General features: G+C 36.5%; 3 protein-coding genes, 2 long non-coding RNA genes and 2 pseudogenes across 5 annotated transcripts in view; 5 read left to right on the top strand and 2 right to left on the bottom strand.

Annotated features, from left to right (window-relative positions):
• The first annotated feature begins 27,167 nt into the window (after positions 1–27,167).
• Positions 27,168–27,855, top strand: LOC148771672 (uncharacterized; annotated as a pseudogene).
• A 202-nt stretch (positions 27,856–28,057) lies between these two features.
• Positions 28,058–31,856, top strand: LOC105966825 (protein NETWORKED 1B-like; annotated as a pseudogene).
• A 3,491-nt stretch (positions 31,857–35,347) lies between these two features.
• Positions 35,348–37,068, top strand: LOC105966807 (uncharacterized). Its single transcript, XR_016030506.1, has 3 exons — positions 35,348–35,495; positions 36,118–36,173; positions 36,979–37,068. It is a non-coding gene; the product is annotated as an uncharacterized LOC105966807 (long non-coding RNA).
• A 367-nt stretch (positions 37,069–37,435) lies between these two features.
• LOC148771671 (uncharacterized) lies at positions 37,436–38,297 on the top strand. Its single transcript, XR_016030507.1, has 2 exons — positions 37,436–37,540; positions 38,125–38,297. It is a non-coding gene; the product is annotated as an uncharacterized LOC148771671 (long non-coding RNA).
• An 11,314-nt stretch (positions 38,298–49,611) lies between these two features.
• LOC148771670 (uncharacterized) lies at positions 49,612–49,980 on the bottom strand. The gene has a single exon (XM_088815170.1). It carries the CDS (start codon positions 49,978–49,980, stop codon positions 49,612–49,614), a length of 369 nt encoding a protein of 122 aa, XP_088671296.1.
• An 8,634-nt stretch (positions 49,981–58,614) lies between these two features.
• Positions 58,615–60,712, top strand: LOC148771669 (uncharacterized). The gene has a single exon (XM_088815169.1). The coding sequence runs from the start codon at positions 58,670–58,672 to the stop codon at positions 60,710–60,712; it is 2,043 nt and encodes a 680-aa protein (XP_088671295.1). The 5' UTR covers positions 58,615–58,669.
• Positions 60,713–65,218: 4,506 nt separating this feature from the next.
• Positions 65,219–72,089, bottom strand: part of LOC148771668 (uncharacterized) — a 16,986-nt gene continuing 10,115 nt past the window's right edge. The window contains exons 3-5 of the mRNA XM_088815168.1: positions 66,085–68,102; positions 65,540–65,998; positions 65,219–65,458 (exon numbers count right to left, since the gene is read on the bottom strand). Coding sequence (XP_088671294.1) covers positions 65,219–65,458; positions 65,540–65,998; positions 66,085–68,102 — 2,717 coding nt within the window. The remainder of the gene's footprint in view (positions 65,459–65,539; positions 65,999–66,084; positions 68,103–72,089) is intronic.

The following is a 72,089-nucleotide window of genomic DNA, read 5'->3' as shown; positions in this document are numbered from 1 at the left end:
GGATTAAAATTAAAAGTGCGTAGTGGACACTAGTTCATGTATTGTAGAGAAAAACAAAACAATATCGCTTGTCGAAAAGTAAAAAACACAGACGAGGTAAATACGGACATAATGTTAATTTTTGCTAGCAAAATAAAAATAAATATAATTAAAATAAATTCGATGTAATAATTTATTTAACATAAATTTATACATTTTTATATAATAATGATTTGACATCCTTATAGAAGGGAAGGCGTAATGGTCGATCAAGAGCGGAAACAAGTGAAATTTTTTGAATAGATAATTAGATTACAAATGGAAGAAGGAAACTAACAAAATCTTATATCAAAAGAAATATTTGTGTAATTATCAGTTAAATGAAAAGATATTGATAATTTCATCAACAATTTCCATATGAATAAGTAAATTGTAATGGTATGATTCGATCATTGAATTCTATATTATTTACCAAATAATTATACACGGAATATATGATTAAGTTGTGCCGTATTTCGTGATTAATTTTCTGATTTGTTGACAAATTATAGAAATCAAATTGCAAAATTTATAATAAATGTTGATGAAATTATCAACATCTATTAACTGCCGAATTGGTGAAAATAAAATTAAGCAAATGATAATAACTATTAATTGCCGAATTGGTGGGAATGTATTTTTGTAAAATGAAATAATATATAATGAGAGTATAACTGGAAATCGTATTAAAATTGAAAAAATGTGGCCACATGGAAAAAATAAACCAATGAAAATGCATATTTTGTCTATCTGTGCAATTGAAAAAAAGGGAACTAATCATCCAATAAAAATACATGAATTTGACAAATAGAAAAGATAAAAGTTGAAATGTAATAGTAGGAAAATTTGTTTGTCTAGAAATAGTAAAAACAAATCAAGATTTTTTGTGTTTATAGTAATTGGGGGGTTTTAGAATTAATATAAATTAATCGGGTTAATATTAGTATTAGTATTAATATTAATATTGTTCTACTTGCGATGATTGTAAACTTTGTTTCGATAAAGAATCGGTTGAGGTCAACGAACTTGTTGTCATAGAAAAACTCAAAAAAGTAATTGAGACATTTCTTGATTTTAAATGTATTACTTTACATGTTATTGAATCTATTTGAGGTTATTGAATTTTATTGTTCTGCCCCAGTTTGAAAGCTATTGATTTGCGACCATTTATTCATTATATAATGTAATACATGTAATTTCAGTTTGTGAAATCATAAAACACTTTGATTTGTGAATTATATCTTCTATTTTATAATTTGTCAATTGTTGATAATTCAATATTTATGTTTGAGTATTTTATTTTAAAATAATATGCCCATACATTTTATATTTTGATCATATTCAATGTTTACTATTCAATTATTGTTGTTTATGTACCTCCTTGTATTATATTAATATAAATTTCTTTAAATGTGGTTGATAACCTCGGTGTTTATGCACCTCATTTATCCTCATTTTTGTACAGATTTAAATTAGAAGATAGAATTAAAACAATATTTTATTTTCCAAACATGCGTTTTCACATGTTTGTCAATTATAGTGTTATCATCCTTAATAGAATCTACTCGAGATTACTTCAAGTAACTTTAAAAAAAAATGCCCGTATGGGTGTAGCTCAACGGGTTCTGGAGGTGGTAAGTTGGTGCAAGGTCCTAGGATCGAATCCTGGCAGCCGCAGTGTGGGAATTTCAACTTCAATGAGGGTTGGTTCCTTGTGGGCACCAGGTCCGGGTCCGCTACCTTAACGGGCCGTTGAGTTACCATGATTTACATTCGCGAGAGATTTCGCCTTTTGGTGCAAGTAACTTTAAAAACAATCTTATGTATTTTTTTTTAAATAAAGAAGTTAAAATACGTATATCACCGTTATATTCTGCAAATATTTATTTAGAATTATATTGTAGGGATATAGAGGTAAAAAAAAAAAGGAAAAAAGAAAAGAGAGAGAGAGAGAGAGCTACCATAAAAAACGACTAAAAAAATCATAAAGCATGCAATCTAAAACATATAAAGCACATAAAAAGTGTTTTTCCACCCCAAAACTTAAAATTTACATTGTCCTCAATGTAATTAAAATGAAGTTTAAGGATAGAATATACCTTAATTAGTCGGAGTCGATGTGATCGGGGTATGAGAATTGGCGGGAAAGAAATACGAATTTTTTTTTTTTTTTTTTTTGCCCCTTACTGGTTGTGGGACGGCCGTCCCAGTTTATAGGCTATTTTTCGGACGGTCGTCCCACAGGCAGAGCTGCAGATTGCGGCCTTCTGTTTCCCAGACGGCCGTTTGGAATTCTGCTTGCAATTTCGGACGGCCGTCTGGACCCCCTAACCATGTTTTTGTTGGGGATCGTGCATGTATACGCAGCGGAATTTAAAATTTTTATATCGAACTAGTTTCGATTACATGCAATACTAATCACATAGTCAACGTACCTTAACGCTTCCGCCATACATATGGTAATTTTCGATTTAATTGAAAAATACATAAAACCGAAAAATCACGAAACATGCTTATTCATCATTCAATAAGATCAAAACATGTAATCACGTATTACTCATGCTTGCAAATTAATAATCTTACAAACATGTTCGATTCGAATTACGAAAGTTCCGATTTGATTACCTCTTGTAGCGTGAGATTTCGACGAATCGAAATCCTAGAACGAGTCACGTACAAGCTGCTAATTACCAATCCACGGGGCTGCACCTCACGGCTGGACCGAGCTGATCCAGCAAGCAACGAACGGCGACGAACGGCAGCAGCAGCGGCGGCGCGTGGCAGCGGCAGCGGCGGCGCGTGAGCGGCGGTGCGGCGCGTGCGGTGGTGCACGGATTCGTCGGGGCAGCAGCTCCTCTCCAATTAGGTTTCACCTCGTATTTTCGACCCACTCGAACTATAGCACTAGATATAAACGAGTTAGATAACAACACGAATAAAACGAAGGAGAAAGAGGAGAAAACCGGCGGCGTTTCCCGGCGGTGGTCGGCGGTGGCGCGGCGGAGATGCAACGGCCGAGAGGTATTGAGCGGCTAGGGTTTTTGTGCTGAAAAATCTGATCTCAAAACTCCTTTTGAGGTCTATTTATACCTAGGGTTTTCAACCCTAGTGGGCTTAAGTCATTGGGCTTGACCACTGATGCATTAAGCCCATTCCCTCGTTGGCCTCGTTTCTAATAAACGATCGTCCACAAAATTATAACAAAATTATATTTGTGACGAGCTCAAAGTCCTCGTCGATACGAGTGCCTCTTCGAAATTTCCAATTTCCAAAATTGGAAACTTCCACTTCAGTGGACTTGCTAAATCGGGAAACTTCCCAATTTAGAAAGTTCACTGAATTCCGCATGTCTCTCTTTCTCTACGTTTATTCCGATTCGCAATTCACAATTACGAATCTTGGATTCAATCATATCGACATCCAATCGTTCAAAGATTAACACATTAATCTATGCTTGTTGTTATCAAGGATCTATATTACACGAGAAGTGTGACCCTCAATGGTTCAGGTGTATGCTAGCCGTGGGCTCACAACTCTTTGTGATTCGAACAACACATTGTTCTTATACGAACTCCTCCCAAGAGTCCCGATTAGAGTAAAACTCTTTTTACCTAATCCCGATCAAATCGGTGCCCAACGAATCAAGATTGGCGTCTAGCAACTACGCATCATGATTCCCTAGATACAAATGAAGTGCCTGCAAGAACCTTATGATATAGTTAGCGTACAGTACGATCCCTTCGTAGCACATGTCCCGATTGAACTAGAGGCATTGGTTCACCGAGACCTCTTATAAAGTTCAATAACCGTGCGAACGTTCTAGGTGTTATAAATCCGTTCGTGTGCGACTTAGGGAAACACATTTCCCTAATCACCCCACTATCAACTCTGGCCAGAGATTCCATGGATTATAAATCGTCAGAACACACAGGACATCCATGACTACTCAAGCGCTCGAATCCCCTACTACAATGCACAGACTTCACACTAGATTTCGGATTGCACGAACGTTGGCCCTTGGAGCGGTCCGCGGTGGGACTCAGGGACAGGTCACGATACAATCGGTCCTCTAGTGAAGTCACGGTGATGTCTGGGTCTTAAGGACTAATGGTGTACAACTATATCTTAGAAACCTATTACTCGATGAATGAGAACCACTTATAGATTTCTAGGGCGAGGGAGTTCAGTGAACTCATCCAGTATGAGCACCCACTCAAGTATGCCGATGTCACAACACCGAGGACTGATGAGACGCAGTACACATACACTAAGTGCTAGTCTCAAAAGGGAAAGGCCGGTATCCTCATTATTGGCGTAACCCATCGACTAGGAACAAGGTTTAACAGTTACATTACATTGCTGAGTTATCTCACGATTCTACTAGATCAACTCACAGTAATAGAGTAACTCGTTAGGACTATATCTATGCAGCTTGCATGGGATAACAGATATAGAATGCCAAATAAGATATTTTATTATTACGAACGAAAAACGATTGTTTTATTACAAAGAAAAGAGAAAGACCACAGCCACAAGTTGGCTTGCCGGTCACCTACTCTAACAATCTCCCACTTGACCTAAAGTCAACTACTCATAAATCTAAGTCCCATCGACTCTCGATGTTTCTCGTGGACTGATCCTGACAATGGCTTGGTGAAGGGATCTGCAATATTGTCCTCCGAGGTGACTCTGTCTAGCTTGACTTCACCTCTCTCTATGATCTCTCGGATCACATGGTATTTTCTCAACACGTGCTTCGACTTCTGATGAGCTCTTGGTTCCTTAGCTTGTGCTACGGCTCCGTTGTTATCGCAGTACAGCCGTACTGGATCGCTAGCGTTCGGAAATACACCCAACTCTTGGATGAATTTCCTAATCCATGACCCTTCCTTTGAAGCATCTGATGCTGCAATATATTCAGCCTCGGTGGTGGAATCAGCCGTCGTGCCTTGTTTGGAACTCTTCCAACACACGGCACCCCCGTTGACCTTGAATATATACCCCGAGTTTGACTTCGAGTCATCCACGTCCGATTGAAAACTAGAATCCGTGAAGCCTTCTATTTTCAACTCGGTATCCCCATAGACCAAAAACAAATCTCGAGTTCTTCGCAAGTACTTGAGAATGTCCTTCACAGCCTTCCAATGGGCTGGGCCGGGGTCGGACTGATATCTGCTTGTGACGCTCACAGCATACGCAATATCAGGTCGTGTACACAGCATGCCATACATTATGCTTCCTATAGCGGATGCATAAGGTGTCCTTTTCATCTCCTCGATTTCCAATTGCGTTTGTGGACGCATGGATTTCGAGAGACGAACCCCATGGGACATTGGCAAGAATCCCTTCTTGGATTCTTGCATGCTAAACCGTTTAAGAACGGTGTCTATGTACATGGATTGGGACAAGCCAAGCAATCTCCTCGATCTATCTCTATAGATCCGTATTCCCAATACGTAGGATGCTTCTCCCAAATCCTTCATCGAGAAACGTGTGGATAACCATACTTTAGTCGACTGCAACATCCCTACATCATTCCCAATGAGTAGTATGTCATCAACATAAAGTACAAGAAAAGTCACTGCACTCCCACTAACCTTCTTGTAGACACAAGGTTCCTCCGGGTTTTTCACAAATTCAAACTCTTTGATAGTTGTGTCGAACCTTTTTTTCCAACTACGGGATGCTTGTTTCAATCCATAAATGGATCGCTGGAGTTTGCAAACCTTTTGCTCATCTCCAGAAGATATGAAGCCTTCCGGCTGCGCCATGTAAATTTCTTCCTCAATGTCCCCATTAAGGAAAGCGGTCTTCACATCCATTTGCCATATCTCGTAGTCATACCACGCAGAGATGGCCAGCAAAATCCTAATGGACTTAAGCATAGCAACTGGAGAGAAGGTTTCCTCATAGTCAACTCCTTGCTTTTGAGTATAACCCTTCGCTACCAATCTAGCCTTGTAGGTCGATACCTTTCCATCTACTCCAATTTTCTTCTTATAGATCCACTTGCAGCCTATGGGAACGATTCTCTCGGGTGGATCTACCAAGGTCCATACCTTGTTGGAGTACATAGAGTCCATTTCGGATTTCATGGCATTTAGCCAATGTCCCTTGTCTGTATCCGATACAGCTTCGTTGAAAGTTCTAGGATCACATCCTTGGTCAACTTCATCAACGAGGAATAACCTATCGGGCGCTCTCCGAATTCTTTCGGATCTACGCAGCGACGGTTCAGGAGGTATGTTAGTGGTTTGTTGAATTGGTTCATTATCTGATTGTTGTGCTTGAACTTCAGATTGTGGTTCTCGAACTTCTTCGAGATCAACTACATTGCCCTTTCTATCCGATAGAAATTCCTTCTCAAGGAACACGGCATTTCTCGAGACGAACACCTTTGCCTCGGAAACATAGTAGAATTCGTATCCCATGGAATCCTCGGGATACCCCACAAAATAGCATAGGTCGGATTTTGTATCCAACTTATCTCCCACTAGCCGCTTCACGTAAGCGGGACAACCCCATATCCTAATATGTTTAAACGTGGGTTTCTTGGAGTGCCAAAGTTCATAAGGTGTGGAGTTAACTGCTTTGGTATTAACCCTATTCAGCAAATACACGGCAGTTAGGAGTGCATGACCCCACAGGTATGCCGGTAGCTCGGTGAACCCCATCATAGATCGAACCATGTCTAACAGTGTTCGATTCCGACGTTCGGAAACTCCATTAAGTTGAGGAGTTCCAGGAGGAGTCCATTGAGACAGAATCCCATTCTCTTTAAGATAGTCTATAAACTCAGTACTCAAGTATTCGCCACCACGATCGGATCGTAGTTTCTTAATACGTCTACCGAGTTGGTTTTCTACTTGGTGTCTAAAATCTTTGAACTTTTCAAAAGTTTCAGACTTATACTTCATTAAGTACACGAAACCATACCTAGAATAATCATCGGTAAAGGTAACGAAGTAGTTAAAACCACCCCTAGCACTAACGCTTAGTGGACCACACACGTCTGAATGAATCAAATCCAAAAGACCCTCGGCCCGCTCCATCTTCCCTTTGAAGGGAGTCTTGGTCATTTTTCCTTTAAGGCAGGATACACAAGTTTGAAGTGATTTAACGTCCTCCAAAGAGAACATTCTTTCACTAACAAACTTGTTCATCCTTCTCAAGGAAATGTGACCTAGTCGAGCGTGCCAAAGTTGTGCGGGGTTAAGACTTATATCTTTTCGTTTTGCTGATATAATGTTAATAGGTATTTCACTTGGATTCAGTTCATATAAGTTGTTTATAAGTTGTCCCTTACAAATCATATTTTGTTCCTTTTGTATAATGCAAATCGAATTTCCAAAAACAAAAGTAAAACCTTCATTATCCAAAACAGGAATTGAAATAAGGTTTCGAATAAGTGACGGAACAAATAAACAATTGTTCAAAACAATAGAAAAACTAGAATCCAAAACAGAAAGATAAATTGTCCCAATGGCTTCAGCAGCAACCCTTGCTCCGTTGCCCATTCTTAGGTAGGTCTCACCCACATTAAGCCTCCTACTTCTTGTCATGAGCTGCTAATCATTACAAAGATGTGAGCCATAACCGGTATCCAATACCCAAGAAGAAGATTTAACGGACAAATTCACTTCAACTAAATACGTACCCTTTTCAGAACGTTTCTGATCGAGGTAAGCCTTGCAGTTGCGTCTCCTCTACTCGGAGCACAAGTTTCAGATTGCGAAGCCAATCCAAATAGTTTGGACCGGTGAGTTTGTTTTGGTCGAGGATTGAAGAAAGGGGATGTTTGGACATTGTTGTTGAGAAAAATTTTAAGAAGACAATACTTAGAGTTTAGTTCGTAATAATCGTTACAATTAAAATTTTGGACTTTTATGTTTTAATTGTTCTCCCACTAATTTTATCGAATTCCACCACCCTCTAGCAGACAATCGAGAAAACTTATTTTTCTTTAATGGGCTTTAGGTCCAATAGCGCTAATGTAACCCGTAGTTAATCTATCCCGATTACATAAGCCTAAAGGTAGAGTACTATCAATCACATCACTATGTGACCCTAAAGATCGATTTACCTCACACTTGATAATGACCTAAGTTAATCTAGCGAATATCAAAATCTTCGTGTGTCAAGTCTAGCCTACCAATATGAGATGTCATGGATCCAACTATATCAAACTAATGCAATCCCTAGTTAATCTAGCCGACCACATTAATCCAACATAATTTTATCTATGACCGTATCTCCATCTAATGTCAATTAAATTACAGCTTATCCCACAATAGCACTCCCCGCTAACACGGCTTACTGCACTATTATGAGAGGCTACACATAATTTAATTGTTGGTAGAAGGAAAGAAAAATTCAACAATTTGGTTTTCCTTTATAGCTTGATAATTATTCTTGATTAAGAATGAGGGATTTTATTTTTTAAATCTTATTAGCTCATCGGAAGTTTTAGGTTATGATCGTTTGTGATTCCTACAACTATGTTCTCTAGGTATGTGGAAACGCATATTGATCCTAAGAGAGACATACGATCATCATCGTACTTAATCACAATTATTCATCTCATGAATTAATTAATAAATACGATTAATTGCAAATATAATTAACGGACTTCTTTCATTCATAAATCATTCAAATAAGAATGAAGTCCATTAATTGTTTGCCATCTAATTTGTGTTCCATTAATTAAACTAATTTAACGATTAAATTAAATAATTAATCCAACACCATTCTTTGAATTCAAATTAAATTAATGGATCAATTATCTAATTGGGTTTAATTGATAAATAATTTCAAAAATTAAAAATCAATTAATTTTAATATTAATCTCAGAATATCAATAAAAGAATTTTTTTTTTTTTTGTTTGCGCTGACCGGACCGGTCGGACCGGACCGGTTCGGCCAGCTGGAAAAACAGCAGTGAAAATCCGAATTTTTCAAAAATTAAAAATTTTATATTTTCTGAAATATTCAAAATATTTAATTAATATTAAACCCCCAATTTGATAACACCAAAAATTCAACAATTCAACAAATCGAAGCATGCTTTCGAAAACGATAAACACGTTGACAAATAAACGATTAACCCGTGGCTCTGATACCACTGTTGGGGATCGTGCATGTATACGCAGCGGAATTTAAAATTTTTATATCGAACTAGTTTCGATTACATGCAATACTAATCACATAGTCAACGTACCTTAACGCTTCCGCCATACATATGGTAATTTTCGATTTAATTGAAAAATACATAAAACCGAAAAATCACGAAACATGCTTATTCATCATTCAATAAGATCAAAACATGTAATCACGTATTACTCATGCTTGCAAATTAATAATCTTACAAACATGTTCGAATCGAATTACGAAAGTTCCGATTTGATTACCTCTTGTAGCGTGAGATTTCGACGAATCGAAATCCTAGAACGAGTCACGTACAAGCTGCTAATTACCAATCCACGGGGCTGCACCTCACGGCTGGACCGAGCTGATCCAGCAAGCAACGAACGGCGACGAACGGCAGCAGCAGCGGCGGCGCGTGGCAGCGGCAGCGGCGGCGCGTGAGCGGCGGTGCGGCGCGTGCGGTGGTGCACGGATTCGTCGGGGCAGCAGCTCCTCTCCAATTAGGTTTCACCTCGTATTTTCGACCCACTCGAACTATAGCACTAGATATAAACGAGTTAGATAACAACACGAATAAAACGAAGGAGAAAGAGGAGAAAACCGGCGGCGTTTCCCGGCGGTGGTCGGCGGTGGCGCGGCGGAGATGCAACGGCCGAGAGGTATTGAGCGGCTAGGGTTTTTGTGCTGAAAAATCTGATCTCAAAACTCCTTTTGAGGTCTATTTATACCTAGGGTTTTCAACCCTTGTGGGCTTAAGTCATTGGGCTTGACCACTGATGCATTAAGCCCATTCCCTCGTCGGCCTCGTTTCTAATAAACGATCGTCCACAAAATTATAACAAAATTATATTTGTGACGAGCTCAAAGTCCTCGTCGATACGAGTGCCTCTTCGAAATTTCCAATTTCCAAAATTGGAAACTTCCACTTCAGTGGACTTGCTAAATCGGGAAACTTCCCAATTTAGAAAGTTCACTGAATTCCGCATGTCTCTCTTTCTCTACGTTTATTCCGATTCGCAATTCACAATTACGAATCTTGGATTCAATCATATCGACATCCAATCGTTCAAAGATTAACACATTAATCTATGCTTGTTGTTATCAAGGATCTATATTACACGAGAAGTGTGACCCTCAATGGTTCAGGTGTATGCTAGCCGTGGGCTCACAACTCTTTGTGATTCGAACAACACATTGTTCTTATACGAACTCCTCCCAAGAGTCCCGATTAGAGTAAAACTCTTTTTACCTAATCCCGATCAAATCGGTGCCCAACGAATCAAGATTGGCGTCTAGCAACTACGCATCATGATTCCCTAGATACAAATGAAGTGCCTGCAAGAACCTTATGATATAGTTAGCGTACAGTACGATCCCTTCGTAGCACATGTCCCGATTGAACTAGAGGCATTGGTTCACCGAGACCTCTTATAAAGTTCAATAACCGTGCGAACGTTCTAGGTGTTATAAATCCGTTCGTGTGCGACTTAGGGAAACACATTTCCCTAATCACCCCACTATCAACTCTGGCCAGAGATTCCATGGATTATAAACCGTCAGAACACACAGGACATCCATGACTACTCAAGCGCTCGAATCCCCTACTACAATGCACAGACTTCACACTAGATTTCGGATTGCACGAACGTTGGCCCTTGGAGCGGTCCGCGGTGGGACTCAGGGACAGGTCACGATACAATCGGTCCTCTAGTGAAGTCACGGTGATGTCTGGGTCTTAAGGACTAATGGTGTACAACTATATCTTAGAAACCTATTACTCGATGAATGAGAACCACTTATAGATTTCTAGGGCGAGGGAGTTCAGTGAACTCATCCAGTATGAGCACCCACTCAAGTATGCCGATGTCACAACACCGAGGACTGATGAGACGCAGTACACATACACTAAGTGCTAGTCTCAAAAGGGAAAGGCCGGTATCCTCATTATTGGCGTAACCCATCGACTAGGAACAAGGTTTAACAGTTACATTACATTGCTGAGTTATCTCACGATTCTACTAGATCAACTCACAGTAATAGAGTAACTCGTTAGGACTATATCTATGCTGCTTGCATGGGATAACAGATATAGAATGCCAAATAAGATATTTTATTATTACGAACGAAAAACGATTGTTTTATTACAAAGAAAAGAGAAAGACCACAGCCACAAGTTGGCTTGCCGGTCACCTACTCTAACAGTTTTCGACCCTGAAAATTAAAATTCAAATAAATCAATTAGAATTCATGCCTATGACGATAAAAACGAAACGAAAAATTAAAGAAAACTACGAAAAACAATAAAGCTCGGGTTACCTCCCGAGAAGCGCTAAGTTTAAAGTCTTCAGCCGGACGTTGCTTCTTTATTTTCAAGCAAAAGTCACCAAAGTCACTTGGCAATCTTCACTCGCTTCCCAATATGGTTTGAGCTCGCTCCGCTTCACATCGAACGTATGCGTTGAATCTCGCTCCTTTATTTTGACCACATCGTGAGGAAGAATCTCTTGAACAATAAATGGTACTGACCACTTTGATTTGCGCTTCCTTGGGAATAACCACAGTCGTGATTTTCACAATAACACCAATTGTCCTTTGTGCAATTTTCTTTTGACTTTCTCCTTACGACCACAATAGCTTGACTCATTCTTCTCTCGTGGCTTACTCGAGTCTTTGGGTGGCAACATCTTCCTTGCACTTTCATCGTCGTTAATACCCCAAATCTTATGACTTTCTCTCGGAGGAGTTGAAATTGAGTCCACAAAGTAAACTTGCTCCTTCTGATTCCCGTTTCCGCCATATCTCCTGCACTCAAAGATACTTTCCCATTTTCCAAGTTCAAAACACAAATTTTTCATGAGTTGTAAAATCCATAAGCTCAATAGCAAAACAATCATTATTATCACATGGATTTTTATTAGCACTAAAAATATTGAATTTGATAGTTGATCATGAACAGTCATTGTAAGATCACCACTAGCACAATCAATTAGTGTCTTCGACGTGGCTAAAAATGGTCTCCCTACGATAAGAGGTATCTCCATATCCTCATCTATATCAAGTATAACGAAATCAACAGGGAAGATAAATTTATTAGCTTTCACTAGCACATTCTCTATAATACCTTTTGGGTAAACTAAAGACCTATCGGCTAATTGAAGAGTTATAGTCGTCGGTTCAATCTCACCTAACCCAAGATTTTTAAAAGTGGCAAAGGGCATAAGATTAATGTTAGCGCCGAAATCAATTAGGGATCTAAAATTTGTACCTCCTATAGTACAAGGAATAGTAAACTTACCTGGATCGCCGAGTTTTTGTGAAAGGGGCCGAGTAAGAATTGCACTAATTTGCTCTGTGAGTTGGATCATCTCGTTCCCTTGCAATTTCTTACTTTTTTTCACGAGGTCCTTGAGGAACTTCACCCACTTTGTCATCTTTTGAAGTGCTTCAATGAAAGAAATATTTATGCGAATTTCCTTCAACTTGTCCAAAAATCTTTGATATTCGGCATCGAGCTTTTTCTTTATAAACTTTCGAGGATAAGGAATTGGAGGGACTTGTGAAGGCACCGTAGATGGTGGCTCTTCATGAGTTGATTATTTTTCCTCATTCACTTTCGGCTTGTATTTCTCTTCTCTTTTCTTGGGGCTTCCTCCAATTGCTTTCCGTTCTTCAAGGTGACTGTTTGGCACATCTCGACCTCGATCTTTTTTCTTAACAATCTTTGTGGATATGGGATTGGTTCCACCCATTCAGCTACAGTGACTTGCGGCTTGATTTGAATTTCTTCCCTTTTCTCGTTCTTGACATCGATAGCTTGGCACGTCTCGAACTTTTGTTTTCGAGGATCTTCCGTATTTGATGGCAATGCCCCCCCGGACGGTTCTCTTGATTCACAACGAATTGAGCAAATTGATTCTCCAAATTCCCCGGCAACGGCGCCAAAAACTTGTTGGTTCTAATACCTACACGCAAGTGCACATATCGTACAAGTAATAAAGTGGACAATTAAGTCCGGATATCAATCCCACAGAGAATATTTAATTATCTAATCCTAGACGCTAAATTCTACCAATTATTATCAAGCCCACCCTACACAGTCGACTTTAGAGAGAATTAACTAACTTAAAGCAAATTAAAAAGACAAAGCAAGAAAGCAAATTAAACACGAAGATTTATCAGAGTAAATAAGCCTAGGATTTTATTTTTCCCCCTATGTGATTATTACTCCCCCAATTCATTCAATTATGCAAGAAATTAACTCGGATTATTAACCTGAGATGCTAAATTAATCATAACCCGCTTTCGCGTGTATTACGATTCTAATACTCTAGATTCAATCACTGTATTCCAACACAATTAATTCTAGAACACAGCATTAAGCACAAATCTCAATAATTGCTACCTAAGAGATTAACTTTATTCATATGTTAATACCGCAAAGGCTCTTCTACCACAGTTCTAATTATTAACCCGATCTTCTGATTCATGCGATTAACAATAACATAAAAGCACATAAGGGGATCAAGTTCATGCACTTCATAAAACAAGTAGAAGAAATAATCCGAAATTAAAACTTGCATAAAATCATAGAAAAGGGTTCATAAATCCCACATAGGGTTCCAAATAAAATCCTGGAAATAAAGAAATTAGCTACTCATGATTAAAGTAAAAACGCAAATAAAATTAATCATAAACGATAAGTTTATGCTTGGAGTCTTTGAATTCTTCGTTATTGCTTTGTTGCTCTTGAAATTGTGTAAAAGATGGATCCCCAATTGTGTGCTTGGCATTGTCTTGTATAGGGTGGAAAATTTGGAGAAGAAGGTAGTTTCTTTCTGCAATTAGGATTCTTTTACCGCGCCTTTTCGTAATCTCGGACGGCCGTCCCATATTTTGAACTAAAACTCGGACGGCTGTCCCAAAACCAGAGGCTGCTTCTGCTTCTCAGACGGCCGTCCCAGTTTTATGTGTAAATCTGGGACTCGTCCCATGCTATATTTCTTCAGATTTTGGTTTCTTCACTTTTGGCCCATATTTTCTTCAAAATTGCAGTTTTTACCCCATATTTTTCCAATTCTTCAATTTGTACCTAAAATACAATAAATCAACTTTTTAAGCACCAATTATCATTAAAGCACACCAAAAGCTCCAATTAAAAGGTACGATAAAGTGTAAAAATATACACTTAACAAGGTTTTGCTTAATTATATGCCAACAATGGACATAAAAATACCCAGTAAATCCATCTTGACCCGGAGCAGTGTCGGGCGTTAAAATTTTAATTGCTTGAAAAAATTCCTCTTTGTTTGGAAGAGCAATCAATTTTTCATTAATCTCAGAAGTAACCCTGGTCTCCACATGTGAGAAAAGTTCCGAATCCAAGTGGTAAGGCAAAGCATGAAAGAGATCCAAAAAATATTCCACAACTTTTTGACCAATTACCTGGTCGTCGGTTGTGAATGAGTGAGCCGTCTGCAAGTTTAGAGATATTGAATTCCTCTTTCTTGATCTTTATCTTTAATTATGGCATGAAAATATTTAGTATTTTGATCTCCCTCCTCTAGCCATTTGATCCGAGCTTTATTGGCTAATAATTCATGTTCCCATGCCAAGTGTTGTTGAATATCCTCTTTAACCTATTGGTTCGACAAATAAACCCTCGTTCCATGTATGAGAAGGTCAATGCTCCATTTCATCTATACACGATTTCATGGAATTTTTATTCTCTTCGATATTACCAAATGTGCTCCAATTCCATTGTTTCAACGCCTTACGAAGACGACTTAACTTTACTTCGAAAATTGTGCTGCCCAACAGAGGTCACATGCTGCCATGAGTGCGTAACAAAACTCTCAAATCCAGAAGCTCCAGCCCATTTTATTTTTAAAAATAGAATCGAGACTTATGTTGATGAAGTTTACCTAATGAGCAAAAGAGAATGATCGGACTGAATTCTAAGCATGTGGGGAACGGTGGGTGAACAAGCAACAACTGCCTCAGCATTTAGTAAAACCCTATCGTTTCTTTGCCAAATACAATTACAACCCCGTTGGTTATTGCTCCACGTATGCAAGTTTCCATTAAAAACCTGCATCGGTTAATCTTGCTCCACAAGAACATCATTAAACTCATGCATCCCAAGAAAATGACTAATTGATCCTCCTTTATTCTCTTCTAATATTTTTGATAACATTGAAATCCGCACCTAAATCCACGGCTTCATAAACGAATTACCCATCTCAGTAAGATATTCCCATACCATTGTTGGGTTTCGGGCACGCATACGCAGCGGAAAACAAAAATTTATGCGAATTAAACGAGTTTAAAACGCACATAGTACATGCCCGATAATTTAAATCAATTAATTGCGTACCTTTGCGCTTCCAGCGAAATTAAAAACAACATACATGCTAATAAATTTAACCGAATTTAAATCAATTAACATGCTCGTGTTTAAACCAAATAACATGCTTGCAACGATTTGATCGATTACACATAATCACATAAAATAATACGAAACAAACATGAATACATAGGTTTAAACAAAACTCAAATCGAAACTAGGGTTTCGCGTGTTTACCTCTTGAAGCGTGAGGTAGGAGCGTATAGCACGTCGAGATTGCTACGGAAACCAATCCGTACAATCGGGGCAGCAATGGAGTGCAGCGGCAGCAGCGGCGGATTGACCACGGCGGCGCGTGAGCTTCACGCGCGGACTTCCGTGGCGGCGCGTGGGGCAGCGTGCGGCTTCGGCTCGTGCGTTGCTCCTCGATTCTTCGATCTACAGTCTTCCTCCTCTCGGATTTCACCTCGTATACTTCGATCTACTAAAACGTGGCACTAGACACGAAGTAGTTAGAATTAACGGAAGAAAAGAAAGAAGAAAAGAATACCGAAAGAGATCGGCCAAGGGATGGCCGATTCCGGCGACGGGGCGGCGTCAACGGCGGAGGTGGCCGCGCGAGAGAGAGCGAAAGAGAGAGGTGGACGGCCGCTTTAGGGTTAGGGTTTTTTGTGTGTTTGTGCAAGGCCTATAAATCAAGTATTTATATGTCTTGCATAAAACCCTAACGGGCTTAAGTTGGACCGGGCCCAACAGCTTAAGCTCGTTAGTTCTTTTACTCGCTCGTCTCTCTCAATTCAATGATCGGAAAATTGCAACAATTACATTTTCGGAATCATTATTATATCCTCGTCATTACGAGTGTCAACTCTCATTTTCCATCTTTCCAAAAGTGGAAACCCTAGTTCAGTGCACTTTCTAAATTTGGAAACTTCCCGATTTAGAATGTTCACTAACACGTTCGCCTATTCTTTTCCTTTTCTTATTCTCATTCATAATTCCAAATTACGAATGTTGGATCCAATCATATTGACTTCCAATCATGCAAAGATAAACTATTTTATCTCTGACCGTTTATTCAAAGATCTCATGTGCACGAGCAGTGTGACCCTCGATGGTTCAGGTGTAAGCTAGCCGTGGGCCCACAACCCTTTGTGGTCAAAACTCGTCCCCTTCGAGTTACGATTAAGATGAAGCTCGTTTCACCTCAATCACCCAACGAATCAAGATTGGCGTCTAGCAACTACGCGTCATGATTCCCTAGATACAAATGAAGTGCTTGCAAGAACCTTCAGATATAGTTAACGTACAGTACGGTCCCTTCGATACATATGTCCCGATCGAAATAGAGGCATTGGTTCATCGAGACCTCTTTATATGTTCGATGACGGTGCGATCGTTCCAAGTGTTGTAATCGTCACGTGCATGACTTAGAGAATCGAATTCTCTAATCATCACTTAGTCAGCTCTGGCCAGAGACTTAGAATGATTACAAACTTTCAGAACACACAGGACATCCAAGACTATTCTAGCGATCGAATCCCCGACTACAATGCACAGACCTCCCACTAGATTTCGGACTGCACGAACACTGGCCCTTGGGATGGTCCTCGGTGGAACTCAGGGACAGGTCACGATACAGCTGGTCCTCTAGTGAAGTCACGGTGATGTCTAGGTCATAAGGACTAATGGTGTACAACTATACCATAGATATCTCTACTCGATTATTGGGAACCACTTAGAGATTTCTAGGGTGAGGGAGTTCAGTGAACTCGTCAACTTACGAGCACCCACTTATGCATGCCGATATCACAATACCGTTTACTGATGAGATGCAGTACACATACACTAAGTGCTAGTCTTAATGGGAAAGGCCGATATCCTCATTAGTGGCGTAACCCTTCGACTAGGAACACGTTTAACAGTTATAATACTTAAGTAAATATCTCACGATCCTAACGATCAATTACTAGTACTTGTAATAACTGTAAGGACTATATCTATGCTTGTGACAAAGGGACAAAGATATAGAATGCCAAGGTGTTTTATCATTAATACGAATAAAGGTTCGTTTATTACAATAATAAATACGAAAGACCACAGCCACATGTTGGCTTGTTGGTCACCTACTCTAACAACCATAACTCTCTCTTGACGATTGGATCTAGTTTAAGGAAAAGACATCTTGCATGTGAAAAAGTTGGATAGAGAAGCCTCCACCGTAATACATTGACCATGTATCTCGATCAGATGCAAAGTAACCTCATCCCTCCAACAAATCCAAATGTAAGGGTTGATTGATTCACCATGTAAATAATTTTTAAATCTAATTTTTTGGACAACTTTAGCAATGTTAGAAAAATTATGTTTAGGTTCTTGAAGAACTACAATTTTTGGTCTATGTTAATAATATTTTTGAAGGACAACAGAGAATTTGTGTTCCCAACATACCTAATGTTTCATATAAGCACCGACATTAGGAAATAGGGTTAGGGGGAGCTTCAACTACACGTGTCTTCCAAGGACAACTAGGTCCTTCACCGAATTCGTTCCGAGGGAGACCAGGTCCTCGTTTGATCTTGGAATGAGATTTCTGTTTCTTTTTGGCACTTGGTAAGCGCCATCCACTGATCCTACGACCACGCTAGGAATATTATTCAAGCCATGAGTTTGATCGTCATCCGATATATCCGAAGCTTCATCTTCGTCAACTTCTTCATCATTTTGTTAACCATATAAAAGAGATCATTTGTCAACATAATGATTCTCCAAGTTGGAAAGCAGCTTTTCTTCCGTGCGATTGGACAACCCGTCTTTGAGTATGACATGATCAAAACATAAATTCTGTAAAGACAGTGATGCTGGAGTAATATTATTCAGATTAGTAACCTCATCCAAATTATCCACCTTAGGCGATACATGGTTTGGAGTCAATAGCGAGTCATCAGTAATCTTATCATCTTGCTCTAGAATATCTTAGTATTTCGTGTGGCCACTTGTCCCACATTCTTTCTTTCAGCTGCAGCCTTAGATGTCTCCGATAAATTAGGGTTTGGGGCGTGAGATTGCATGCCAACCCCTTCAACATCATTGTATTGGCTCTCCAAATCAATTACTACATTATTCCTTGTATCTTTTGATAAAATACGAACCTCCTTACGATGCCACTCCTAGTGTGTTTCCTTACGATTTCCATTATCAGAGCCAATTGGGAAATTATTTCTCACAGGTGGTGGCTTGCGATAAACTTTTTTCCGACAAATTTCCAGTGTATGTCTCAACAATCCACAGTGAAAGACAAAAAACTATGTTTTCCTCATACTCGATCATTTGCTAAAGAAATTGTACTTCGATTCTCCAATCCAAATTCGCTGATGAAGGTATGACGAAACGTCCACCTCTACACACACTCGAGTATGAAGAGAATTTTGAAAATTGATGCTACGTTCATCTGCCCGAACAAAGGTTCCTATCTGCGAGAGATGTGAAACATAGAGGTCCCGATGCTGTGGGAATCTCTTCATAAAGCCATGATCTTATCTTCATAACTGGCTCGAATTATCAAGACATGGCGAGGATCAATCAAACTTATCACTGCTTCCGTGGCGAGGTGCCAAAATTGATATATCTTCGATCGAATTTCTAAAAGACTAGGTCGACCCCTAGAAAACTTCATGATCAACGCATGCAAAAATTGCTTTGAAGTAATATCCATGTCTAGGGGAGAGAAAAAAAATATGGCGCTTCTCCAATTGTCGTGAATTGTTGTGGTGGAAGCGACGTGGCTATGGGGTTGAACCACGATGACGGGGGTTTTGGGGTTGTAGGAAGCGTTACTTGAGCGAAAGTACGGGCCATAGGGGTCGGCTTCTCCGACGAGGATGATAGAGAGGAGGGCGGCGGTTGGTCTCCAACCAGAACCGACAGGGGAGCAGTCATCAGCGATCAACAGATAAGGGCTAGGGTTTGGAACGGGTGAGAGGAGAGATAAGAGAGCATAATTCTTAGAGTTAAAAAGTCTTTTTTCATTCTTGAGCCGCTATTCTATTCTTGAACTATTATTAAACAAATGTCTATTTATGAGACTTTTTAACTCTTAAGAATCGAGTTATTAAAGTCCTTAGAGGTGAATTCATTGTTTCAAACGCCTATCTTTCAAATTTTGCCGAAATCACCTCAATTCAAGAAGAATAACCACATATACCCATATTTTCTACCTCGAACGAAAGAGCCTAACAATTGAAAGCCACAAAGCCCCAATGATCCCAATAGCTTAATTAATGTTCAATATTAGTAGAGTAATTTTGAGGCGTCACAACAACCAAAGCGTCACAAGACGTCGATATAGTGACATTTTGAGGCGTCATAATAACCAGTTTTTGTAGTAGTGTAATGTTCAATATTAGTAGAGTAGAATAATTTGGTGAGTATTTGGAGTCAAAAATATGCATGTAAGTTTAAATTCTTTCTATCTTTAATTTGCAAATATTGGATGCTTGAAGCAATAGTATGAATTGTGGTTTTTGGTAATGGTGAGTGACTAAGTGTTGTTGAATTTTGAGCTTGCGAATGCCTAGGAATTGTCATTATAATTACAAGTTCTGAAAACGTGAAGTTGATCATTGATTTATGTAATGAGATGTAGTAGTTGAGTTATTTACTTATTGGTAGATTTTGCTTGAGGACAAGCAAAAATTCAAGTTTGGGGGTGTGTTAAGTGTATATTTTTACACTTTATCGTACCTTTTAATTGGAGATTTTGGTGTGTTTTAACGATAATTACTGCTTAAAAAGTTGATTTATTGTATTTTTGGTACAAATTGAAGAATTGGAAAAGTATGGGGTAAAAACTGCAATTTTGGAGAAAATATGGGCCAAAAGTGAAGAAAATAAACAATCTGAAGAAATATAGCATGAGACGGCCGTCCCAGATTTACACTTAAAACTGGCATGGCCGTCTGAGAAGCAGAAGCAGCCTCTGGTTTTGGGACGGTCGTCCGAGTTTTAGATCAAAATATAGGACGGCCGTCCGAGATTACGAAAAGGCGCAGTAAAAGAATCATAATTGCACAAGAAAACTACCTTCTTCTCCAAATTTTCCACCCTATACAAGACCAAGCCAAGCACACAATTGGGGATCCATCTTTTACGCAATTCCAACAGCAACAAAGCAATAACGAAGACGAAGCATTCGAAGACTCCAAGCATAGACTTATCGTTTATGATTAATTTTATTTGCGTTTTTACTTTAATCATGAGTAGCTAATTTCTTTATTTCTAGGATTTTATTTGGAACCCTATGTGGGATTTATGAACCCTTTTCTATGATTTTATGCAAGTTTTAATTCCGGATTATTTCTTTCACTTGTTTTATTAAGTGCATGAACTTGATCACCTTATGTGCTTTTATGTTATTGTTAATCGCATGAATCGGAAGATCGGGTTAATAATTAGAACTCTGGTAGAAGAGCCTTTGTGGTATTAACATAGGAATATAGTTAATCTCTTAGGTAGCCATTATTGAGATTTGTGCTTAATGTTGTGTTCTAGAATTAATTGCGTAGGAATACAGTGATTGAATCTAGAGTATTAGAATCGTAATATACGCAGAAGCGGGTTATGATTAATTTAGCATCTCAGGTTAATAATCCGGGTTAATTGCTTGCATAATTGAAGGAATTGGGGGAGTAATAATCACATAGGGGGAAGAATAAAATCCTTGGCTTGTTTACTCTGATAAATCTTCGTGTTAGATTTCCTTTCTTGTTTTGTCTTTTTAATTTGCTTTAATTTAGTTAATTCTCTCTAAAGTCGACTGTGTAGGGTGGGCTTGATAGTAATTGGTAGAATTTAGCGTCTAGGATTAGATAATTAAATATTCTCTGTGGGATCGATATTCGGACTTAATTGTCCACTTTATTACTTGTACGATACGTGCATTTGCATGTAGGTATTACAACCAACAAACCTCATGCAGACTGTTCATGAATTTTTTTTAGGCGATCACCTCTCTAAGGGCATTACAACTCTTATGTTTTTTTCTTTCGAAAGTCACTAATCTAGATTCGATCAATCATTTTCGCTCTATCAGCCTGGGGAACTTTGCCGGTAAGATAATCTCAAGAATCATTGCTTCGCGTTTGAGTGTATATTTGCTCAGTATTATTTCGGAAGAGCAAACTGGGTTTCTTATGGATCGTAACATACATGATTTGATAGCCATCGCTCAGGAGTTGGTTTCCGATATTGATAGGAAAGTCGAGGATGGCAATATAATTTTCAAATTCGACATGTCCAAAGCCTATGATAAGTTGGAATGGAGATTTCTCTTTAAAGCCATGCAGGCCCTAGGGTTTTTGCATCAAGTCTGTGATCTTATGTATAGATCCTTTTCAAATATATGGTATTATTGCTTAATCAACGGAGAGTCTTATGTCATTTTAAGTCATTTCGTGGAGTTCCTCTGGGTGAGTCTCTCTTCCCTCTGCTGTTCATCATAGCGCAAAAGATATCCTCACTCTCAATATTTAAAGGTTGGAGATGCAAGGGGGTATTAATGCGTATAATTTTCGAAGGGATTCGCTTCCTATCTCTCATCTTTTTTACACCGATGACATGCTTTTATTTACCGATGGCTGTAAGGCTTTAATCAAGAATTTAAGGTCGATGTCGAAACAATATGAAGAATCGTCTGGAAAATTGATTTGCTTGGATAAGAGTGGCTTTTACACAGTCGAAACACCTCCGTGCAAATAAAATCATTCGCCTCAAGGAATGGAGTGGTTTCTCGCATAAAGCTTTGTAGTTACCGTACTTGGGAGTGCCAATATATCGAGGGAGGTGTTTGGCTAAACACTTCGATTATCTAATTCAGCAGGTACAAAATTGATTGTCAGGATGGCGGGCAAAATTTCTATCTTTTGGTGGTACGATGACCTTGATACAATCGGTGCTGAGTAGACTCCCAACTCATACTCTATCATCTATGGTGGTTCCTTCTCAAAATCCTGTTCGAATGGAAAGTCTTTTTTGCAAATTTTTATAGGGTAAAACAGAAGGAACATGCATTTATTGGGTTAGCTGGGAGAAAGTATGTTGTCCAAAGGAAAAAAGCGGTTTAGACTTTAAATCACTTTTTGACGTGAATAATTTACTGGCAAGCAAGTTGGCGTGGAATGTTCTAGAGCGCGAGTCTCTTTGGACAAGGTTTGCTAGAGCTAAATATGGTGATATTTTTCGTGATTTTCATCCATTGCATGCAAAAATTCTTTGTTGCAAAATATACCATCATTTTCACATTTTGGAGAATCATAGTCGTTGGATTATTGTTAGGCCCAAATTGATTTTTGGAGGGCTCGGAGGTATGATGGTGACATTCTCGATGCAAATAAAACCTTAACTTTTAAAGAAGCAAAGGTCACCATCTCGATGAAAATAAAACCTTAACTTTGAAAGAAGCAAAGGCTCAGCCCGATCTATATAAACCTTTTCTCTCTGCCGATCAACATAAGTTTTTCGAGTTGATCTCACTGGATGATTTTTATCAGGATCAATATTTTTTTACGGAATCCATTTATGGGAAGTTTAATGTGGCGGATTATTGGAAGCTTATCCGTACCAAAAGCCCTGTGCATAATTTCTCGAAAGGGATTCGGCACCCTAAAATTCCTTTGAAAATCGAATCTTTCTTTAGGAGAATTTCGCATGGTGCGATTCATGACTTGGCAATAAAAACAAACGGGGCTGCACATTTCCTTTGTCGGTGTTGTGCCGATCACATCAAGAAGACTTGATTCATCTTTTTACTCAATCGGCGTGGCTCAGAAAGTTTGGCAATTTTATGCCTCGATTTGGCATACAATTGTTCATTATGGGTCAATCCGATGTCTTACTAAAACTTGGACGCACGATCATAGTTTTCGTATGCAGGATGGGCTGATTGCTTTGTGAATTTTGTTTTTTGGCTGTTGAGAGATTTGGAAGACTCGATGTTGTGTTATATCCAAGGGCATTCCTATGAATACGGTATCCATCTTACGGAATATGACGCCGCATCTTAAAGCCTTAAATGAACCCATGTAGGTTAGGGCATCGGCTGATGTGCTGGGGTGCATTGTTTTACAACATTAGTGTTAGTGTTATTTTTTGTTATTTAGGAGGTATATTTCGAAATGAATATTCAGACATAAATTTAGGACATAGAGGAAGTCGAGGCAAGAATTGGATTTTTTCTCCGTAAGACAAGATTGGCGTGTATAAGTGGTTACGTTCTTAGCCAATTGTCCCAATATACAACGACTTAAGGGTTTCGATTTTTGCATCACAACAAAAGTCAAACTACAGTAAACAAAACGTGAGCTTTGGTCTCTCTAGACACGAAGGAAGAGATGCACAATATGCTTTATGTATGCGGAGAGTGCTTTGGATTCGAATGAGTGAATTTTCATTCTACATGGGCACTATTTATAGGTTTGGAAAACTTGTGTCCAAAAGACACAACTTTTGGAAAGAAAAGGGGTTGAAAAGGTGATGCATCTTTTCACAGTGACCATGCACCAATTCAACTTAAATAGCAACCTTTTCGGATGATGAGGTGCCACTTGGCGCGCGAGTGGACAGACATATTCGCCTACTGGATGATGATGTCATGTAGGATACATGTCTTTCTCTGATTAGCTAAAAATATTAAATTCGGAATTACCACAAAACATAATTAATTTTGGGTTCAAAATAGGCCCAACTCCATACCAAACATTCCCAATGACCCACGACCCTCGGAGTGCGGACAGCTGGCACGCGTGTGGCTTTGCACTTAAGCTCATATTTGTTATTATTTATACTATTAGGTACCCACCTTCCACTAGTGTTCTCTTCAAAATTATTTTTCCAATGTGGGATACTGACTTTTCGCATTCTGATTACCCATAAATGAATCTTATTTAAGTGTCTATCTTAATGCATTAATTTCTCATTCATACAAATTGGTTTTGAGAAATTAACTATATTAGATTCATCTACTCAAAATTTTGATTATGAATTTATTATCAATTTCCATTTTTAGATAAACGGAACTCACTTAAATATTTCATTTAAAATTGAGTTTACACAAAATTTTCCAACATTGTTAGTGTTAGTGTTAGTGTTCATGTCGGTGTTAGTGTTAGCGTTAGCGTTAGCGCAACGTTAGTGTTAGTGTTTGTGTTAGTGGTTGTGTTAGCGTTAGCGTTGACGTTGGCGTTGGCGTTAGCGTTGGCGTTGACGTTAGCGTTGGCGTTGGCGTTAGTGTTGGCGTTAGCGTTACGGTTACTGTTAGCGTTAGTGTTAGTATAAGTATTAGGATTAGTATTAGTATTAGGATTAGTATTAGTATTAGTATTAGTATTAGTATTAGTATTAGTATTAGTATTAGTATTAGTATTAGTATTAGTATTAGTATTAGTATTAATATTAGTATTAGTATTAGTGTTAGTGTTAGTATTAGTGTTAGTGTTAGTGTTAGTGTTAGTATTAGTATGAGTATGAGTATGATATGAGTATGAGTATGAGTATGAGTATGAGTATCAATAAAAGTATGAGTATGAGTATGAATATCAGTATCAGCAGTATAAGCATGAGTATCAGTATCGTTATCAGTATTAGTATAAGTATCAATATCGCTATCAGTATCAATAATAGTATTAGTATTAGTATCAGCGTTAGTCATGGTCTCTGTATTAGTATATATTTCAGTATGTCTTAGTTTCAGTAATATTGAAAATAAAACAAGTCCTAACACTAACACTAACACTAACACTAACACTAGCACTAGCACTGACATTGACACTGACACTAGCACTAACAAATATTAGAAAACCCAAAACGTAGATCGGGCATGCACGTAATTCACTGCAAGATTCTTCCGACAAGAATGTCGGCGACATGTTATTTATACCTTAGATGACTTTGATACCATCGAATTGCACATTGCCAATTAAATTTCAGAGGCGACAGTTATCGGTGATTCTTCATTTGCCATGACAATCAACAAAACTCAAGGCCAAATTTTCTTGCATGTCAGAATGTATCTTTTAAGTCCTTTTTTCCAGTGATAGTCAATTTTACATAGTGTTATCTAGAGTTAAAAGTATATATTTGGAATAAAAATATTTATCAATTAAGAATCCGATGAATTGTCCTATGTTATTAGCAACGGCGTGTACAAAGAAATGTTTTAGAGAATATGAAGATACACCTTAACAAACATCATTTATCAATTACATGCATGTGCATGTTTTTTGTTGAATTATGTGTGTACATTTTATGTTATTTTCAATGAATAGTGTTTTTCGATGGGATCTTCAATTAGGCCATTTTTTCGGGAAAGATAATTCTATGTCCACATTCTTCGTTTGTTATTTATATATGTTTTTTCCTCTAAGTAATGCGTTGAACTTATATATTGACACTAATAAATAATTACAGCCTATTCATCCAATAATGGTTGATTTGACTGTAGTTTCTTATCTTACTTATCAAGATTCCAATTAATACGCAAAAGTGGTGTTCAGATTCGATCACCACTCATGGAATTGGTTGAGGCATTTGGCTTTAGATAATGTTTCCAACATTATCAATTTTATATTTATGTAGATTTTTTGTAGATCCAAACATTTTCCAATTCAAAATGCCAAAACAACTAGTGTCTGATCCAAAGATAACAGTACCCAAAATTAAAAGAAATGACAATACAAAAATGTATGATAAAACATATCTGCTCCAACATAGTCGAACGAAGAATAAGCAGTCTCTTTTATTTATTTATTTACCAATCTGACAAAATAATTAAGTATATAAGTTACAATTGAGATGCCGCCATCCATGAACATAAAAGTCGACGAAAAAAAAAAAGGACGAATCACACACACAGACACACGAAGGAAAGAGCTGGACGAATCGTGTGCCATCTCCCCTCGACACGAAAAATAATACTTTATTAAAGGGTGACCTGCGATGCGAGCGCACCCTTCATGGCAAAGGTCGATTAAAGGCCTATTCTATTTTTCATGAATAACATGACTCGCTCTTTCTTCTACAGAGCCATCAAGACCAACTCCTCGCTATATGTTTCCCAATCAAGAACGAAAAAATATCCGTGTGATACGGACCAAATTGTCCTCATGGGGTTTCCTAATCATTTATTGGGCCGTGGATTGAGTGTTCACTGGTATTTGGCCCAAAATCATATCAGGCCCAAGAAGAGGAGTTGGGGCAAGTTTGCTTATTTCTTACCCATCAAGTATCCTCACCTATAAATAGGGAGTTACTCTCAACTTATCAATTCTATGCTCTCTCTTACATATCACACTCAATTATCTTTCGATAAAAACTGACTTGATCGTCGGAGCTTCTACGCCGGGAAACCCCTCCCGGCGTTGCAGGTACCCCTCCGGCGGAATCAGATCCCACGTCATCGTCTCGACCATTTTGGGCTAAGCCGTCTGTAGGAATGGATCTCGAGCTAAGACGTGAGACGATTTGAATTTTCTTTCGAGGCGGCCGCTTTAATTGCTCGATTATTCGAGACTTGAGTTTCGATAAGATATACTATATATTGGTGACTTGTTTTCCGGAATTTTATTTGCTGGTGTTATTAATTAAGTGATCATCCCAAAAAAAGGGTGTGGCAAAGTTTGATAGCATAATGGCACTTGCCGATTTGGGTAGGTTCCGAAAAGCTTTAGGGCTGCAAAAGAGGAGGCGGTTTATTGCTTTATTAAGGAAGTTTCCGTCTGTGTTTGAGATTGTTGAATAAGGGGTTTATTCGCTTCGGTTCAGATTAACCCCCGAGGCGGAGAAGATTGGTTTATTGCTTTATTTTAGGAATGAAATGGAGGATTTATTGGTAATTAAGTTGAGGAAATTGTTGATGATGTTGATTGACAAGCGGATTCTTATAGAGAAGATTGCCCATTTGAAGACTGATTTAGGGCGTATAGAGATTCTAAATTGATTGAAAAAGATAAGATGTTGCTCGTTAAAAGAGAAGCTTCGTGCGCTTGTGAACGTACCGAAGTTTCCTAGGAGAAATACTCCAAGGGGTGAAGAGGGTGAAGGAACAGAAACAGAGGGTGGGTCCGGTGAAGATGTTTGGTCGGATATCGAGGATTTGGAAAGTGACGAAGAAGATGAAGAAAATGATGAAGGCGAATGGAGCGAAGATGACGAAGAAGATGATAATGGTGAAGAATGTGATGCATTACCAAGATATAAACAAAGCAAACCGACTGAGAAAATTAATGGCTCGAAGAAGAGTGACGAAGAAGTTCTTGATCCTGTCTTTCCAGATGGCCGACCAAGAGAGCGTTGGTAATAACAATGAGGTTTATTTGCGACTCAAAACATGCTGTAACGGAGAAAGGGGTCGATTTTCGTCAGTTTTCTTGCTTTTAGCAAAAGGCACAACTAAAGTTTATGAGACGTGGCACCACTGAAGTTTCTTACACCGATCTTTCAGCTTTGCGTGATTTATCCCAAAAAAAAAAAAAAAAAAAAAAAACACGGGAGATTCCGAAAACTCAGAAATGGAATCAAATCTGATAAAATAATTGATTCTAGACGAATGTACTCGTGGTGGTGGGATAGCCATATTAGCCCCAAAAATTCAAGATGGCTCCAAGAAAATCTCACAGATATGGATGGCAAAGTGAAATCGATGATCAAGCTCATAGAAGCGGATGCGGACTCATTCGCAAGGCGGGCCGAAATGTACTACAAGAAACGGCCCGAGTTGATGAAGTTTGTGGAGGAGTTCTACCGAGCTTACCGTGCACTAGCAGAAAGGTACAACCACGCCACGGGTGAACTTCGCCAAGCCCATCGAACCATATCGGAGGCATTTCCCGAAGAAGTACCTTTAGAACTCGGTGATGACTCGCCAGTTGGAAATGAATAAGCCAGATTCATTAATCAAGTTCAAAGTATTGAAGGTTTTATAATTCATGAATGTGGAAGAATACATGAATGTGTCTTTTGGAGAGATTCATGTATAATGCTATGGAGGAAGAATATTATTAATTATGTGTTCATGTATTTGTTTAGGAAAATCCTATAAATAGTCTATGTAGTTTTTCATTTGGAGCAAGTCAAAAAACAAGAAGAAGTATTTTAGAGAGAATCAAAAGAGAGTTCTTCAGTGAGTTTATATATTCGTGTTGATTGAGTGAGTAATATAATTTTATCTCCTCTCCACTACTCCTCCTCTCTATTCTAAGTTATTCCGCTGCGTGTTTTCGATCTATATTATTAAATCGATCCAACATCGCCTTCGAAAATTGAGCCTCTCACACTAGAAATAAAAAGACGCGTGCATGCATTGTTCGATGCTGACGAATTGCTTCAAGATTCCGATGTAGGGTTGAAAAAACGGGGTTTGAAGCAATTGCACGAAATGCTCCAAAGTTCAAATTTTTCCGACAAAGGAAAAAACGGGAGTAATGAAGTTGAAGGGCTAAAGAAAGCCCTTTTGGATATCGAAGCTGAAAAGGAAGATGTGCTACTCCAGTACCAACAATGTCTTGTAAAGCTCTGTAAAATCGAGGGAGAGATAAATGAGGCACAAGAAAAATCGGGAAGGGCTGAAATCGAAGCCCAAGCTTTGAAGGAAGCTCTCATTCAATCAGAGGCTGAAAAGAATGCTGGACTGGTCAAACAGAAAGAGTATTTGGAGAGGATATCTGATCTCGAGGCTATGGTTTCGAAATTCCAAGAAGATACGAAGGGGCTCGACGAAAAAGCGTTCGAAGCAGAAAGTGAATCTCGAACCCTAAAAGATAAAATGTCGGGATTAGAGCTCGAAAAGGAGACGGTGATGCAAAAGTACAAACAGTGCCTCGAAAAAATATCGGAGTTGGAGAACAAAATCTCTATAATCGAAAATGAGGTCAGCCTTCTTAAGAAACGAGCTGAGAGAGCTGAAGCTGAAGTTTCTGAACTGAAAAGGGCGTTTGCTGATCTGAACAAGGAGAAAAAAGCTTCGGACCTACAGTACAAATGCTGCCTGGAAATTATATCCAAGCTCGAGAAAGATATATCATGCTTGAACGATAAAAGTCTCGATTGGAAATGCGAAGCTCAAGACTACCGAAGAGAAGTGTGCTCTGTTCGAGAAGTCGAATCAATCACTGCGAGTCGAAGCGGATAATCTTGTGAAAAAGAGTGCTGCGAAAGATCAAGAACTCTCAAGAAAGCAGGGCGAATTGGAGAGTCTTAAAGTGCGTTTAAAGGACGAGCATTTACGTCACGAAAAAGTCGAAGCCACTCTCGAGACTCTGCAAAATTCGCACTCTAAATCTCGAGATGATCAAATGGCTCTGCGCTTGAGCTCAAAAATGTAGTTCAAAAGCTGAAAGAAACTGAAGCTAGCAAAAATTGCTTGGAAGAAGAGATTCGGTAGGTTAGAGATGAAAACGATACTTTGAGCCAAACGAACTCTTCTATGGAGAGTATGCAGAATGAAATCTTTAGTTTGAGGGAGATTAAGGAAAGGCTCGAAACGGAAGTTTCGCACCACATTGGGATAGCTATTTCTCTTCAAAGGGAAATTTCGAATTTGAAAGAAGAAATCGAAGGGTTGAATAGGCACTATCGGGATTTAGTGGAGCAAGTGGAAGAAGCAGGTCTCGACCCCACGTGTGTGTTGATTTCGATTAAGTGCTTGCACGAGGAGAATTCGAAGCTGAGGCAACTATGCGAAAATGGCAGAAACGAGGAAGCAATCATGTCGAAGAAGCAAGAGAATATTGAAGACGCATTGTTGGAATAGGGCCAATTTATTTACGGAGAAAAAACTGCTCTAGTTGCTGAGAAAGCTTCTATTCTGTCTCAATTACAAGCCATGACCGAGAATATGCAGAGTTTAGTGGGAAGAAACGCCGTTTTGGAGAATTCACTATCCACCGCCAAAATCGAACTCAAAGGTTTGAGGCAAAAATCGAAAAGGTTAGAGGAGATTTGCGAATTGCTCAAGAACGAAAGATCGTGTCTTTTGACCGAAAGGGGCAGTTTAGTTTCGAAGCTGGAAAATGTGGAGAGAAGGCTGAAGATTTTGGAGAAAAAATTTATGGGGTTGGAAGAAAAATACACTGATTTTGAGAAAGAGAAAGAAGCCATGCACGATCAAGTCGAAAAGCTCAAGGTTTCGTTGGATGAGGAAAATCAAGAACGGACAAGCTCTCAGATTTTGAGCGAAACCCGATTGGCCGGGCTCGAAAATCAAATCAATCTCCTTGAAGAAGAGAACACGTGTAAGAAAAAAGAAACAGAGCAAGAACTCGATAAAGCTTTGAAAGCGCAGTTCGAAATATCCATCTTGCATAAATTTATAAAAGATATGGAAGAGAAGAACTACTCTCTCATTATTGAGTGTCAAAAACACGTCGAGGCATCGAAATTAGCGGAGAAATTGATATCCGAACTTGAGGGTGAAAGTCTTGAGCAGCAAGTTGAATCTGAGCTCCTATTGGATGAAATCGAGAGGCTGAGATTGGGAATATATCGAATTTTCAGGGGATTGGGAATTGCTCCTGAGGAAAAGGTTGTCGAAAACGAACAAACTTTCTTGCATTGCATTCTTGAAAGTATTGAAGATATGAAGTGTTCTCTTTCGGAATACAAGGATGAAAAGCAAGAGCTCTGGGTTGAAAACTCGGTTCTTTTAACTCTTCTCGAACAGTTGGAGTCAAAAGGCGTCGAAATCGAGACGCAGAAAATACACTTGGAGCAAGAGTCGAAACTCATGGCTGAGAAGCTTAGTGCTGTCGAACACGAAAAAAATGAACTTGTGGAAATAAATAGGAAATTGAAGTCGGATGCGAGTGAAGGTCGTGAAGAAGATGCTGTACTCGAGGCTGAATTCGGGAGTCTTTGTGTCAAACAAGCTAACTTGCAGAAGGCGTATAATGCATTACAGGCAGTTTACTTGAAAGTGAATCAAGAAAATACGTATTTGTTGAAGAAGTTTTCGGATCTGAAAGATGAGAAATACGAGTTAGATCGGTATAACGAGGATGCAATTCTTGAATTTTTATCATCTGCTAATGTATCTGAAGTCTTGAGAAGTTTCGGGAAAGAGAAAACCGAAGAAGTGAAATTACTTCTCGCAGATCTGAACCAACAAAATGAGGTCAATGTTAGCCTCGAAAAGGAAATGAGTGTGTTGAGAGGGAAGCTTGAGTTGTAAAAGGCGGAAAATTTAGCCCTGAAAGATGCCGTTTTTAGCTTGGAAATCGAAACGAGATGAGGCGAGATAAATGCAAAAATGAGGCGTTAAATCGCGCAAAATGAGTCGTTAATCGAACAAAAAACGAGGCGTTAAATCGCGCGAAAATGAGTCGTTAAATCGAAACGAGATGAGGCGAGATAACTGCAAAAACGAAGCGTTAAATCGCGCGAAAATGAGTCGTTAAATCGAAACGAGATGAGGCGAGATAAATGCAAAAATGAAGCGTTAAATCGCACGAAAATGAGTCGTTAAATCGAAACGAGATGAGGCGAGATAAATGCAAAAACGAGGCGTTAAATCGCGCGAAAATGAGTCGTTAAATCAAAACGAAATGAGGCGAGATAAATGCAAAAATGAAGCGTTAAATCGCGCAAAATGAGTCGTTAATCGAGAAAAAAACGAGGCGTTAAATCGCGCGAAAATGAGTCGTTAAATCGAAACGAAATGAGGCGAGGTAAGTGCAAAAATGAAGCGTTAAATCGCGCAAAAACGAGGCATTAATTCGAGCAAAAACGAGGCGTTGAATCGCACAGAATGAGTTGTTAAATCGAAACAAAAATGAGTTGTTTAATCGAGGAAAAAACGAGGCGTTAAATCGCACAGAATGAGTTGTTAAATCGAAACAAAAATGAGTTGTTTAATCGAGGAAAAAACGAGGCGTCAAATCGAGCAAAAATGAGTTGTTATAATAGGCAAGAATAGCCTATCAAATCGAGTATGAAAATCGCTAAAGACATTCAAGCCAATGCGGCGAGATAAGCGCACGAGTCATACAACCAGAGAAAAAACGATGTAAGGCGAAAAGACAACATGTGAATAATACTCCTAGTCTAATCACGACTTCTAGACTTCGGAGTTGGGAGCAGTAGTTGATACGGACCAAATTGTCCTCATGGGGTTTCCTAATCATTTATTGGGCCGTGGATTGAGTTTTCACTGGTATTTGGCCCAATATCATATCAGGCCCAAGAAGAGGAGTTAGGGCAAGTTTGCTTATTTCTTGTCCATCAAGTATCCTCACCTATAAATAGGGAGTTACTCTCAACTTATCACTTCTATGCTCTCTCTTACATATCACACTCAATTATCTCTCGATAAAAACTGACTTGATCGTCGGAGCTTCTACGCCGGGAAACCCCTCCCGGCGTTGCAGGTACCCCTCCGGCGGAATCAGATCCCTCGTCATCGTCTCGACCATTTTGGAGCAAATCAATGAATCATATCCCACGTCATCGTCTCGACCATTTTGGAGCAAATCACCGTGCTAAAATATACAAGAAATACCTTGTTAGATTCTAGAAGGTTCCTTCATTATTATATAATCTCAGGCCATCAACAATCAACCATCAGCTAACCTCGGCATTAACTGGACTCCTGAAACAACGAGTAATTATAAATAATTAGCCACCTTGTTTTAACACATAATCGAAGAACAACATACACGTAGAAAATAATTCAAGAAACCACTTAAGTAATCGACCGCGAGTCCGTAATTTTACTATTTTGATTCACATATTTCACCTACTCTTCTAAAAATTGGAATGTACAATTTTAATCATAATTTAACTAAATCAAATATCAAGTCTGGATTAAGAAAATACCTCCCAAGACGAGAACTCATTGACAGAATCTTCTTCCCCAGCATTACAGCGTGGCGAAATTTCGTATGGCTTGTCAGCATATAAGCACAAGCTGCCACATCATCAATCTCAAGAAAATCCCGAGCACCGGCTTCAATCGATCCGAAACAGCAACAAATTACGTAGCACGAGTTCTTCAAGCTTCGTAAATAAGCACGACTAGACTAAGGAGGTCCGGCTCCAATATTTTTTTAAGCTCCAAACTAAATATTCACAACAAAACTTCCCTCGAACAACCACAAATTTAACTCGTAGAATCAGTTGATAAGTAACTTCGTGGTTGCAATACGAGATCGTAGAGCCTTCAAAATTCAAATCTGGCTTGTTTAATACACTATACAATAAGTCGGTTTCTCTGTTCAATTATTCTTGATTAAAAGTAGTTTGGGAGTTGTAAGTGTTGCCATGGCAGTAAGACGAAACGGAAGGGAAAGAAAAAAAAGAACAAAGAAGACAACACACACGCGGAGGGGAGAGCCGAGCCGAGTCAAATCGCTCGTACGTGCCATCTACCCTCCGACACAAAAAATAATATTTTATTAATGACAAGGCCGTTGCCTATGCGAGATTTAAAGAATAACTCAAAAGAATTCGGGGGAAAATAATTTATTTATAAGGGTGTTCGAAATTGAATATACTAAAAGATTATAAATGATATTTCATAAAAGTAAAAGTGACGGACTAAAAGATTACAGGGTATATGAGTAACATTTCATAAAAGTGACGGACTAAAAGATTACAGGGGTTCGGGGGCAGCGCCTCCGATTTTTTATGAAATGTATGAATATAAAATAACTAAAAATATAGAAAAATTTCAACATTAACCGAATGATTTGTTGGTTCACTTCCTACCGTGACATATAATATTTATAGCAAATAGACTTCACAAATATTTTATAAAAAAAACTTGAATAAACTAATGAATATTGATTCAAATTTAAGGAATAAAAATAAGTAATTAAGACATTATAAATTTACTTTAGGGGCCCCAAGGTTAAGAAAATTGTAAAAATATCTACTTGATCATTAATTTTAAATTTATTTTTAATATATTTTAAATTTATTTTAGGATTTATGTTCCAAAATATTATATATAACAAATTTTAAAAATAAGTACTGATATATAAATCGTATATAAAAGTATTTGGGGCCCTAACGTTTCGTAAAAATTCAGAGCCTGTATATATAAAAATATGGCAAAATGAGTTTTTAGTCCTATAAGTTTACTAGTTGAGAGTTTTAGTCCACCATGTTTCAAAATCAGAATTTTAGTCATGTAAGTTACAAAAGTTGAAAATTTTGGTCCTATGACCTGTTATAACAGGTAATGTGATAGTTGGTTGAATGAGTTGGCATTTAAAATATAAAAATAAATAAATTAAAAATAAATTAGGTGATGTGGCTAATGAGTTGGATGATTTTGGAGAGAAATTTGATCATCATTGTCAAATTCACCAAAATAATGAGGAAATTTTAGCATATTAATTTATATATTTATTTTTTTATTATATTTGCAATAAAGAACACTACAACAAAATATAGATGTTGCGACATTTGTTTGGAGGCATTTTTTTTTAAAATGCCTCAAATATAATTTATTGGGACATTTGATAAAATTTATTTATTTATAAGACATATAGGGGCATTTATTTTTATATTTTTATAAATGCCTCAAATATAATTTATGAGGACACTTAGTTTTTTTAATTATTTTTAAAACCTATAGGGGCACTAATCGAATATATGCAATTTATGCAATAAAAAAATACAATATATGGAATTTATTATTCCAAGCAAAAGAGAAGATGGCTTGGTGGGCCATAGTCTTAGTGGGCTATACATATACAAATTACGGAGACACTAAATACACCGCCCAAGTCTTAGTATACCGCCAAAGTTTTACTTCGCGGTATTTTATTTTCCCCCAATTCTCTTCCCAAATACACTGTATTTCTGAATAAAAAAAACCCTATTGTGCTTCTTCCTTCCAACAACGACGGTCTTCATCTTTTTTTTTTTTACCAGCAACAACGAGAAAGAGAAGATTCTACATCGAGTTCCGGAGTAATTTGGGCACTGATATTTCTTTACGGTAATTGACATTGAAATTTATCCCTGCGATTTTCAATTCCCAGTAATTAAATTAGAAGCCCTAAATCGTGATTTTGTAGTTTATATAAGTTTGTATGTATGTATATGTATAAATTGAAATAAGAATATGCTAGCAATTAATTCTCATGCCATCCTTTGTGATTTTTCGAAAAAGAGGTTGGGAAATTGTAGGAAAAAAATACTAGTTTTTTCATAAAAGTTCTATAAAGAAATTATTTGTTTTTCTGGACATGTGAAGAATAATGACTTTTCTAATGTGGTACCCTTTTCCCTTTTGATTCTTTATTGGTGTGATTTTCCTAGACAAAGCATTATATATATTATTATCTATTGCATCTGATATCCCTTTTCCCTGTATTCATTGAATATATGTTTATGTAATGTCATCTATGTACTTAATTTTGATAGTATTAGCTATGATAAAATTTTCTATAAGCAAAAAGTACAACGTCGATAATTTCAATTATTTATTTATCTTAAACTACCTAATTTTATATTTCGTGATTCTACCAGGGATTCGCTATAGTATTTATCCTACTTGTTATATCTATTTTTATTTTTGGGAGAAGTGATAATAACACATCTATGTTAAATAATTGTAGGGGTTACGCTTCACTCTAAAGCTTTTGATCGTGGAATAAGTATTTCGGCTGTTCAGGTTCGTTTCTTTTTATCACAATGATGTTTTATTTTTTAGTAAGGTACATTCAGACTATCATAACCTTCTTGCGTAAAATGTGTTCTATAAGAGGAGTTTGGTATAATAAGAAGCAACATCTAGGGTGACATATATATTTTCAGCTACATCCAAACTTATCAGTACCTTAGTTTGTTAATGTTACTACACATATAGAACAAATGATTGTTTTGTATCTCTAAATCATTGGTTTCTTAAAAGCCAATATAGAAGTCTTTTAATATTTTTTTTACTTAATTTATCTAACTTGACATTACTATATATATATATATATATATATATATCTATCTTAAGTTAGAGCCTGCATAAGGTGCATGTGTTTTCTCGTTAGAAATTTCTTATTGACTAGTTTAGGTGTATGTATAAAATTGTAATCGTGATTTTGAAGGACACTGTTTAAATTTTATGAATGCACTATTTTTACTATACAATTGTACTAAGTATGTTTCTTTTTAAGATATGCATTTTGCTAATAGCATATTATTTGGATTGGTTGAGCGTATTGCATCTACTAACTTGGTCATAATCAATTGTGAGATATGCATCTCGATTTTTGTTATCTTGTTACAAGTCGCAAACGCAAACCTAATAATTATTTGGTTTATAAGTCTGACGAAAAAGGTTTGTTATTACTTTCTTCCCAGCCCTTTTGTTTTATATTATTATGTCATGGAAATTATTATTACTTTAAGCACATCTTTCAGTTCATATGAGTATCAGTTCACATGTTTATTTGTTGTTAATGTGCAATATTTTATTTTAGTAGGGTCGTAATGGATAAGAGTTGGATGGATAAACCAAGGTCTACAAAAGTATATAAAAATGGGTTAAACAGGAAATTGCTCCTGAAAAATCTCCAATCGCGACTCCAAATGAACAAGATGATTCTTGTTATGTTCCTAATGCATTCTTAAGTGAGCTAGTTGGTGCTCAAAGTCCTTCGTTATCAGTTTCAAATGAGGAACACTCATTTAGAACAAGTTCACTTTCTACGTCTATCAAGGTAACAAAAATATAACATGTAATTTATTATTAACATATATATAATTTTTTGTATATATTTGATGCACTAATTATCAAAAACTCGTTCATAGGGTGGTTCTTATGTTGTTTTGAAAAGTCTTGCAAATATGAATGAAATAGTGGCAACTGGTATAGTGGACAAGATGGACCATATCATCGTAAATGGAATAGATTTGGGGCCCGACTTTTGCCAAGTTGTCATTCAATATCCGGTAAACAAAGATGCAAGATTAGTTTTACCCTATAATCATATTCAAACCATTGAAAATGCTATCGGAGTACCAGTTGCTTGGCCCATATCATTGGTATGTCTATTTGATCCTTAACATCTTAAACTTGTTTTTATATCTACATTATCGTCTTTTGTTGATGCTTAATATTAACTTATTGGGAGATATAGATTGAACTTGTTATCTCTGTTAGTTAATGTTTGTTGGTAAATATTTTAGTTTTGCTTTACTTACATAATATTGATACTTAAATGGACCAAATTCATGAATATTTTTTATATGCTCTTGAATTCAACCATGAACAGTACAATGAAATATAACTACCACTAGATCAGTTTTTTCAATTTACAATTTTGAATTTTTAAGTACATTGATGGTGACCTTAAAAAATAGGAATATAATTGTCGGCAAGAGTTTGATTTCATGCAGAGTGAATGGTTCTCTTTACATAGACAATTGATTTAATTTTTTTTTTTAAATCTATTTTATTTATTGGTTTTCTTTTCATAGGTTTAGTTGATTTGGTAGTCTTTTTATTATTCTACTCTTTTCTCTTTACGGATGGTGAATGAATTTGTTGATATATGTAGTAAATTTGTCTGAATGATGATAATATTTTACTATTTCTTTATAATTAATATATATTTGTGTACATGCAGGTCGCTTTGGATGATGAATTTCATTATTAATAAAATCAAGGCGATGGGGGTTGAATCATAATTTGAGTTCGTAGTGTAGTGCGAGCATATAATGATTTGGTAACACGATGTTTTTCATCTTTTTTTTTTCAAATAACTTAGGACGCTGAATTTTATTCAAGATTTCGTCTTCACTATTGTTTTGCTAGAGAATTTCCCTCATCTTTGAATATTTTTATTCTTTGGAGATTGATTATACTAAAACTTTGCCTTCATTGTTGAAACTTTTGAATGTTAATTTTTTATTTGTTATATGCACGTTTAATTTCTATGCATTTTTAAAGTGTATTTATAGTATGATTTAAATTGTGCATATGGATTTGAAATTTAGTTTGAATACTATCATATGATATTCCAAAAATTAGTTACGACATTTGATTTTACCCATTTAATAAGAATTTTGAGCATCCTGTAATATTTATTGGAATAATTTTAAATATTGTAAAATTTATTCAATTTAAAAACAATCGTGCCGATAAGATTTTAAGAGGATATTAAAAAATGTCCTTATAAGTATATTAAGAGACAGTTATAAATGTGGTATTAATAACTTTTGGAGACACATATAAATATCTCTTCTCTATAATAAGTGTCCCAACACAATTTATTTGTTACACGTATTATATATTTAGGAGACATATATTTGTGTCTCAAAAATAGTCTATTTGGACATATATAAGTGTCTCGAAAGGAATTTGTTTTAAGGGCATAAGTAAGTGTCCCATGGGCTATTGCGACACACAACTACGCGACACATAGTTTTTTTACCCCTAAAACTATAAGTGCCTCAATATGGTATATTTTGGGACGTTTATTTGTGTCCTTATAAGCATATTTTGTTGTAGTGGAACCACAATAAATTATTGAATAAAATCTACCATTATATTTTTTATGAAGGAAATAACGCTAACTAATGTTTAATTAATATTTCTTAGTTTTTATTTGATAAAAGTAGTAATTAAATTCGTATTTGTCTAAATATTTTATTTTTTACAAATCTATACTTAGTGATTACAATGAAATTGAACCAACAATCAAATTCAACAAAAATACGAAAAGAAAAACCTTTTATGAAAACTTGTTGTAAAGTTAAATGACATGCACAATCATAATTAATATAAAAGTTCAAATACACATTTACGAATTAACCAAAAAAATAATAAACTATGTTCAAAACTCTATTTATTAAATGTACCAAAAAAACATTCTAGTGACTCCAAACATAAAATACGTTATCAAACTAAGAGAAACAAATATCAATAACGAGTTATAAAATGTAGTTAACTACTATTTTGTTAATTGACAACTATGAAATATTAATTAAAAAATAATTACTAAAAAAATGTTTATTTCATTCATCAAATAAAATCGTCCAACTCATTAGCAACATCACCTAATTCATTTTTAATGTATTTATTTTTATACTTTAAATGCCAACTCATTCAACCAACCATCACATTACATGTTATAGCAGGTCATAGGACCAAAATTCCCAACTTTTATAACTTACGGGACTAAAATTCTGATTTTGAAATATGGTGGACTAAAACTCCCAACTAGTAAAATTTACAGGACTAAAAAACTCATTTTGCCTAAAAATATTTGGGGGCCCTAAATTTTCGTAAAAATTCAGAGCCCCTAGGCGACCGCCTACTTTGCTTCCCCTCAAAACCGGCCCTTATTAATGTGGTGATGACCTGCCATCCGAGCGCACCCTTCATGGCAAAGGTCGATTGCAAAGACAAACGTAATTAGCATTATCCTATTCTCTATTTTCTCATGAATCACACGAGTCATGAGTTGACTCACTCTCTTTCTTCAACTGAGTTGTACATAACTACCAAGACTATTGGCCTCGCTCTGAGTCATGAATCCTCTTCCATAGATCACTCTTACATATCAAAGAAAGACCGAATCAGAGATGGAGCGCAAAATTAGTAATTAAAAAATAACACTAACTATGGAGATTCTTCGACCGGTCGTTATATCGCCATTTTTTCATTTAATTTAGGTCTTTTTAGCCTTTCATCCGAAATTCTTATATCACCATTATATCTAATATGGAGACTTAATTTTAGTCTCCACCGTGGTCAATCCCATATCACCATATATTCAAATTCTAATTTTTTTTGTGAAAGAATTTTCATCTCCTACCGGTCCACCATTTTCCTATTTTTTCCACCAAATCATATTTTTCCTACCAAATATAGAGGTGAAAATACGATTTGGTTTAATTAACACCATTTTATTAAGTAACATATAAAATGACGGTTTTAACTAATTGCACCTGATTACGAACTTATTAGCATGGACACTTTACAAATAAGCCCATCAATGGGTACTTATTCATAAAGAGGTCCAGACAATAAACTCTTTGACAAAAAAGTCCACAAATTGTCCAGAGGTTTGTAAAAGACTAAAATAGCCCCTCGTATTTTAATATGCTGCAATTTCATCCTTTAATTTAATATAACCTCAATTTGACTCCAAATTTCACAAATTATTCAATTTTGACCCAAAACTGATTTTTATAGACAATTTCGTCTGCCACCGTCGTTGACTTTTTTTTAGGGGATTTTTCGCCACCAGTTTCCGGCGTTGACCGGCTAACTTTTTTGTTTTTTTTTTTTCTTTTAACATCTTTCTCTCCCCCGTTTAAACAGCAATATTGTTGTGGTTGACAGTAATATTAACTATATTACTTTTAAACACAGTAAAATTAATTATATTACAGTTTAACACTATATCAATCTCTAGCACAATAATATTAACACAATAAAACTCATTATTATTGTGTAATAGGGTAACATTAATATGTTGTCGTTCAACAAAGGTAAACATAATAAAAAAGCCAAAAGAATTAATATTACTATGATTGACAGTAATATTACAATAACAACAGTAATATTACCGTCAATCACAGTAATATTATTGTGTATACAGTAATATTACAATAATAGACAGTAATATTATTGCGTTACTCCGTGAATAACTCAAACAAAACAAAAAAACCAAAAAATAATAATATAGATGCGGTTGACAATAATATTATTGTGTTTACAGTTATTTTACTGTCAACGACAGTAATATAATTACGTTGACTTGTAAACAAATCAAGTTAAATTAAAAAAATAACAAAAAAAATAATAATAATATTGTCATTGACTCTAATTGTACATACAACGTCAACACAATTACGTTAATGTACTGTCATATAATTACGTTAATTTACTGTCATTGACAGTATAATTACCGTTAATGACAGCACAATTACGGTCAACGTTTAGCGGCGGGCGTAAAAAAAAAAACACTAAAAAAAGTCAACGTCGGAGACCGGCGGCAAAAAAATAATTTTAGAAAAAAAAAGAAGTTTTTGAAAAAAAAAATTCAAAATTAGATTTTTGTGGTCAAAATTGATTAAAGTGGGGTTACAATTAAGAATTGGGTGTAAAAGGTTGGGGGTAGTTTTGTCATATACATGAATTTTTCCTTTATCTATAATAAATATTAAATAGATGAGCTTATTGACGAAAGAGATATAACATCTAAACCTAGAATAATAAAGATGGTTGGTTAGGAACTTATGCACAAATATCCCTATTAACATATTTATTGTAAATGTATTGGTGTTAATTACTAAATTAGGTTTTAAAATATGAATACATTTGTTATTATTAATTAAAAAATATTAATTCTAATAACATAAAATATGCTTATTTTTAATTTGTTTGTATATTTTTTTGTTATCAATGCTGATTAGTTCATTTCTTTACTTAACTAATAGTCTAATACGCTAATTGCTATTAATAAAATATAATAAGCATCAATAGATTGATTAGTGAAACACACTTTAATTGATGAAATACAGGACGAGATATTTTAATTGCAAAAATACTTTTAAAATTGAAAACATAATTTTTAAATTACATAGTTAAAAAAATTTATTACTTAACATTGGATCTATAATTAATATTCATGAAATAAAATTACAGTTAACATTAGATTATTAATTTTGGGGCATATAATGTGAAATGCCATGGGAGACCAAACAAAATCCCATTTTCTATAAATAGTGTAATGGTGAAATATTATTATTTTAATATTTGGTGAAACCCATTGGAGACCAAAAACACAATTTTTCACCAAACATGGTGGAAGGGTAAAGTAGTGTGGGTGGGAGATAAACTCATGGATTTGGTGAAAAAATGGTGAAATCGGTTGGAGATGCTCTAATTAGGGTTGTATGGGATTTATATGTAATTAGGTTTTTCTTTTTTTAATAAAATATCCTCTTTTGTAAAAGAAAAAAATTAATTCAATTATCTTTCAAAATCATTAAAAATTGGAATTTCAAAAATTAAAATAAATTTTAAATTATTCAATAAAGGAAAAGTTTCATTCACCTATAACATGAAATTAACAACAATATTTTTATTAAAAATATAATCTTCGAAAAATAATTAGAATATACGACATTATTATTGAAAACTAAAATCGGAGCAAAAACCGAATTTCCTTTCGGTCTCTAGTTTTTATATGTTTTTTTATCAAATATTAGTACTATTTCATTTAACTAATTCCAACACGTATGTACGATGATACATTTGAGGTAAAGTTATATTTTTACAATTGTTAACCTAAGTATAATTCAAAAGACGAAAAACGAACAACACGTAAAGTACAATAGAATTTTTATTTATTTTATGTGTTGTTCGACACGGACTCTTTCACACAGTACGTATTGATTAACACGAAGTTTTAATTTTTTTTATTTATTCCATAGCAACTGATTTGTGTAATATAAAAAAAATTACTGATTAGGAACGGGGACGAGGCTCTGGACAACCCTAGGTTGCTGATAGAGACACGTACGTGCAGGCTGGCGATATGAAGCGATACGATATTCATTAAGCTAAGTAAAGTCCAAATGCATCCATTGAGTAATGGAATTCACTAAACAGTTCTTTATCTATACTATCTATAAAAGTGTGAATGTTATGGAGGTTTCTTCCCTTTATGTAGGTACAAAAATACCCTTTTACATATGTAAGATTCAAAGGTTACATGTACAAAAATACCATTTTCTTTATCATTATTTGTTTATAGTTGTTTTATTTTATATTTTCATGTTTATTGTTATGTTCATTAGTAAAGTTGCTTTTGAATCTGAACCACCATTGACTTTAATATACGTTAATTAGGAGCAATATTTCCTTCTTTGAGAAAACAAAGTAACTGTAGTACTCAGTTCTTCATAATATTACAATTTTTTTTCTTCTTTAATTTGACTTCATTCTTCCTATCAAAGCTAATTGATCATGACAATTTCAGGGATGAGGAATGTAGGTACGAATCAAGTTAGTATTATTGATCACGTTTAATATAAATATACGATTATTTGTTTTGACATGTGATCTTTTGTGACATTTCAACAAATAGGATGAGCCATGTTCTTTTTTTTTTAACTTATAAATAGCAGTAACAAATTGACTTTTGGAACTTTAAATTTTTTTTGCTACCAACATGAATTTGTACATGCTTGCAACACCAATGGGTTATTAATTTGACACAATGAACAATACGAAAATACATGAAAATAATCTATCTATACTATATATAAAAGTGTGAATGGTAGGTGGTTTCTTCCATTTTATGTATGGACAAAAATACCCCGTAAAATAATTAAAACTTCAAGGTTAATTAAGTAAAATATGTAGTAATTAAATTGTTCATTAATGCATGTTAAATACAATAATTAATAATATCTGATTCATTGAAAATTGCAACCACAACAACTTAAATATATCGGTAGTCGTTGGTTGAACCAACATTCGATTTGTGAAATTGCATTTTAGAATCATAATCAAACTCTTAACTTGGGTTGGTTAATGATCTTGTATTATTTAATTGTGAACCCCGGTCGATTCTGACTCGTGAATCGTTGGTTCACGACAATAATCAAGTCTCCATTTAAATTTTCATTTATGCTTAATGTTTCATTAATAGTCATTTGTCATTTGTACTAAAAATATAATCAAACTCTTAACCTTAATGATTGGTTAATGGTCTTGTACTTTTGAATTGTGAACTCCAGTCGATTATGAGTCATGAACCGTGGGTTCACGACAATGATCATGTCTCCATCCAAATTTTCATTTATGTTAAATTTTTCATTTGTTCTAAAAATAAGAAAAATATAATAAACATTCACGAGTAAATGAGACAAATCGAAATGAAAGTAATCACAAGATCGAAAAGATTCTAATTAAAAAGAACAAAAAAATCACTACAAATATGATATTCAAGACGATGATAAATAATTATTGGAATAACCTAAGAAGAAATAGATATTATAACATAAATATGATAGTTTATGTATATCAATATTAAATAAAATCACATTCTACTATTTCAATATATTTTAATATATACATAAATTAATAGAGACGTGCAACACGCGTCACACCTTTCTAGTAACAATAAATATTTGCATTGATGAATGGTATGATTTAAATGATAATAAATCAAATTATTTTAATATTAAATTTGTTGTTTTTATTGTGTTAAAGTTTTGTAAAGTCCACTTACTATTGAAGATTAAATATAAGCATGTTAATCATATAACTTTTGTAGTTTGGTTGTAGATTATATATATATATATATATATATATATATATATATATATTTGTTGCTAATATTATACAATGTCTCGTAAATACGTGTACATTATTTAATATATTAATATTTTAATAAAATATTAAAAATTCTTACGATTTACGATTCGCAATTTTGACAAAATGATTTTCGATCCGATTTACGATTTGGTAACCATGCATGTATCTACTCACGTAATACCCTAACTTGACATTTATGTAGCACTATTGTTGGTTTTCTTTTATTATACCTTACAAAATTTTATTTTCATCAATGCGAGGTGTGGATGATTTGGATGTATGGGGGGTTTCTAATATCGGTTTCTTTGAAAAATTTATGGTGGTTCTTGGTTGACCTTGTAGGTACCACATCGTTGTAGGTGACCGTATTTTTTTGGTCCGTATGAATTACCATTTATAACTACTGCCAACAATTATTATCAAATTTTTCAAAGTTTCACTGGGTGCCTTCTTCTGTTTGTGGAAGTACTCCTCGACCGGGAATTTGGCTATTTCGCATCTACGGCCATGTTTTCATGTTTTGCTATGGGTGTTCTTTCTTTGATTAATATTACCCCATCGAAATGAATTACGGCTTACTCGACTCAGCATTATCTTTGGGTACACTTGTAAATGCAGGACACTAGGATCAGACAAGGAAAGACCTAATGCGTTTAAGGTTTTAATGAGACTTATTAGGCAGAACGTGACAAGAGAATGAGTGAGGCTGAGTTGAGGAGGAGAGAGGCAGATATGGGAAGCAGAGACGCGAAGCTGATGAGGAGAGAGTCGGAGCTGAGAAGGAGTATAAATATTTGCATTGAACCTAATATATACTATATATAAAAGTGTGAATGCTAGGTGGTTTCTTCAATTTTATATATGGACAAAACTGCCCCATAAAATAATTAAAAAACTTCAAGGTCAATTAAGTAAAATATGTAATAATTAAATAGTTCATTAATGCAAGTTAAATACAATAATTAATAATATCTGATTGATTGAAAAATTGTAACCTCAACAGCTTAAATTTGTCGGTAATCGTTGGTTGAACCAACACTCGATTTGTGAAATTGCATTTTAGAATCATAATCAATCTCTTAACATTGGATGGTTAATGGTCTTGTATTTTTGAATTGTAAACCCCGGTCGATTCTGACTCGTTAACCGTTGGTTCACGACAATAATCATGTCTCCATTCATTTTTTCATTTATGTTTAATTTTTCATTAATATTCATTTGTCCTTTGTACTGAAAAAAAAAAAAATTTAATCAAACTCTTAACCTTAAGGATTGGTTAATAGTCTTGTACTTTTGAATTGTGAACCCCAGTCGATTCTGACTCGTGAACCGTGGGTTCACGACAAAGATCATGTCTCCTTCCAATTTTTCATTTATGTTTAATTTTTCATTAATATTTATTTGTCATTTGTTCTAAAAATAAAAAATATATAATTAACAATCAAGAGTAAATGAAACAACTCGAAATGAAAGTAATCGCAACATCGAAGTGGTTATAATTAAAAAGAACAAAAACATCACAACAAATATGATATTCAAGACGATGATAAATAATTACTGGAATAACCTAAGAAGAAATAGATATCGTAACATAAATATGATAGTTTATGTATATCAATATTAAATAAAATCACATTCTACTATTTCAACATATTTTAATATATACATAAATTAATAGAGACGTGCAACGCACGACGCACGTCACACTTTTCTAGTGTTAATAAAATGTTTGATTACTTTATATCAAAAGAGTAATGGGTTAAAATAGTTATTTTTATTAAATAAAAATAAAATAATATCTTATTACACTAACATTTAAAAATGCACGGTAAAGAAAAATTATAACTATATGTTTGTCTATTTTAATTTATTGAAGTCAAAGGGCTAATTATCGATTTTAATAGTAGAAATATATTGAATTTAAAATGTTGAATCTTGTTTTGTGTTGCAACATGTGACTCTTAAATTGGCAATACATTAACAAACTTTTTATTTAAATTCAACATCAATTATGTTCAATTCTGATTAATCTTCCTTCTCACAATACCAAAATATGATATATCACTGGTCAATAAATAATTAAAAATTGCAGCTGATAATAGTAATGAAATATGTGAGATAAAGAAACAATAGTGACAACGAACAACTGATTGCAGAGTTGATCATTCGGACCATTCAATTCACAGATGTAGATTTCAGACCTATGAATGGGATATTGCCAAAACTCATACAGAAAAAAAGAAGTGAGTACGTCAGACAAAAGAAAAGCAACTTGGATAAAAACAAGTGATTTCATAATTAAAAAAAGGGGAAAGTACAGTTTGCACCCCTAAACTATAGGGTTTGTCGCAAACACCTCCCTGAACTACAAAACGTAACAAAATGACCCATAACTTTAACAGTCAAACTTTAGATTTTTGCCACCGTTAATAATAGTGAGTATTTACATATTAACCCTCATTATGTTATGCTGTAATCTGACGTGGCATCATCACCGTGGATAATCATTTCCCTCTCAATAGAAACCAGACCCCTCTTTTTTCTTTCTTTTTTTCTCTTTTTCTTTTTCGAGAAAACCAAATCCCTCTTTTGAAAAAACTTGCCTAAAAATTGGAATTCACGCTGCAATCCAATAATCAAAAAATATCAAAACCGCTCAAGTCTTTATTAAACTCATTTGCAATATTTTTTCTTGGATCATACTTAGCGTGTCTTCTTTCCCGATTTCTGTGATAGGTATGATGGATCTTCCGCTATGTTTTTTCTGTGTTTAAAAATTTCATGTGGCGTTTATGCATTCGTGATGATGATTTCTCTATTTTCTGTTTGTGGGTTTCAAAAATATATCTACATTGCATTTGATTCTTTAATTATCAATGCGATTTTTTTGTTTTTATGTTTTTTGGTTTGTTGGTTGAGTAATTTCATGGAAGACCCAGTTGATGTTATTACATCTAATTCGTTCTCTTGGTTATCCAATTATTTATTTGTTTTTTAATTTTTTCCATGTTCTTTTGGCAGAACTTGTTGAGAAGTGCTTCAAATGAGGGGTAAACATGTCCAAATAAATGCAAGTAATAGTTTAAGATGTGAAAAAGAAACAGTCAACCCGCCACATCAGCAACAACTAACGGAATGGAAACGGAGGGGTCATTTTGTTACGTTTTGTAGTTCAGGGAGGTGTTTGCGACCAACCCCATGATTCAGGAGTGCAAACTGTACTTTTCCCTTAAAAAAATAATTAATACCAAAAGAAGATGGTTAAATATAAATTAAAGTTGCGATGATGAGAAACACTTGAAGAATTCAAGTCATGAAAGAAAACAATTAAAACTATAAAGACAAAAAAGATATTAAATTTACAAATATTATAAAATTGCTAACATACATTTTTTTTTTGAATATTAATTAATACATATTCTATTATATATATATATATATAATATCCAAAATACCCCTATTTACTATTACTGAAAATCAAAAATAATAATTGGGGAGATATGCAAATCCCGCAAGCCTAAAGATTCGTAGATATCTCTTCCATAATTAACGTCTAAGAATCTCGCTTCCACTACTTTCCCAGAAAATCCATCATGCCACTTCACCTTCACCGCCGAGACACCCCACCCACCGGTTGTCATGGATTTTCACCTTTACAATCACAAAGAAAAAAATTTGCTCTACGCAATGGTAATAACTGGAAAGGGCGAAATTCACTCTGCGCAATAGTGAATTTAATAACTGAAAAGGGCGAAATCGACTCTGCATAGATTTAATAACTGGAAAGAGGATGAAATCCACTCTAATCAATAGTTGATTTGACTTCGCCTTTATCGGCCACGACTCCGATGTGGGCGAGAATTAGATTAATAAGTATTGTGAATGGGAAGACTTTTAAAGCCATCATCAACCACTAAACAGAGGCTCTGACGCTTTGGCGATCCAAATCTTTTGCTATCAAGGGAATGAGCGGCAGTGAATAGGAGTGAGAAGTCAGAACATTATAGAAACCTTATTATTTTGTTTATTAATTATAGACATTAAATATTTACCTTAAAATTGAAAAAACGAAAATTGGACGTCATTGCACTGCACATGTCTAATGGTTTTTTTTTTTTTTTTTTTTTCAAATTTTCCCTATATACATTGAAAAAAGTTAAAATGTCTCAATATATAATTTATAAATTTTAAATATATATATAAAATATTATTTTGTTAAAAATGTGTCCAGCACATTGTAAAAACAAGTACATAGTAAAATTAATACTACACGTGCAACACACGTGCACCTGGCTGGTGAAATAAAATGTACAAAATTACCCCAATTCCCTGAAACTAAGAAATAAACTTTGGGAATGAATCCCATTGATTTCTCTGAGATTTCATTTGATGACACTCGGACGAAATATATTATAAAAAAATTACAATAAATAAATGCAGGATAAAACAAAGAGTCTTACACGAAAAGAATAAACAGTCCAAATAATTTGTTTATTTATTTTTTTATTGTTTTTATGTTTACGTATTTATATCCAGGCCTACACTTACGAGCTGGAGAACAAGGTTTCGCGCCTGGAAGAAGAGAATGAAAGGCTCAAGAGACAACATGTACGTTTCGCTTACGATATTCAACGTATCGGAATCTTTGTTAATTTTTGGTAACTTAGTGTCATTGCATATCTTTTTGCATGGTAAATTCGTGTATGTTTGGTTGGGAGGAGTTTAATTGTGCGATTTTTTTTTTTGACGGGAAAAATATAATTATATTAGGCACTCATGGCCAGAAACGAAGGAGGGTCACACCCTTCAAAGAATCCAAATTCTGAAGCGAAGCAATATATTGAGCTAGTTTATTGGCATCACGCCTTACAAAGGAAAATAAAATAGAAGAGAAGAGACAAGAGAGAGCTAAAACCGCCTCAATAATAGCGCCGAATGAAGTAAGTGAAGAACCTCGGCCATTAAGCGCATCGATCACTGGGACACAATCACCCTCAATAATAATGTCAGGCCATCCGAAGCTTAACGCCATGAGAATAGCTTGCAAAACAGCCCGAGCTTCCCCCTCGGCAGGTAACACTCGGCCAAGGTGCCGAAAATTCTGCCACCACACACTTTGACCTTGTGAATCTTTAGCAACCATAGATGTGTAATAGTGATCATTACCTCGCGGAAAAGCTGCGTCAACATTAACTTTAATCACCCTTATTGGTGGTGGAGACCACAAGATGGCCTAGGGCCGCTAGTCGACGACGCTGCGATTCAAACGAGCTTCATGATATGATTCCATGTACGTGCTACTCCATCCTACAATTTCCCCAAGTGCCCGATATTCATCACCATGCAACAACTTATTCCGACGATCCCAAATGCTCCAAAGAACCACTGCAGCCAGGTGAAACTATCTGCGGAAAACTCTCGGGCCAATCTTCTCACCCAGATCCAAACGAAGGGGTTCATGTCGCTAGTGGATAGAGAAATTGGTAAATGTTCCCACACTTGCCTAACTCCATGACAGTGAAAGAAAATATGCGTCAAAGAATCGGATTCTATGCCACAAATATCGCACAACGGGTCCGAGACAATACTCCGCCGAAACAATTCAACTTTACACGGTAAAGTTTCATGCATGCTCTCCATAAGAATACCCGAATTTTTGGTGGCACGTCGAGTTTCTAAAGCTATTTCCAGTTATAAGAGTGCGATCCACTTTTTGAGCCGACCAAGGCATCTCCAACCCGCAAACTATGGCGACTCATAATGTTGTGATAGCAACTTTTAACCGTAAAATTACCCAAATTCGAGAAACCCTATATAATTCGATTAGCCATTCCCGCATCTCCAGTAGTAGTAAGAATGCGTTGCTTGTCCACCGGCCAAAAAATAGTATCTAGAACATCAATCTTCCACGAACCTATATTTCTGTCAATAAGGTCTGCTACCGAATTAGGGAAAGCCGAGTGCACGGGCCTTGGAGTGATAAGCTTCGGGCAATTATCATGGAGAATCCACGGATCGCACCATACCGATATTCTCGTACCATCCCCAATTCGCATCCGAACACCTTCATTCAAATGGCGGCGGGCCTCAACAATGGCTCGCGAAGTGGCCGACGGGCGGTGGCCCACAACCGCAACCCAGAAGTCCCCATTAGTAGTACCTAGCTCGCATAATCTTTGATAGTAAGAGCTCCGGCTTGGTAACAAGTAGCCAACCTTTTTTCGCCAGCAGAGCGAGATTAAAACTCCGAAGATCCCGAAATCCCATGCCCCCATCTTCCTTCGGTTTGCATAGTTTCTTCCATGCAACCCAATGCGTCGTTTTATCCATGCCATTCCCCCACCAAAAACGACGCGTAATGGCTTCAATCTCCTGAACCAATACAATTGGCAGTAGAAAGCAAGACATAACATACGATGGGATTGCCTGTAGGACCGCCTTGACTAGGATTTCTTTCCCCGCCTTAGAGATGTTATGAGAATTCCATCCCTTTATTCGGTCCCATACCCTATCTCTCAAGTATTGGAAAACCTCCTTGCGTGATTTCCCCAAAGCCGCCGGAAGCCCTAAATATTTTTCATGACTCACTACAACCTGGAAGCCCAAGATAGCATGTATAGATTTGCGGGTCTCCGGTGGTGTAGCTGGACATAACCTAATTTTCGATTTCTCCATGTTAATCACCTGGCCAGAAACACGTGCATATTGGAGGAGAATTTATCGGATTATCCAAGCATTATCCTCGTTTGCCCGGCAAAAAATTAGTGTATCATCCACAAAACACAAACTCGAGACCATTGGAGCGGTCGGAGCTACTCGAAATCCTTGCAATCACCCGCTTTTCGTCGTCCGTTGCACCATTGCTATAAGCGCCTCTGTACAAAGCATGAAAAGATATGGCGAAAGGGGGTCGCCTTGCCTAAACCCCCGCGAAGGGACTATCGAACCACATTGCGACCCATTGAACAAACACGCGTTAGAAACCGTCGAAACACATAGCATAATCAGATAAATTAATAGTTTATTTATCCAAAGTAAACCAGTGCTTTAAACATCAAGGGCTCTTTTGGTTTGGAGGCTCGGGCTGGATGGGACAATAAGTCCAACTTAATATGCAGTTTGGTTTGGTTGTTGGGTCGCCTCTTGATACATGGGCCCACGTTTTTTATCAACGAATTGGTTGATTAATAGTCAGCCCAAAATCGGCTTGATTAACTATCATCTCCATATCCCATCTTTTTTCTCCTAAATAGTTATTTCCTTCTCTTTCCATTACAGCAAAACCCTAGTCAAACGCATGGAAATAAATCGTTCCTCGTATCTGTGTAAAATACAACTTCGTCTTCTTCACCATTATCTCAGTTGAAGAACAAAATTCGTGTTTTTATGTTTTTTTAGTTAGTTTGTGTACTATATTTCGTTTATGGTAGGAATACGGCGACCGCTTGAAGACATTAGGGGCAAGTCTCCTCCGTTGTGTACGGCTTGAGAGGTATTTGTTCGTTCTCCCTGTAAAAAAAACGGTTATACTCTGTTGAATTCACGATTCTTCATTTTACATATCATTTATTTACGATTTGTTTTCTTAGATTTGTATTATTTTCACATATGTAAGAGTGAAACACTGTTGTAGGGATTCTAACAAAATAAACCCCCAACTTGAGATACAGTTTGATTTTGGGATAATATTTTTTTTTATAAAATTTATTGTTTATTTATTTGGTTTTGCGGGTTAATGGTAGTGTGAAGTGAAATATATATTTGGCCCTATATAATAGCATTTTAGTGGATTTGCTTGGGAGATGTTTGAATATTTTTCTACAGAAGGGCCTATAATTAGAAGAAATTTTTGTTTTTTTTTCTTGTTCAATTAGAATTATAATTTATTTATGCATGTGTTACTCCGTTTCTTCCATATCAATATATCATCCCTTTGTTCTCGGACAATGGATTGTTGAAAATTCCAATTTATTTTCTTAATTAAAATATTTGAATGAAACTTTGATGGCGAAAAGCTAACTTAGTTTACATGTTCATATTCAATTAAAATACATATATGTATTTGGTTAAACAGTTTAATAGCGACCACATATTAATTTGCTAATAACCCGATTAGTTCATTTGCTTAATGATAGTATGTAGGCCTCTTAATTCTAGTTTGGTGATTTAAGCTTTGCATTCACTTAATAGTTCATGTGTTTTGTATGTACACATTTATAGGAGACGAAACAATAAAGGTGCTTTAGGGTGAATGGATTTTTGTTTTATGAAGAATGCCAATTGGTGTTTGAAGAGAAACAAGCTCTGCCGATTAGCTTCGAGAGCTTAAACGCTTAAATCCGGAGTATACATATTGAAATAGATGATGATGAAGTTAGTGATAATGTCGATGACGTGGACAAACACATGGACCAAGAAAAAAAATATAGCAGCTCCGGATTACGGCGTCTTTTTGATTTATCTTCATGGCCAATTTCCAAATATTTGAAAATTTTCGTTAATGTCGACAATGCCAATGCCCACAGCAACGTTAACAATGGGAATGCCAACACCAATGCCGATGTTGATGATGATGATGGAAGTAGTGATGTTCGAGAGATGATCCAGTTTCTCCGATGGATCCGTTTTTTTTTTTGGATTGAAGTGTTTAAATGAATTGTTGCATATGCTTGTAGACTTGTTGGTGTTTGAGAATTGAACGTCGTTTTAAATATACTAGGTAACGTCTTTTCGTAAAGGACTAAGTTCCCGGTATTCAATTGAATATATGCATGTATGTGTTTTGATGACATTTTTATTTTGCTGTTCTTAATCGAATTTATGAATGTACGTATTTGGATGAATTTTTCGTTTTTCGTAAATTGATTGTTAAGACTATATGTTCCATTATGAGAAATATAATTGGTGTAAATATATGTATATGTGAAACTTTAATGACAAACTCAAATTTTGCAAAATAAAGATTCAAATGATTTTGTTTGATGGATAATACATGTCTGAATTGTTGTAACAACAAAAAAATTGTAAAGAGAAATGAAAGAAGAGGAGTGATGGTGGTAGGTAAATTTTAAGGGCATTATAGACATTCCACTTTTAATCTAGTTGAATCAAGTGAACAAAACAAAATAATGCTAATTGTCTGACTCTCAATTTCCAAGTAATCCCACAAACCAAAACACGTGATTAGTGTTAGAATCCGAGAGGATTCTAATTTTGGTTTTTCAGCACGTGTGTGGAAAACGTGTGTCTAAAGCTAGGGAAGTTTCCTTAATGCTTTAAACTCTTATTTTGTCATTAATTTATTTAATATTGTGAGTCATGTGTTAACAAGGAAATTCTTATTCCCTTGACAAAGAATTTCCTTATCACACAACTCTTAATTCCTACGTGATTAAGAGTTTCCTAACCCTAATGGACTCTGATTTTCCTTGTTGTACAGTGAATCAAAAAACGTAGGAGAGCATATATACGAGAGCAGCATGGGATCGTGATTGTTAGAATCCTTTGGATTCTGACTTCGCAAAGAAACGTGTAAAAGACTTGTACCACAAGTCTAGATATGCCGTAATATAAGAAGGGGAGTTTCCTTGTGTTTTAATTCTCTATTTTATCAATAATTGATTAATAGTGGGAATTATCTTTATACAAGCATAATTATCTTGTTTATATTTTATTGTCATATATTGATAGAGTTTTAAAAGATATGGGAATTATTTATTGGCAAAGAAATCTCCTATATTCCTAAGATTTAGTTTCCTACGTGACTTAAGTATTTTTAATGTTTTGGTCTCTAACTTTTCCTTGTATAGGGATCTTATGGCATAGGATATAAAAAGAGACCAATCTCAGCATAAGGCTCCACGCCTTTTATTGGAGAAGAAAAATTATATTTTTCTGCTCTTATTTTTTGCTGCGCATGGAACGTCTTTGATCGAGAGAAAATATACAGAGAAAATATTCTTGGCTCTCGTTTTTATAGTTCCATCGTGATACGTGATTTTCATAGAAAATATATCGGCTTCAAGGCTTTGTGGTGAAGACACCAAGATTCAACGAGTATCACAAGTTTGCTTCTTCTATACAAAAAGAAGATCGGTTCTTCGGGAGAGGGGCTTAAACAGATCTCGGGAGGAGATCGATCCGCCGACTGAGGGATTCAGCGTTGAAGGGAGTTCAACCGTGCGGAGCAAGGGACGTGCTGCAAATTGAAGATTTATAATTCAGCGTAGTATACAAGAACGGCGATAACAAAGAGGGAGTCTTTGTATTTTGATTAAGTCCTATTATTGTATTCGTAAAACTAAAAATTAGTAAATTTTATTTGCAGGTCCCCGTGGATGTAGGGTACAATTGTATCCGAACCACATTAAAATTTGTGTCTCGTTTATTTATGTTTTTACGCACTGCTTCACGAACTGTTGCAACACTTCACGCAACAGTAACGAAAAACTGAATCTGACACAAATAATTTATATCTGCACGAAATAAAATTCTAACAATTAGTCTCATCCCACCCTATCTATCCAAACCATCCAACCAAAAAGGCCCCAAGTGTATCGACTATCTCGGATATCACGATAACTTATAAAGCCATGATATATAACATTTACGATCCTTCTATTTTTAATTTATTTTTACTGTTTTATTAATTGTATTCTCAATCCGTTCCGTCTGATCGTGCATAACATACATAACAACAATGCTGGTGAAAATCAGTTCATATACTTTGCTTAGCTTGTTAAAGATTCTACTTTGAGTGCTAGTATTTTAGGGAGGAATGAAATTTAACGAGCAACTGCTATTGAATGTCATTTTCTTGATAGAAAATCTAAACCAGACTCAGTTTACCTCGACAAATATTGTTGTCTCATTAGGTAATAAGTAATATTAGATATGCAAAGTATGTGGAATTTGTGCACTGAGTTAACGGTGTCAATTGAATTAGACATGTTTTTGTCGTCAAAATGTATTCAAGAAAACATAATCTTTTCATCGCCGATGAAATATACGCCTTTTTACGGTAAAAATCCGGTTCTTTTTATCTTTTCGATCACTATTACACAAATTTGTATGAATACTTTTTTATAGATATAATGTGCATAATACAAGGAAATGGATAGTTAATTGTGCATGCAAGCTGGAATGGGAGAAGGTGTGGCCGAGTATACCACCACCAGAGCCGAAGTATGAACTTCGTAGAACGAGCTCATCCCCTATATAAGGATCGTGTAGATTTTATTGCCTTGTATTCGTTTTTTTTTAAGTTATGATTAGCGAGTGTTAGTTTTTTTATTTATTTCCCCTTCGACTATTTAACTTTTTACTATCTATTTGGTGTGGTGGTTGTATGTACATTTTTAACAATATTTTAATTTCTAAACAATCAAATTAAAAGGAAAATATATATACATATAATATATATACATATAATATATATACATATAAATACATTTTTAGGAACAATTTCGTCATTTCACGTCCAAAAACCTACTGCCAGTCGCGCAACCCGCGAGTGAGCCACACTTAAGTCAACTGGGGGTTTTTTGCCTTTGACTAAATTTCACAGGGGGGTTTTTGCTAGTTTATTTATCACAGGGAGATTTTTGCTATTTGGAGATTACGCAGGGGTACTTTTTGCAATTTACTCTAAGATATTCATTGTGATAAATGTTAAGCCTTTAATTGTTTCCATCACTTACATGTTAGGTTTTATGCTATGCTACACGGACACGGATACGTGGACACGGCGATACGCGGATACGGACACGGTGATACGGCATTTCCAAAAAATTAGGATACGGACACGCGGGGATACGCGTAAATATAAAAAATATAAGGGTATATTTATAAATAATAAAAATATAGGGGTACATTTATAAATTGTAGAAAATATGTATAAGTCGTCATCGCATAAGAGAACCGCTCGCCCTTGATGCTCGTGTTCTTGGTCGCCGTCGCATGCTAGACTTTTGGAGTTTTGGGTGAACTTACAAAGAAAATAGAGGAAATGTGTATTACAGAGAAAAGAAAATGCGCATTTTTTTTATTAGGGTTATCTCTTAAAACGTCAGAGAAGTGTCCTAACTTTTTTTAAATTGTGGATACTGCCCGACACGGGTGTCCTACTTTTAGCGAAATTACGACACGGCCCGACACGGGTGTCCGAGAAGTGTCTGGGTGTGTCCGGGTGTCCAGGTATCGGATACGGGGACTCTTCACCTGTTAGAAGTGTCCGTGCAGCATAGGTTTTATGTGATTGAAACAATTTCTTAGTTCCACGCAATTGTGAACCATGTTGCATACCATCAGATATTAAGATTCCCAAATATATCTTCCCATGATTATAAAAGATGCAAACTATTATATGGTATTGAAATATATTGCTATATAGAATTACTTCTGAGGACCTTTATAAATTACCTTAAATCATTTCATAAATTACCTTAAATCATCTGTAAGATGCTAAGTTGCTGTAGACGAATGAATTTTCAAGCAATTAAATTGCTATTTTCATAGAGCCGAGTGATTTGTTTATTATTACAAGTGGCAAATATGTAATTATGCATATAAATTCATATATATATATATATATATTATATTAAATATCAATTATATGTTTTCTATTTTAATATTAGGAATTTTAATAAATTCCTAATTTAAATAGATAATTGATTTTAAATATATATATATTGGCCAATAGGATTATTTCTTCTCTTCCAAGATATAAAGAGATAAATATCAATTAATTATTGGCCAATAAAATTATTTCTTCTCTCCCAAGTTACAAGAGATAAGTATCAATTTAAATCGGGCCAATCAAATTGCGCCACATCATGAGTAAGGCCCATAAAGGACTCTTATTCCACCACTATAAATAGGGACCCTCCCTTCACAATTCAAAACACAACTGAAGGAGCAGAAATCGTAGGAGCAAAATTCTCTCTACAACTCAAGAAGCAAGGAAGAAGAATCCGTAGGAGGTAAGATTCTCTCTCTACATTAAAAGTGTTCTTCGTCAAATTCGAGGTGTTCTTGAGCAAATTCAAGGCGTTCTTCATCAAATCCGGCATTTGATCCGAGACAACGGTGCCAAACCTTCGGATTAACGTTAATCAATTCAAGTCAAGATCATCGGAAGATTGAAGGGCCAAATCCATCAAGAATTTCAAGATCTTCAAGTCAAAGCCCGTCAAAGTTCAACAAATTAAGATCGAAGGAAGATTGAGGGGCCAAATCCATCAAGAACTCCAAAATCTTCAAGTCAAATTCTGTCGAAGTTCAGCGTTCGATCCAAGATTCAAGTTGCAAGACCCTTGGAAAACGTTATTCAAATCCAAAATCAAATCCGGAGAAGATCAAGTCAACGACCCGACTCCGAAAATTCAAGTCAACTATATATTGTTCTAGAGAGAAGAATCAGAGGATTAAAATAGAGATTGTAACCCGCAATTTATTTATTTTAATTCAATAAAATCACCTTTGTTCAATTTTTCTTGTTTGTTTATATCGCAGATAAGAATTTGTTGTTACAAATTTTGGCACGCCCGGTGGTACCTCTCTACCTCTCATCTCTTCTCTCTCTCGAAGATCCTAGTAGCTGTTCTACGTTCACGATGAAGGCTGCTACTTCAAATTCATCAAGCATGGGCGTAGTTACAAGGAGTATGGCTAAGAAGCTGCAGACATCCTCCGAGACTAGTTCAACGCCCCAAATCATCGAAAAAGGCTCGTCGCCTCTCGTCAACATAGGTGGAGGCGTGGAAGGATCTAGAGGAGAAACTTCATCATCCACGTCCCTTTCCGCATCAAACTACTCTGAGGTGGCTCCCGTCATGACGACACATGCTACGACCATGGAGGAGCAGATGGCAATCTTGACCAAGGCCATTGAAGGGCTAACAAAGCACATTCAAGAACAAGACTCCCAAATCGCTATGTTGCGAAACAAGGTTGATGGTAGTCACGACATGGGAAAACAAGGCGAAAATCACACCGAAGCTGAAACTTCTGCAAGGCGACATCCAACCGATAGGGAGAAGAGCTCAGCTGAAGAATTCCAGGTTTCGTCAGAGGGGTTGATTCCTATAGACCAATTGAAGGAGTTCATCATGGGAACTATCAAGAACAAATTCGATGAGGGTTCAAAATCATCGTCAACATACACCAAGCCATACACTCTAAGAGTAGACGACTTGAAGATGCCAATTGGTTACCAACCCCCGAAGTTTCAGCAATTTGATGGCAAGGGCAACCCAAAACAGCATGTGGCACATTTTGTTGAAACTTGCAACAATGCTGGGACTTTTGGAGACTACCTCGTGAAACAATTCGTCCGATCATTGAAGGGGGATGCTTTTGATTGGTATACGGACCTAGAGCCGAACTCAATTGACAGTTGGAGTCAAATGGAGCAAGAATTTTTGAATCGCTTCTACAGCACCCGAAGAACAGTGAGCATGATCGAGCTCACAAACTCTCGCCAGTGGAAAGAAGAGGCCGTTATTGACTACATTAACCGTTGGAGGAATTTAAGCCTGAATTGCAAGGATCGATTGTCAGAGCCTTCAGCTATCGAGATGTGCATTCAAGGAATGCAATGGGGACTCCGATATATCCTGCAAGGGATTCAACCTAAGACTTTCGAAGAGTTGGCCACTAGAGCGCATGACATGGAGTTGAGCATTATGGCTAGTGGAGTTGAGGGACCACCAGTTCAAGAGCCTCGACAGTCCAAAGAAAAACAAGACTTTCGGAAGGGGGGTAGAGTTTTCTCTAAGACCTCAAGCAAAGAATCTTTGGCAGTGAATGCAACCCCTATCAAATTTCGAGGAAAAGTGAACGGAAACAATGAGGAAAAACAAGATTTTTCCCAAGAAAGAAGAAGACTTACTCCAAAAGAAATGCAAGCAAGGGAATATCCATTCCTCGACACCGATGTGGCTGGAATATTTGACGATTTGCTAGGTTTAAAACTAATCGAATTGCCTGAAATGAAGCGCCCCGAAGAAGCTAACAAGACCGATGACCCAAAATACTGCAAGTATCATCGGTTGGTCGGGCACCCAATTCATGATTGCTTCGTATTCAAAGATAAAGTTATGCAGCTAGCTCGCCAAGGGAAGATATCACTTGAAGAGATCAGCGCCACTACAAGTTTTGTCGTCACCACTTTTGAGTCCCTTGACATGACGACAACAAACGTACACAGAGGAGATGATGATTGTATCAACATCTCATGCAACGCGATAATTGAAAAGGAGACCGCTGCTAGTGGAACGACTCCGTCTCCAAATGAAGTTTGTACCGTGATTGGTAAATGCATGTCAACAATGACTTTCGCTGATGAAGATTTACTTCTTGGTTCCAAACCACACAATAGGCCGTTGTTTGTTGCCGGCTACGCCCGTGAGCAGAAGGTGAATAGGATTTTAATCGATGGAGGTTCTGCAGTCAATATTTTGCCGTTGCAGACTTTAAAGGAATTGGGAATCTCCACGGAGGAGCTCAAAACTAGTCGATTGATGATCCAAGGATTTAATCAAGAAGGACAAAGGGCCCTTGGTATCATAAGGATAGAGTTGTTAATGGATGATATGTTGTCCACCGCACTGTTCCATGTCATCGATGCAAGAACCTCATATCGAATGCTTCTCGGACGACCTTGGATACATGAGAATAGTGTGGTTCCTTCTTCTTGGCACCAATGTTTCAAGTATTGTCGAGACGGAGTAGTTAAAATAATACTCGCCGATGATAAACCGTCCACTTTGCCGATGCTAAGTACTATCTTGATGATGAGAAGACGGAAAAGGCCAAAGAAATTCTACCAGTTGAAGAACCAAAGCAAAGAAATAATCAAGGCAAGGCTCCTTTAGCGTGTGAGGCTTTGAAAGATTTGATGTTTCCCCTAACACCAATTGACGAGAAGCGATCAACTTCTCAACCACCTAAAGGATTTGTTCATCCCACAGAAGGAACCCAAGAGGAATGCGAAGAATTCTCCGAGTCCCAAATGACAAAATGTTTTGGTCCAAATGCTTATAAACTCTTAGTGAAAGCTGGTTTCAACCCACGTGAAGATTCTACGCTTGGAAGGCTTCCTGCCGAAGTTGTTGGCGAAAAGGTGCACGGCCTCAATACTACCCAGATAATGTTGAAAGAAAAGGGACATGCTATTCAAAGTCCTAGAGTTGGTCTTGGATTTGTTCCACAAAAGCCAATTCGTATTGCTATCAATAGAACTACCAGTAATTACATAATCGAAGATGAATTCTCATCAACTGACGATTTTCTTGAAAGTAGAACAAAAGTGAGAAGGACATCCGTCTTTGATAGGCTTACACCATCTGTCTTCGACAGACTTGCGCCATCCGTCTTTGATAGACTTGGACCACTTAGAGAGTGGGGGAATAAGAAAGGCGACAAACGAGGGTTTGATAGACTTACGCCATCCGTTTTTGATAGGCTTGGACCACTTAGAAAGTGGGGGCATAACAGAAGCAACAAGCAAGAGTTGGGTGTCTCTAATACTAAAATCACCAAAACACAAAGGATTCGAAGTTCGATTCCATCTCGCATGAAACGGCGTACTTATTTGACCATATCATGTGGTGAGGAGTTGAAGGCTAAAATACGAACTGTCGTCTTTACAAAAATCCAAGACGACGAGGAAGATGACAGAGAAAGTGTGGCATCATCGTATCATATCACTTTAAGTGAGATAGACGTGATTGAGGAAGAAGACGCTGAAACTGCCCCACCCGAGCTTGAAGAAGGAGTCAAAGCCACGATCGATGAGTTAAAGGAAATAAATTTAGGAGACACAGAGAATCCTCGACCAATCTACATTAGCGCCTTATTGACTATGAATGAAGAGGAGACTTATGTTGAATTGTTGCACGAGTTCAAGGATGTGTTCGCATGGTCTTATAAAGAAATGCCTGGATTGGACCCAAAAGTGGCAATACATCATCTCTCCGTGAAGAAAGGAGCTCGCCCTGTGAAGCAAGGCCAACGTAGATTTAGACCTGAATTAGTACCTGCAATTGAGGCTGAAGTGAACAAACTTATTGAGGTTGGTTTTATTCGAGAAGTCAAATACCCAACATGGATTTCAAGTATCGTCCCTGTGAGAAAGAAGAATGGACAAATTCGTGTGTGTGTTGACTTTAGAGATTTGAACGAAGCATGCCCTAAGGACGACTTTCCAATGCCAATAGCCGAACTAATGATTGATGCTACTACGGGCCACGAAGCATTATCATTTATGGATGGATCGTCCGGATACAATCAAATACGAATGGCGCCGAGAGATGAAGAATTAACAGCCTTTCGCACTCCTAAGGGCATCTATTGCTATAAAGTGATGCCATTTGGCTTGAAAAATGCCGGTGCTACATACCAAAGAGCCATGCAGAAGATATTTGATGACATGCTCCATAAAGATGTTGAATGTTATGTGGATGACTTGGTGGTTAAATCCAAAAGAAGGGAAGATCATCTCCAAAATTTGAGAAAAGTCTTCGAGCGCTTGAGAAGGTACCAATTGAAGATGAATCCATTGAAATGTGCATTTGGTGTTACTTCGGGGAAGTTTCTTGGATTCGTAGTTCGTCACCGAGGCATAGAAATCGAACAAGCCAAGATTGATGCAATTTTAAAGATTCGCGAACCTAGGAACATTCATGAACTCAAAAGTTTGCAAGGAAAGTTGGCATACCTAAGAAGGTTCATTTCAAACTTAGCCGGTCGATGTCAGCCATTCAGCCGACTCATGAAGAAAAATGTTCCCTTTGAATGGGATGAAGCTTGCACTAGTGCCTTTGAAAGTATAAAATCGTATTTAATGAAGCCTCCAGTGTTGATCGCACCAGTGCCCGGACGATCGCTAATACTCTATATTGCTGCTCAAGAACGATCTGTCGGAGCTTTACTAGCGCAGGAGAATGATGATGGAAAAGAGAGCGCCTTATACTAATTGAGTAGAACAATGACACCAAATGAATTGAACTATTCGCCAATCGAAAAGACATGCTTAGCGCTCATTTTTGCAATTCAAAAGGTGAAGCATTATTTCCAAGCGCATGTTGTCCGTCTAATCTCAAGGATGAATTCTCTAAAGTATGTCATGTCAAAACCCGTTCTATCCGACAGACTCGCAAAATTGCAGTTGCTGAATTAACACAAAATTGCTCTAACAATGTTGCTGAATATCAAGCTCTTATCCTTGGGCTAGAAATGGCAGTTGATATAAAGCAACTAAATTTGGAGGCATATGGAGACTCCAAGTTGGTGATCAATCAGATACTCGGATCATACGAAGTAAAGAAGCTCGACTTACTCCCTTATGTGGATTACGCTAAAAGACTTATCGGATACCTTGGTGATGTGACGATAGAACATGTGCCTAGAAAGGATAACAAACAAGCGGATGCATTGGCAAAACTTGCTTCTACTTTAGCCATGCCCGAAGACGGAGCTCGTATATCAATTTTCAAGAGGTGGGTCGTACCACCAATCTTTGAATATGAAGAAATTAAAGAAGATGAAGCTCGAGTGGTTCACGTGTTTGAAATCGAGAAAGAAGATTGGCGTCAATCATTTGTGGATTACTTGAAGTACGAGAAGTTGCCTAATGATCCACGTCAAAGAGTTGATATTCGACGTCGTGCGGCTCGTTTCATCTACTACAAAGAAACACTTTACATACGTTCATTTGATGGAGTCTTCTTGAGATGTTTAGGTGATGACGAAGCCATTCAAGCCATAGAAGAAGCTCATTCCGGAATTTGCGGCGCCCATCAGTCAGGACCCAAGTTACATTTCCGAATAAAAAGAATGGGCTATTATTGGCCATCTATGGTGAAGGACTGCATGGAGTATGCGCAAAAATGCCAACCTTGTCAATTTCATGCAAACTTTATTCATCAACCGCCGGAGCCATTGCACCCTACTGTTGCCTCATGGCCCTTTGATGCTTGGGGTTTGGATGTGGTTGGACCTATGACAAAGTCTTCCGCTGGACATCTCTATATCTTGGCAGCAACAGACTACTTTTCCAAATGGGCTGAAGCAGTGCCTCTTCGAGAAGTAAAGAAGGAGAACGTTGCTGATTTCATCCGCATCAACATCATCTACCGTTACGGAGTTCCTCGATATGTGATCACAGACAACGGAAAGCCATTCTGCAACGGTGTGATAGATAAACTTTGTGAAAAGTTTGGATTCAAGCAAAGAAAGTCTTCAATGTACAACGCTGCCGCCAATGGACTCGCCGAGGCCTTCAACAAGACTTTATGTAATTTGCTGAAGAAAGTGATCGCCAAGTCAAAACGCGATTGGCACGAAAGGATGGGAGAAGCTTTATGGGCCTATAGAACAACGTATAGAACACCTACTCAAGCCACTCCATATGCGTTGGTGTACGGTGTGGAAGCAGTTTTGCCTCTTGAAAAACAAATTCCATCATTAAGGATAGCTATACAAGAAGAACTCACTCAAGAAGAAAATGCCCGTTTGCGTCTTGCAGAATTGGAAGCTCTTGACGAGAAAAGATTAGAGGAACAACAAAGTATTGAATGCTACCAAGCTCGTCTTTCTAGGGCGTTTAACAAGAAGGTGCGGCCAAGATCGTTTCAAGTTGGAGATTTGGTACTTGCCGTAAGGAGGCCCATCATCGTCACTCACAAAACGGGGAATAAATTTACTTCAAAGTGGGATGGTCCTTATGTCGTCAAAGAAGCATACACAAATGGAGCGTACAAGTTGGTTGCCGAAGATGGTTTACGAATTGGCCCGATAAATGGAAAGTTCTTGAAGCGGTACTATGCATGAAGCGGAGGAGAAGGCTCCTGGCCCGCATGAGTTGAAACTGTGCACGGCAAAAAAAAAAAAAAAAAAAAAAAAAAAAAAAGAAAAAAAAAAAAAAAAATTCTATCTTTTTTCCTTTGAACTACGTTATGACTTGATCCCATTCGGGGTACGTAGGCAGCTTAGATATTCTCTAAGTTCAGTCCTTTCCTTTAAAAAAAAAAAAAAAAAAAAAAATCTATCTTTTTTCTTTGAACTACGTTATGACTTGATCCCATTCGGGGTACGTAGGCAGCTTAGATATTCTCTAAGTTCAGTCCTTTCCTTTAAAAAAAAAAAAAAAAAATCTATCTTTTTTCTTTGAACTACGTTATGACTTGATCCCATTCGGGGTACGTAGGCAGCTTAGATATTCTCTGAGTTCAGTCCTTTCCTACAAAAAAAAAAAAAAAAAAATGTTGAAAATACAAGTAGAGAATACTAAGGGAGCAAGATGGAAAAGGAGATTTTTTTTTTTATTTCATGAATCATAAAAGTGAAATAAACAAAAAAAAAAAAAATCTAAATCTAGCTCAAGCGAAAGGGTCTAAATCGTTCAACTTTTCCTTGGCATCTTCTAAAAGCTCGGCAGAAGCGCGCAATTCTTCTACCAAATCATCACTTAAAGGGGATGTATTTTCAATAGCAGCAATCTCTTCGTTAATCTCACGAATTTCAGTTTGAACAGTATGAAGGAGTTCTCGTTGTCGTTTTAATGAGGATCTCAACTGTCCTACCCTCACCTTCAAAGCGGCACGCTCTTTCTTGACACTCTACAAATCATTATTGGTGACTTGAACTTGAAGAGTCTCTTTGTGTTCTCTAGCTTGAGTAGCATGCAAACGATCTTTAGCCTCATCTAATTGTCGTGCTAGAATCTCTTTAGATGCCTTCTCAGAATTCAACGACCTCGCCTTATCATAAGCCGTCTCCTGGGAAAATAATGAGTTCAATAATTCCTCTATGCAAGATATGTCGAAATCACCAAAATCTCTCATGGTTCCAAGAACTAATTGGACATCTTCTTGAATAGACGAAATGGAATCAATTGAAGTCCGTACTATCCTCGCACGAAGATCTTGCCATAATTGGCGAAGAAAAACCCGCTTGTGATTTTTCAGGAAATTTTCACCCACAAAAACTGAACAAGCCCCATTGTACGACCCTTTCGCAGTCTCTTTCATCTTGGACGTTCTGGCAGGCATCAAAGTAGTCGGCGACAAAGTTGCACCCATTGAGCAAGCCTTGGCAGTTGAGTGATGACTAGCTTGAGATTCCTCGCGATCGTCAACGTCAATAATCTCGTTTCCCAACTAAAAAAAAAAAAAACAAAAAAAAATCATTAAGACAAAAAAAAAAAAAAAAAAAAAAAAAAAAAAAAGAATGTGTTAAGTGCAACCTTCTCAGCAAAAGTGTCATTTGTTCGAAAATGACTGTCCACACTGTTATCAATATGAAGATCTTGTGGTTTTGAAGATTGCGGGTCCCTCTTCGGCGTTTTCCAATGACGTTCTATGTGGCTATCGTCACTCTCATCCGATGGCAAAACGTTCCTCTTCTTTATATCTCTAGAAGGGTTTTTGGTTTGGAGCACATTTTCGCGAGAAAGATTGCCGAGACAATTTCTTGCCTCATCTTCTTTGTCTTCAAGTAGAATCTTACTTAACTCCAAGTTCACCAAACTCGCAACTTTATTTTCAAGATAAGTTCCGTACGCTTCATTCCACCATCTTTTATAGCCGTCCGTGTGAAACTTTCTCGGATTTTGAGGAACGACGGAAAATATCACTTTAGACATGGACTCGAGCAAAACACATAGACGCCAATAACGGAGTCCATCTATTAAAGAAGCCTCGCGAACATCTTCATCAAGTACTCCCGGCACATCTTGGTAAAACCCAAATTGACGGCTAAACCGATGAGGACTATAAGGCTCAATAACGAAACGATTACCACGCCGCAAGGAGAGATAGCTCGAGCGAATGGCGATGAAATAATTTCTTTCGGACCCTTTTGTTGTTCCATCATCAACATATAAAGAAGACTCGCTCCTAGGGATCGTGGTGCAAGTCCAAGACATAAGATCTCCTTTGTGAATCCGTTTGCGTGCATCCGCAGGAGTGTAGTATCTAGCGCTTCCTTCTCTGGAATAAGATATCATCTTTGGGCCATCGACGGCTACGCCTTGCAGAACTTGACAATGGGTCTTGAAATAAAGTGCCAACCAACTATAGACGAAGTGAATAGGAAACGGAGAGTTCTCTTGATGGGGTCTCAAGGATCTCGAAATCCTATTTATGCCGTTGAAGATGCTTGCTAAGACAGGAACTGCAAGAGAGACTTCTTCGCCGCTCGCCATTATGCTAGCCATCTTGAACGTTGAAGGACGTATCATGCCTACATCATCAGTGGGGAGAACGAAGGTGCAAAGCCAACAAGCCAAATGGGCCGCCAAGTATGTCTCGGACCTCAGTTCCACATCAACACTAATGCTCGAAAACACGGCTTCTTCAATGTTGATCCATTTTGCATGTGCTTCAATATTGCCGGAAGGATTGTGAGTTGACTTGGGGCGAACACCCTTCTTTTCTTTGCGCGGAGGAGGTTGAGTGTATTTCTTCTGCTTCTTCGACCAAAACTGAATCCAGCTTTCGACAGAGACATTGGAGGACGGATCTTTAGAGCGCTTCCGAAGTAAGTGGTAGGCATGGAATAGATGTCGGCAGGAACGGTGAGAATATCGAACACCCTTTGCATCGGAACCAACGAGTTCTTGTGAGGCAGGGACAACTTCATCGTAAAGGAGCCCGGTTAACGGTAGCCCGGAGAGGGTGTGCAAATCCCATAAAGAGATAGACATTTCTCCAGGAGACGTCAAGAGGGTATTTGTAGTCGGACACCATGCCTCGAAGAACGCCTTCATAACTTCAGAGTTGTAGTCGCACGTGAAGAGGGAGGCATATACAGAATCATAGATCTTCGCGGACTTTAGCTTGTGCTGGCAACGGCTGAGAACGTCTTCGGTCCATTCCCAGTAGCCTCTGAAGAATTGAAAGCCGCCGGAAAGCTCGAGAGTATCTCCCCACTTGACTTTTCCCTTCACGATGTTGCCACCCAAAGTCGGCAGAAGGCTCGGACTGCTTGACTCTTCCGGAAGCGAAGATCTGTCGGGTTTATGATTTGATGCTCGCAAACTATACACGTACTCGTACTTATTATGAGGATGCTCGTGAGACCAAACGGACATGCGATTCGGAGTCGTGAGACGTGGCCATTGCTTTGCGTAAGGACCGATAAGGGGGGCATAAATCGTCAAGATGGTGCCTTTGTCATTCGGTTGGTAACGATCGTCAAGAATTACCAATTGCTCGTCGCCAAGAGAGGAGAAAGCTTGCTTGAAACAAACCATCGGAAAATCTATCAAAACAGAACAAAGAAAGAACGATAAGTTCGACGTGGTGAGATAAAAAAAAAAAAAAAAAAAAAAAAAAAAAAGAGCGAGGGCAAGGAATCGTGCTAAAACCACCCAATGACCAAACCTAAAACGAAGAAAAGAGGACCGGTGAGTTCAAGAAAGGAATCAAAACCACGTTCAAGTGTCAAAAAAAAAAAAAAAAAAAAAAAAAAAACGGGAGGAAACGTTTTTTTTTTTTATGGAACTGACCTGAAATCGAGCCAAAGAAATTAGCAAAACCACCAAAAAAAAAAGAGAGAAAAAAAAAAGAGCTAAACTCGATGGAGGTGAAAATTCTTCTGCAAGAGGGTCGATGGTTGAAAGCTGATGAATGAAAAAATTGGTAGGGGTCACCTCCTTATATAAGCTGGGAAAAGACAAGTCCTAATGGTATTAGGATTAGGAATTATCCAATTGCAAGGAGTTTGAAACCTATTGGGAGAAGGATAATACATGTTTGAGTGGAGAAAATCAAGTTGCAAAAGGAGTCCTTTTGCATTAATGATACGGAAGTTTGGGACTTTCTCTCCTCATGGAAATCAAGTTGCATTCAAAATTTGATTTTTATGTGGGCCATGCTCTAACCTATAGAAAATATATAACCAAGTCTAATACTTGTTTGAGAGGAATTATGCACTCTCTCACGTGTAATTCAAATTTGAAGTTTGGGGAATAGTTGGGCCAAATTGATTAAAGGAAGAGTGAGTTCAAATTTTATTGGTTTATATCATCAATTAGCCTAGACCAAGAATCGAACAAATGTTTTTATTTATATACCGATGAAAACCAATATTATCGTGACTTATTCACTTCAAGACGCATTGTTCGTGAACAAGTCTCGAGGGGGCATTTGTAGACGAATGAATTTTCAAGCAATTAAATTGCTATTTTCATAGAGCTGAGTGATTAGTTTATTATTACAAGTGGCAAATATGTAATTATGCATATAAATTCATATATATATATTATATTAAATATCAATTATATGTTTTCTATTTTAATATTAGGAATTTAAATAAATTCCTATTTTAAATAGATAATTGATTTTAAATATATATATTGGCCAATAGGATTATTTCTTCTCTTCCAAGATATAAAGAGATAAATATCAATTAATTATTGGCCAATAAAATTATTTCTTCTCTCCCAAGTTACAAGAGATAAGTATCAATTTAAATCGGGCCAATCAAATTGCGCCACATCATCAGTAAGGCCCATAAAGGACTCTTATTCCACCACTATAAATAGGGACCCTCCCTTCACAATTCAAAACACAACTGAAGGAGCAGAAATCGTAGGAGCAAAATTCTCTCTACAACTCAAGAAGCAAGGAAGAAGAATCCGTAGGAGGTAAGATTCTCTCTCTACATTCAAAGTGTTCTTCGTCAAATTCGAGGTGTTCTTGAGCAAATTCAAGGCGTTCTTCATCAAATCCGGCATTTGATCCGAGACAACGGTGCCAAACCTTCGGATTAACGTTAATCAATTCAAGTCAAGATCATCGGAAGATTGAAGGGCCAAATCCATCAAGAATTTCAAGATCTTCAAGTCAAAGCCCGTCAAAGTTCAACAAATTAAGATCGAAGGAAGATTGAGGGGCCAAATCCATCAAGAACTCCAAAATCTTCAAGTCAAATTCTGTCAAAGTTCAGCGTTCGATCCAAGATTCAAGTTGCAAGACCCTTGGAAAACGTTATTCAAATCCAAAATCAAATCCGGAGAAGATCAAGTCAACGACCCGACTCCGAAAATTCAAGTCAACTATATATTCTTCTAGAGAGAAGAATCAGAGGATTAAAATAGAGATTGTAACCCGCAATTTATTTATTTTAATTCAATAAAATCACCTTTGTTCAATTTTTCTTGTTTGTTTATATCGCAATAAGAATTTGTTGTTACAGTTGCTAACCTGCTAAAGTAGCTAATGATTTGTTAGTGCTATGAATATTCCCAACAATGGATGTTGAACGACTGGAAAAGCAAAGCTCTTCATATAAAATTCTTACCAAAGAGTATTTAGATGATATTTTATATGATATTTTAAACTATTGATGGTAAAAAAACAAAAAAAGAAAAAAAAAAGAAGAAAAAAAACTAATTATCTTGAAAGACAAATTGAAATATTACCTAATGTAAAATCTGCATTGGAAAAAGAGATATTTTTTTTTACTAAACTAATGAATGAAAATGCATTCCTAAAGATAATTTTGGGCAACTTGGATCTTTTTAGTTCTAGTAATGTATGTTGTCTTCTTCTTGAGTTTAAAGAGAATATATCAGTCAAATATGTTACATATGCCTGAGCCTTTGATATTTGCGCTAAAAATATAATTTATATCTACATATTTTCTTCGTCTACTATACATTTGTATTAGGAATCAATGATTATAATTATCTGTTTTATATTCTATATTTAGATGTTACAAATAAAAAAAATACTGTTAGAGTATATTATATTATAGATATCTTATAATATTAGGATTTTAGTATGATTAAGTTACTTAGTTAAACTCTAATACCTTGTAATTATATATTTTCAATTTAAATCAACTCATAATATAATGGAGGTTTCTATTACGTATTGTTTCTCTCCTTCTCCATTTATATTCTTTCTATATGGTATGAGAGCATCAGGTTTTCTAACCTAGCCGCCCTTCTTCTCCATAGCGGTGACCACAAAATTTTCTCGCTCCCCCGGTGGTGGTACTCATAATATCTTTATTTTCTATCTTTTCCACGAACACCACCCAAATTTTCTCCCTCCTCCGATGGTGCATCTTTCTCTATCTTTTTCTTCTTCTTCTTTTGTTGAGGGCATTTTTGTCTTCTTACACAAGTCCAAGGGATCTCACTAATTTAAAATGAGATTTAAGTGTATACAAAAGTCATTAAAGACAATGGTGTTTAATTCTAAATATTTTCCATTCTAGGGGTATTGCATACTAAACCCTTTTAGTAAGTTGATATAACTCGTGAATACAGAAAGCCATTAACCCAAAAAAAATATCTACAAGAGCGAGGAGCCGGATTTTTTTTAGAGCAAATGGCAAATAGGCCCATGGCAAGTGCACTTAATTAAAAGAGGGACATCCAACTTTTTTGTCTTTCAAATAAATCCAGCTTATTCGAACTTATTTACAAATAAGGAAAATTCTTTTATATATACCAAAATTACCCCCAATTCATTGAAACCCAATGAAACTCCAATTTCATGATTTACACCCCAATTTAGCCAAATTTCATCAATTAACCAATTTTAACATAATTTCAATTGTGACCCCAATTTTGACCCGCCAGACGGTCTCTACTTTTCCTTTTTTTGTTTCTTACCTTTTTTTTTGAAATTTTGTCCTGTAGGTCAACCGCCGTTGACCTTCAGGTCTCCGGCGTTGACTTTTTTTTTTTTTTTTTTTTTTTTTTTCTTAAAAAAGATATTTTAAATAATATTACTGTCTTGGCTACTAAATATTGTCTCCAACATTTATTTAAACGTCGGAGACAGTAATTTAACTGTTAATTGACTTTTATTTTTCTTCAAAAATATTTTAATTAATATTACTGTCTTTGCTGCTAAATTACTGTCTCCAGCAATTATTTAACAGTCGGACACAGTAATTTAACTGTTAATTGACCTTTTTTTTTAGCAGTTTAATTAATATTACTGTATTCGTTGCTAAATTACTGTCTCCAGCAGTTATTTAACTGTCAGAGACAGTAATTTAACTGTTAATTGACTTTTTTTTTCTTAAAAAAATATTTTTAATTAATATTACTGTCTTGGCTGCTAAATTACTGCTCCAACAGTTATTTAACTGTCGGAGACAGTAATTTAACTGTTAATTGATTTTTTTGTTTTTTATTTTGAAATTTTTTTTGCCTTAAAAAAATTATTTTAATTAATATTACTGTCTGCGTTGCTAAATTACTGTCTCCAACAGTAATTTAACTGT

This window comes from Erythranthe guttata, chromosome 3, assembly GCF_056151865.1.
Source record: "Erythranthe guttata isolate IM_541 chromosome 3, IM_541, whole genome shotgun sequence".
In the NCBI taxonomy this organism is placed as follows: Eukaryota; Viridiplantae; Streptophyta; class Magnoliopsida; order Lamiales; family Phrymaceae; genus Erythranthe; species Erythranthe guttata.
The sequence above is the reverse complement of the archived record's forward strand: the minus strand, read 5'-3'. Positions and strand labels throughout refer to the sequence as shown.

Bases quoted from the DNA above. Each gene is read 5' to 3' on its own strand.
- LOC148771670 (XM_088815170.1), bottom strand. From the start codon at position 49,980: ATGGTTGCTAAAGATTCACAAGGTCAAAGTGTGTGGTGGCAGAATTTT.
- LOC148771669 (XM_088815169.1), top strand. From the start codon at position 58,670: ATGACGACACATGCTACGACCATGGAGGAGCAGATGGCAATCTTGACC.